At 45.3% G+C, this 59,710-nt stretch overlaps 7 protein-coding genes across 8 annotated transcripts; 4 read left to right on the top strand and 3 right to left on the bottom strand.

Annotated features, from left to right (window-relative positions):
• The first annotated feature begins 4,670 nt into the window (after nucleotides 1-4,670).
• LOC136485798 (uncharacterized) lies at nucleotides 4,671-8,047 on the top strand. Of its 2 annotated transcripts, XM_066482632.1 has the most exons (4): nucleotides 4,671-4,730; nucleotides 5,147-7,013; nucleotides 7,093-7,211; nucleotides 7,302-8,047. In XM_066482632.1, the coding sequence occupies exons 2-4, from the start codon at nucleotides 5,972-5,974 to the stop codon at nucleotides 7,770-7,772; spliced, it is 1,632 nt and encodes a 543-aa protein (XP_066338729.1). In that variant the 5' UTR covers nucleotides 4,671-4,730; nucleotides 5,147-5,971; the 3' UTR covers nucleotides 7,773-8,047. The 2 variants fall into 2 exon arrangements, with proteins under 2 accessions (XP_066338729.1, XP_066338730.1); XM_066482633.1 differs by lacking the exon at nucleotides 4,671-4,730 and having other exon boundaries at nucleotides 4,976-7,013.
• A 6,938-nt stretch (nucleotides 8,048-14,985) lies between these two features.
• On the bottom strand, nucleotides 14,986-16,287 carry LOC136489753 (vegetative cell wall protein gp1-like). Its single transcript, XM_066486308.1, has 3 exons — nucleotides 16,275-16,287; nucleotides 15,360-15,950; nucleotides 14,986-15,008 (listed from the first exon to the last, which is right to left on the bottom strand). The coding sequence occupies exons 1-3, from the start codon at nucleotides 16,285-16,287 to the stop codon at nucleotides 14,986-14,988; spliced, it is 627 nt and encodes a 208-aa protein (XP_066342405.1).
• A 1,457-nt stretch (nucleotides 16,288-17,744) lies between these two features.
• On the top strand, nucleotides 17,745-21,735 carry LOC136485797 (disease resistance protein RGA5-like). The gene is made up of 4 exons (XM_066482631.1): nucleotides 17,745-17,871; nucleotides 18,100-18,568; nucleotides 18,664-19,071; nucleotides 20,042-21,735. Exons 2-4 carry the CDS (start codon nucleotides 18,156-18,158, stop codon nucleotides 21,474-21,476), a joined length of 2,256 nt encoding a protein of 751 aa, XP_066338728.1. The 5' UTR covers nucleotides 17,745-17,871; nucleotides 18,100-18,155; the 3' UTR covers nucleotides 21,477-21,735.
• On the top strand, nucleotides 21,607-23,189 carry LOC136489752 (uncharacterized; the record flags this gene model as incomplete). Its single annotated transcript, XM_066486306.1, has 2 exons — nucleotides 21,607-22,232; nucleotides 22,773-23,189. Coding segments are annotated over 2 exons (630 nt in total), but the record flags the coding sequence as incomplete, so codon positions are not given.
• A 24,043-nt stretch (nucleotides 23,190-47,232) lies between these two features.
• On the top strand, nucleotides 47,233-48,287 carry LOC136486488 (uncharacterized). The gene is made up of 5 exons (XM_066483389.1): nucleotides 47,233-47,332; nucleotides 47,418-47,558; nucleotides 47,663-47,763; nucleotides 47,861-48,050; nucleotides 48,135-48,287. Exons 2-5 carry the CDS (start codon nucleotides 47,418-47,420, stop codon nucleotides 48,162-48,164), a joined length of 462 nt encoding a protein of 153 aa, XP_066339486.1. The 5' UTR covers nucleotides 47,233-47,332; the 3' UTR covers nucleotides 48,165-48,287.
• Nucleotides 48,288-48,892: 605 nt separating this feature from the next.
• Nucleotides 48,893-50,347, bottom strand: LOC136489751 (protein FAR1-RELATED SEQUENCE 5-like). Its single transcript, XM_066486305.1, has one exon. The coding sequence runs from the start codon at nucleotides 50,345-50,347 to the stop codon at nucleotides 48,893-48,895; it is 1,455 nt and encodes a 484-aa protein (XP_066342402.1).
• A 95-nt stretch (nucleotides 50,348-50,442) lies between these two features.
• LOC136489750 (protein FAR1-RELATED SEQUENCE 5-like) lies at nucleotides 50,443-50,907 on the bottom strand. The gene has a single exon (XM_066486304.1). It carries the CDS (start codon nucleotides 50,905-50,907, stop codon nucleotides 50,443-50,445), a length of 465 nt encoding a protein of 154 aa, XP_066342401.1.
• Nucleotides 50,908-59,710: the final 8,803 nt, after the last annotated feature.

Genomic DNA, 59,710 nt, shown 5'->3' with positions numbered 1-59,710 from the left:
GTCATTGTCCCCGCGTGTCGTACGACATCATAGACATTTTTGAATAATGTTAATGCTCTTGCGTCATGACGCCGACATCCTGTTGCTTCTAGTTTAAGAGCAAATTATCCATTATATTCTATTCAAAGAGTACAAAGACTTTCTCCTCCTCCTCCTCCTCCTCCTCCTCCACGTCATTTTCTTTATATATTTGTCGACGTCGTGGAGTCATCAGCGATGATGTGGCAATGCACCTTAAGCTTCCCACGGAATATTTCTATGGGCTCCAAAATGATATATTATATTATCATTGGTAACAAGTTGTGAGTGGTTTATTAAGGACGTACGCATGCAGCAGATATGTACCTTATATATAATCATTTGATTAGTAATAGATAATAGCCGGTAGCTAATAGCAGGTTAGGGAATAGACAGAATATTACGTACGTCTGATGGATCCCTGGTCTCGTAGTTCAAACAATATATATGATGTCATAGAAAGGGATGCAACCAGAACTTATATTAACTTAAGCTTAGCTTTCAACTAAATATATATCACTCTACGAAGAATATAAATCTTAGAAATTCTAATTAGTGGTCCGTAATGGACCCTCCATGTTAATCCTCATGAGGCCCGCTAGAAAAATAGATAAATCTTGAGATTTCCGAAAAAATTAGAAACATGTTATTCATCAATTCTGTAGACTCTAATCAACTTAGGTAATAATAGCCATAAAATATATTCTATTTTGTAAATAATTGTCCACCATTGTGATTGTGTAAATCAACATAACTAACCAATGAATCTATATATAAATTACTCAACCATGATATTAAAAAACATGAATTAAAGTAAACCTAAATTTGCATCTAATTACCCACTTGCTTCTATGATAGATAATTTACGTAGTCCCGGTGGATTGTCTCACCCAACATCTTCGGCGGGAGCTGCTTTGTCCTAGTGCTACTTTGACCTCCTTGGTTGTCCAGGTTTCAAGAACGATGATGTCAGGGTCTCGTTGCCTACAAAATGTTCATTAATTTATTTGATTTCCCCCATTCTATGTGCTGGGATTTCAAATGTTATACATTCACCATAGGAATTTAAACCATTACTAGTTGTGTGGGGTAGAAGAGATCTATGGTATTGATGTTAGGTTGATCTCCACCAAGTTGGCCCAACGGCCAATTTGGGCCTTTGATCCGTGCCCTGATCGGGGGCGCCCAACCCAATCATGGTTGGTGGGCCCCTGTCGCGCAGTGCTATAAAGAGGAAGCTGGGGGTCGGGCCACTGGGTACGAGGTTCACCGCAGCCGCCACAAACCCCGCCTTAATTCCTAACCCTAATCTGATCTTAGAGGGCAGCGCTGAAGCGACGGCAAGCTCCGCCACCACGTCGCAGGGACGCCGCCGCCACGAGAGTCACGCCGCGGACGTCCACGCCTCTCCTATGACCGTTGCTCCCGTGTCACCCCTTCATCGACTCGCGCCACCACACTTCGTCATGGCGACCTCAAGCTCCAGCGCCAAGCCTGCTGATGGTTTGTAACACCTCCCCTCTCTCATCCTCTCTCTCTCTTGTTTTTGTTCATGTTCTAGGGCTTTTATCCCAAATAGAAGAAAACCACTCACTAGATCTACTGCTAGTTGATCCTAAAGGTGTAACATTGGTATCAGTCGCCTACCCTAGTGTGTAGATCTAGATTTTGGGGAAGAAATTGAAAAGAATTTAGAAGAAGATGAACGGATTGAATTCGGGTCTACCCTAACCCTAACTCGAGAAGGAAAAGAGAAGCAAGGGGTTCCTACCTGGGCTCCGCCCGCCCCGTCGCCACTGCCGGACGTCGCTTGGATGCTGCAAGGGAAGTCAACCCGAGCCGCCAAAAGGGGGCAGCGAGGGCTCGCCACCGTGCGGTCTCCACCTCGGGCAAAAGGGCACCACCGCAGTGCCACTCGACGGTGCCGCGCACGGCTCTGGCCACACACGTGCGCCGGCGAGGGGTGCTATAGTGGCACCACCTTGTCTTCCGTCGTGCGCTCGTGCCGTCATCGTGCGGTTCACGGCGGCTGATGCCGCTGAACGTGAGCAAAGATGGGGATATATGAGAAGATGGTTTAGGGTTTTCTGGGAAAAGGCAGGTGGCCTGGTTTTGATCGGCCGTAGGCACCGGAGAGCCGATGGCTGCGGGCGCTCGGGCCAGCTTTCAGCCCAGGCGGGCGAAGGAATTCTCGGCCTAGGCCCAGGTTCCGGCTTGGGCGCGGGGGAAGCACAGCGCGCGCGACTGATCGGGCCAGTTTTCACCACTGGGCCATGTATACGCGCAGCGCGTGATGGCTTTTGGCCCGAATGAACAGTACAATAGGAATTTGTTTTATTATTTTTTAGAAGCCTTTTTTGATGATTTTGTCTAGTTTCCAATCTCTGCTCGAATTTGAACCCATGGGATAATTCGTCTCTAGAGTAGATGAGTACGAGAGATGCTTCTGATCAAGAATAATTATTTTTTCAAGAATTTTTCACATTTCCTCTGCAAAGTTGATGTTTATTATCTTCTAATTAAATTCGAACCAACAGGAGAATTTAATTTTGAAGAGTAGTTATAATATTCAGTAAATTATGATATTGCTAGGTACGAGGTCCAGGACACTAGGTACGAGGTTCAGCGCAGCCGCCACAAACCCCACCTACATTCCTAACCCTAATCCGATCTTAGAGGGCAGCGGCGAAGCGATGGGAAGCTCCGCCACCACGTCGCAAGGACGCCGCCGCCATGAGAGTCGCGCCGCGGACGTCCACGCCTCTCCTATGACCGTCACTCCCGCGTCACCCCTTCATCGACTCGCGCCGCCACACCTTCATTATGGCGACCTCGAGCTCCAGCGCCAAGTCCGCTCATGGTCGGTAGCACCTCCCCTGTCTCATCCTCTCTCTCTCTCTCGTTTTTGTTCATGTTCTAGGGCTTTTATCCCGAATAGAAGAAAACCACTCACTAAATCTACTGCTAGTTGATCCTAAAGGTGTAACATTGGTATCAGTCGCCTACTCTAGCGTGTAGATCTAGATTTTGGGGAAGAAATTGAAAAAAATTTAGAGGAAGATGAATGAATTGAATTCGGGTCAACCCTAACCCTAACCCTAGAAGAAGGAGAAGAAAAGCAAGGGGATTCCTACATGGGCTCCGCCCGCCCCATTGCCACCCCTAGACGTCGCTTGGACGTCGCGCGGGAAGTCAACCCGAGCTGCCAAAAGGGGGCGGCGAGGGCTCACCGCCGTGCGGTCTCCACCTCGGGCAAAGGGCACCAACGCAGTGCCACTCGACGGCGCCATGCGTGGCTCCGGCCGCACTCGTGCGCCGGCGAGGGGTGCTACAGTGGCGCCACCATCTCTTCCGTTGCGCACTCGTGCCGTCGTCGTGCGGTTCGCCAGTGGCTGATGCTGCTGTACGCGAGCAAAGCGGGGGAGACAGGAGAAAATTGTTTAGGGTTTTCGAGGAAGAGGCAGGTGGCCTGGTTTTGATCGGCCGCAAGCACCGGAGAGCCTTCAGATCCAGATGGATGGCTCTAGGCGCTCGGGCAAGCATTCAGCCCAGGTGGGCGAAGGAATTCCCGGCCTAGGCCCAGGTTGCGGCCTGGGCATGGGGGAAGCACGGCGCACGCGACTGACCAGGCCGGTTTTCGCCGCTAGCCCGCGTATACGCGTAGCGCGCAAAGGTTACGGCCTGAATGAACAGTAGCGATAGGAATTTGTTTTATTCTTTTTCATAAGCCTTTTTTGATGATTTTGTCTAGTTTTCAATCTCTGCTCGAATTTGAACCCATGGGATAATTCGTCTAGAGAGTAGATGAGTACATGAGATGCTTCTGATCAAGAATAATTATTTTTTCAAGAATTTTTCATGTTTCCGCTGCAAAGTTGATATTAATTATCTTCTAACATAATTTGAACCAACAGGAGAATTTAATTTTGAAGAGTAGTTATAATATTCAGTAAATTATGATATTGCTATTTTTTTGACCAATGTTGATAATAGTAATATTATAATTTTTTATTCTTGAGATTTTATACATTAGTTCTATTTCTGCCCAACAGTGATGTAGAGTTAATTTATAAGAATGTTGTATGCTTTAATTTTACCAACGTTGAATTAAGGAACAACTATAATGTCAAATGTTTCTCATAATCTCTAATGTTGTTTTCAGGATACAACCCAATGATGTTAATCACGTCCATTCCGCCTCTCAATTGGAACAACCAAAGTTTTTAAGGCGTCGCTATACCGACGCCATATCGTCGCCATATCGCCGTGGCGTTTTTTTGGCTCTCGCCACGGCGACGCCACGGCTCCGGCGTGTATGGCGTCCGCCATAGCACCGTGGCGTCCCTGTGGCGCCGATTTGGCGTCCTGTGGCACCTTTGTGCGCTGTGGCGGGCGCAATAAACGGTGAGGGTGAGGGTGAGGCCATGACCGTGACCGTGAGGGTACCTGTATAGGCCGAGTGCGATTGGAGCTCTCCGGACCGAGCCCGAGACGCAACCGCAAGCAGACCTCCGAGCCGCCGCCGCCGTCGGCCGCCGGGACGGTCGCCCTCCGCCCACCCCCGCCTGGAAATCCGTCCGCTTCGCCCTCCGTCGTCCTCCCCCACCCTTCGTTGGCCTCCCCCGCCCTCCGTCGGCCTCACCTGAGCCCAAGCTGGCCGCCCCCGCCTGGATCTCCCGAGCCGCCGGCCCTCAAGCTTCAGCGCCCGCCAGGTACTCTCTCTCTCTCTCTCGTCTCTACTCTGTTCTGCCAGGTATTGAGGGGGAAGGGGCACCGGGGCTCCACCGAGGGGGAGGGGATGCCTGGGGACCGCTACGCCGGGGGGCGGGGAGGCGAGCCGAGCGAGCGCGTAGGGGGGCGGGGGGCGGAAGAGCAGAGGATGCCTGGGGACCGCTACGCTGGGGGCGGGGAGGCGAGCCGAGCGAGCGCGCAGGGGGGCGGGGGGGGGGGGGGGGGGGCGGAAGAGCAGAGGAGCGCGAGCGGACCAGGCGGGCGTGGGCGGTGATGAGACGCCGCTGCGGGCTTAGCAGAGGAGCGCGAGCAGAGGAGCGCGCAGTGAAGTAGTGAAGGTCTTGATTTGATTGGTCAACTCAAGAACGCATGCTTCCTTCTTCTTCTTTTTTTGCAGAACATGGCTACTCAAGGGACCGGAAGCGCGGAGGCCTCGGATGCCGCATCAAATATTGATCCAAAGACTGATCCAAAGCGGAAGCCGGCAAAGTCAAATGATCCTGGGTGGAAATATGGATTTTGGCCAACCATTGGCAATAGAGATGTTGTGCAGTGTTGCTTATGTGATAGAAGAATAACCGGAGGAATTACAAGGCTCAAGGAGCATCTTGTGGGTGGTTATGGAGATGTTCAGAAATGTGTCAAAACCACAACAACTATTGCACGAGAGATGCAAGATGCTATGAAGAAGAAGAAGAGACCACTCGTCCTTGATGATGAAGAAGGAGAGCAACAAGGGGAAGATCATGATGTGATTGTTTTGACAGAGGAGTCCCAAGATGTTGCTACAAGCATTGTGCATCCTAGTTCAGGGACAGCTGCCAAAAGGAAACAATCCACATTGAAGTTCAGTGCTCCAAAACAGCCCAGCACCAAGTCAGTTGGTTCAATGCTTCGGAGAACTCCAACAGAGGTTGTGGAAGAAAGACACTCGAAGGGTCCTTCTCAAATCAGTATTCAAGCTAGCATGAGGACAAAGGAAGAAAGAGAAGCTGTCAACTTAGAGTGGGCCAGGTTCTTTTATGAGTGTGGCATACCATTCAATGCCGTAAATTCTAGGTAGTTTGAGATTGCTATAGAGGCCACTGCACAGTACGGTTCTGGGTATAAGCCTCCTACCTACCATGAGCTTAGGGAGCCATTGCTCCAAAAGGTTGTTAAGGAGACAGATGATTTGAGGAAGAAACATGAGGATGCATGGAAACAATATGGCTGCACATTGATGTCAGATGGATGGACGGATAGGAGGGGGCATCATTTGATCAACTTTCTAGTCAATAGTCCAGAGGGGACTTTCTTCTTGGAGTCAGTTGATGCATCAAGTGAAGTTCATGATCAGGTGATGTTAGCTGATTTGTTAGAGAAGAAAATCATGGACATTGGAGTAGATAAAGTTGTGCAAGTTGTCACTGATAATGGAGCTAACTATAAAGCAGCGGGCAAGCTTCTCATGGAGAGGTTTCCTACACTTTATTGGACTCCTTGTGCTGCACACTGCTTAGACCTTATGTTGGAAGACGTAGGGAAGTTGAAGGAATTTAAGAAGCCTATCTCACGTGCCCGACATGTCACTACTTTCATCTATAGACATGGAAGACTTCTTAGTGCAATGAGGGAGAAGACAAATGGGAGGGATCTTGTGAGACCCGCAGCCACTCGGTTTGCTACCACATTCCTCACCTTGCAGAGTTTGTACAAGCACAAAGATGCATTAAGATTTCTGTTTACCACCGAGGATTGGACTGGTTGCAAACTAGCAAAGACAGAGGCCGGAAAAAAAGTGTATGATATTGTGCTTTCTAGGGAGTTTTGGAACTCCGTTGAGGATTGCCTTAGAGCTTCTCTACCACTTATCATTGTGTTGAGGGTGGTTGATGGTGATGAGAGGCCTGCCATGGCAGAGGTTGCTGCTCTCATGAATCATGCAAAAGAGAAGATCAAGGCTAGCTTCTCTACTGAAAACAAGAGAAGCTTGCTCAACAAGATCATACAAATTATTGAGAGCCGTTGGGATAGGCAAATGGATACACCACTCTATGGCGCTGCCCTCTTTTTGAACCCAGGAAAATTCTATACCATCCAAAAGGAGAATGATGAATATGTTGGTCATCTAAGGGGTTGTTTCAATGATGTGCTTGCACGAATGGTGGAAGATGAGAGCATTCGAAACAAAATTGATCAACAATCCATGCTCTATGAAGATCAACGTGGAGATATCTTCAAGAATTGTATGGCCCTCCAAACCATGAAGTCAAAGAACCCTCGTAAGTGATTTAAAAATTTAATTGCTACATGTTATTTAAGGCTTAAATCCTAATATATGAATGTGTATTGTTAATTTAGTTGATTGGTGGCGTACGTATGGTGGCCGATCCATTGACCTACAAAGATTTGCAAAGCGTATTGTTAGTCTTTGTGCTTCATCATCCGGTTGTGAGCGTAATTGGAGCACTTTTGAATTTGTAAGTAAAGTACTAAGTTCCATAATTCAATTGAATGAAACCGGTTAAAGCATATTTTATTAACTTTGCTTGCTTTATGATCAATTGTAGATTCATACTAAGAAGAGAAACCGGCTGGAGCATAAAAGATTGAATGATTTGGTTTATGTTTCCTATAATCGGAAAATGACTAGTAGGTTCCGAAAGCGCCGCGAGGAAGCGGGTAAAAGCTACGACCCTTTGGTTATAGAAGATTTTGATTGGAACAATGAATGGGTAGACCCAATGGCCCAACCTGAAGGTGCTCGTGGTTCGGACCTCACATGGGATCAAGTTGATGAAGCCATTGGTGCATCACATGAGCTTCGAGGTCGTAATCTTCCTAGGACCTACGCTCGTCGTGCAAGGCATATATCAAGAGTGGTTGAAGAAGATGAGGAAGAGGGAGAGGAAGAAGAGATCATTTTGGATGATGATGATATAGATGATTTTGGTGAACAACCAATGGATGCTACTGAAGATGGTGGAGAGAACGTGGATGCTTCTAACGATCTCGATGAGTTTGCATTGGACGACTTTTGAGAGATGAGAGATTTGGAAGTTTGAGAGATGAGAGAGTTCTATGTCTTTTGTGCTACATTTACATTGCTATTTTGATTTGCTAATATTGTAGACTATACCTTTTAAGCTACATTTGCATTACCATTTGTCAATATAATTTCCTAATATCCTAGACTATAATGTATGTATTCGCCACGCCGATGTGTGTATGGCGTCGCCACGCCGCGCGCCATAGACGCTGTAAAGGTGTGAAGGTGGTGGGTCGCCGCGCCTCGCCACGCCGCCGTAAAAACTATGGGAACAACTATAATGCATGGCGGGAGAAGCTTGAGATAGCACTTGCGCCGTCTGATAATGATCTAGCACTCACCTATCCTTGTCCCACTAAACCAGTGGACCCAGTGAGGGAAGCAAATGAGACTGTTGCAGCTTTCGCTACTCGATAGCCTAACCATGCAGAAGTAAGAATGAAGTACGACCTTGATCGTGCGAAGTGGGATAAATCAAACCGCAAGTGTTCGATGGTGATTAAGGGTTCCATTGAGGAACCAATAAGGGGTTCAATCCAAGAATGTACCACCACTGAGTATCTCTAGAAGGTGGATAGTCAGTTTACTAACTCTTCAAAGGCTTATGCAAGCACTCTGATTAAGAAGTTAGTCAATGAGAAATACTCTAGCAGAGGCATAAGAGAGCACATATTAAAAATGAGCAACACGACATCTAGGCTCAAGCCAATGGACTTGGGGCTCAAGGATGAGTTCCTAATTCATTTGGTTTTTGCATCTTTGCCAAAAGAATATGAGACATTTGTTGTCAATTACAACTTATAGCCAGATAAGTGGGACATTGAGAAGCTCATTGCCATGTGTGTGCAAGAAGAGGAGAGGCTTAAGAGCTCACATGGTGACTCCGTTAACCATGTGAAGGACAACAAAAGAAAGAACTTTAACAACAAGAAAGACAAACCACAAGGGAAACCTTAGTGGGACAATAGCTCCTCCTCTATGTCACATGGAAAGGCCCCACAGAAAGATCACCATCAGAAATCCAACTATGTTCAAGTAGATAAGGACACCTGCAAATGGTGCAAGACAACTGGACACTATCAGAAGGATTGTCCAGATTTCCTGAAGCACCTGATGAGAAAAGATCAGGACATTATTACATTCGTAGATGAGTCCTTGTATTTAAGTTATGCAAAATCTACTTGGTGGATTGATTTAGGTGCAACTATTCATGTTGCAAATTCATTACAGGGATTCCATACTAGGAGGACCCTGCAAAGAGGAGAAAGACACATTAAGGTGGCAAATGGAGTCAAAGCTGAAGTAGAAGCCATTGGAGAACTCCTATTAGAATTAAATGATGGCTTTGTACTTAAGCTTATAGATGTCTTTTATGTACCCTCTTTGCGTAGAAACTTAATTAGTGTCTCACATTTAGACGATGAAGGATATAATTGCCATTTTGGTAATGGTAAATGTAAGATAATGTTTAATCATAAGTGTGTTGGTCTTGCCTTCCGACAAGACGAGCTTTATTTGTTATCACTTTATGAGAATGTGAATGTTGTGAGCACTATGAATGAGAATGCCTCCTCGTCTATGAATGCAAGAAATAAGCATAAGAGAATTCATGATGTATCATCAAAATTATGGCACTGTCGTTTAGGCCATATTTTGAGGGGGGGGAAATAGAACGATTGATTAAGAAATCAGTTCTTCCGCCATTATAATTTTTAGACTTGGAACAATGTATTGATTGCATTAAAGGAAAGTATGTTAAGAAAATAAAGAAAGATGCCAAATGAAGCGCAGGAATTTTGGAAATAATTCACACAGATATCTGTGGTCCTTTGCCTGTGAAAAGTGTGGATGGTTATGATTCATTTATAACATTCACGGATGATTATTCTCGTTATGGCTATATTTATCCAATTATGAAAATATCAGAAGCATTGGATAAATTTAAGATATTTAAGGTTGAAGTACAAAATCAGCACAATTTAAAGAGTAGATAGGAAGATCCGACTATGGGGGGAGTACTATGGTCGACATACCCCATATGGCCAAGTTCCTAGACCTTTTGCAAAGTTCTTATAGAAAAATAGCATAGTTGGCCAGTACTCTACACCGCGCGAGCCTCAGCAGAATGGAGTAGCTGAAAGACGCAACTGTACCTTAATGGATATGGTGAGAAGTATGATAAGTTACTCCACTTTACCAATAAGTTTGTGGATGGAAACGTTAAAATCGCCATTCATATTCTCAATCGAGTACCAAGCAAGTCGGTGCAAAAAACACTATATGAGTTGTGGACAAGAAGGGAACCCTCACTTAACCATTTACGTGTGTGGGGCTGTCCAACTGAGGCTAAAGTTTTTAACCCAAACATAGGGAAGCTAGACTCCAAGACAGGCAGTTGCCATTTCATAGGCTATCTAGATAAGTCAAAAGGTTATCGTTTCTACTGTCCTGATAGACATTCGAAATTTGTAGAAATAAGACATGCTGTGTTTTTGGAGGATGATATGGTCAGGGGGGCATGGTATACGTGCCCACTCCGATGGTTTAGGAGCCATATTTCTCACTACCTGTTGCTGCTGCACCAACAGTGCAGGACACTACAGTGATATCACATGTTGTTAGTTCTCCTGTGGCAGAATAAATGAACATGAGGAATCTGTCCTTCAGGATCCTATAGAGTCTGTTGTCGCACATGAAGAAGAAGAACAACAGCCCCATATGTGTAACACCCTAAAATTTACTCCTTTTGAAATAGATGAAAAATAATTTGAATTTGCATTTTGTGCCATGAAATATAGGAAAAATAATATTTTTTCATTAATTTAAAATTTATCATAAGGCGTAGCAACATTTGACTTGCATTCATGCTGTTGCATTTGATTTATTGTACTGAATGGTTTGATCCAAACTTCAAAAGTTTCAAACTAAGTTTGAAAATGGATTTGAAAATAGAATTCAGAAAAAAAGAAAAAAAAGAGAAAAGGGATGTCTCTCTACCTCCTCCTCTCTCTGTTTTCGGCCTGGTGGCCCAGCCAACCAGCCCTGCTCTCCCTCAGCCTCCATTCCTGCAAGCCCGAAGGCTCACTCGCACTCACTCCCTCGCACAGGCCCTCTCAGCCCAAGTGGCGAAGCAAGCCCAGCAAGCGGCACAGCTCCACAGCCGAAGCGCAGCAGCGCCTCCTCCCCGCACGTAGCCGCTGGCAGCCAGGCCCCGCACGCCAGCTCTATAGCCAGTAGTTGACAGGTGGGCCCCGCTTGTCAGCGTCCTCATCATCTTCCTCTCGTCGTGCTCGCGCCTGACTCAGCTGGGGAAGGAAATCCCTGCCGCCGCCTGAATCCACCACGATTTTGGCGTGCGCGCCACGTCTGGACCCCTATAAAATGAAATCGTGCGTGCGCTCCGCCTCCCCATCTAACCCTAGACCATAGCGCTGCCATCGCTCGAGCCACAGCGCCCCGTTACCCTAGCCGCCGCCGCCGCTTTCGATCTGCTCCACCACCACTTCGCCGTCAACTAGAGCACCCTCCTGAGCTTCACAAGACTATAAGTGGGCCACTAGTACCAGTCGTGCCCTCTTTCTCGCCCTCTGTCTCTCGCTTAGTGGCGTAAAAACTCCACTATTTGTGGTTTTTTATTAGGCTGACTCTGCTCGTAGCTTGCTGTGTGAAAGCGATATCCATTCACGTCAAACTGGTAAATGACCTGACCCTTAAGGCACAGCCGTTTGCAACCTGTCTCAACTCATCACTTATAGACGCGTCGGTTTGGGCCTGCAAGCTCAAGCAGGATAGATCGTTATATTATTCGAACATACGAGCAACTTGGAATGTCGAACTAAGTACGAGCTAAATTGGATGGTACCATATTTTTGAACCAAGAAATGAAACCAGGCCTCCCTGGTCCCGCACCCTGTGAAAGAAGGGTATCATTTTCCTGCGGGGTAGGATCCCTTGATTGATGCTAGGATTCACGAAGAAATGCCATGTACCAACGAGAAACAAGGGAGTTGGATGCAGAATAGTGACAGCATACTGAAACAAGTTCGTTGAGAACTTACCTCACATACGGCTGCACCTCGACAAGGTTGGTCAACACATATAGCATGATACTGTGCCACTCTTCAATACACAAGTTAGTGGTCGATGCACTTGCGCTTCCGAGTTGCCCTTGGAAAAGGCTGAGGTTCGATTCATTTTTGCCAGCATTATAACGAGGGGGTAGATTATGCACGCTAGGAAGGTTCTCAGTGTAGTATTTTTCTATTAAGTTTGACACCTCCTCCAGAATGTATGCCTTTGCAATGGAGGCCTCAATTTTGGCTTTATTTCTACATTTTTTGTGAAGAGTCTTTAGACATCTCTCGATTGGATAGCAGCAACGGGCCTGCACGGCCCCCCCCCCATTCGTGCCTCATACGGGAGGTGCACAATCAAATGCTGCATCGACAAGAAGAAGCTGGGTGGAAAGATCTTCTCCAACTTACAGAGCAACACAGGTGTCCCTTTTTCCAAGTCATCAATGACAGTTCGAGATAGCTCCTTGGCACAAAGCTGGCGCAAGAAATAGCTCAACTCTGCTAGCACTAGCCAGACATGCTCAGGGACATAGCCTCAAACCATCGCCGGAAGAAGCTGCTCAATCCATATGTGGTAGTCATGACTCTTCATCCTGTTGACTTGTAGAGTAGATAAGTTCACTTCCCTCTTTAGATTCGCTGCATACCCATCAGGGAACATTAGCGTCTAGATCCATTCAAGTACTTCCCTCCTTTGTTTGCTGGTCAAGACAAAATCAGCCTGAGGCCTTCTCCAATTCTTGCCGCCTCTAGGAGGTTGCATCTCTTGATTTGGTCTATCGAATAACGTTGCCAGGTCCACTCTAGCCTTAGGGGTTGTCCTTAGACTTTTCAGTGTCCATGAGTGTTGCCCAAAGTGCGTCGACGACATTCTTTTCGGTGTGCATTACATCAATGTTATGTGGCAGAAGAAGGTCATCAAAATAGGGGAGCCTCGTCAAGCCTGACTTATGAGTCCACATATGTTGCTCACCATATCCCACAAAACCACCTTCTTGATTGGCCACGAGAGCATCTATCTAAGCATGAACCTTGGCACCAGTCATCATCCGCGGTGCAGGGTCTGACACTACGACACCTTTCATAAAGTTCTTGATGTCTTGTCTGAATGGATGGTCAAGAGGTAGGAATTGACGATGTCTGTCAAACGATGAATACTTGCCACCCTTCTGCAACCAAATGAACCTAACACCTTCCTGCATATTGGGCATGGGAACTTCTCGTGAACACACCAGGCGCAGAATATCCCATACGCCAGGAAGTCATGCAGGGAGTAGTGGTACCAAACGTGCATTTTGAAGGTTGTCTTTGTAGCTCGGTCATATGTCCATACCCCTTCGTCCCAAGCACGGACCAATTCATCAAACACGGGCTCCATGAACACACCCATATTACTCCCTGGGTGTCCAGGAATTATCAACGACAAGAATACGTTATGTCGTTGAAAGGAGACACCGGGGGGGAGATTAAGGGGGATAACGAAGACGGGCCAACATGTGTATGGGGCAGCCATCATTCCATAAGGATTGAACCCATCTGTTGCCAGCACGACACATACATTACGAGCCTCATCTACTTTGTCATGATGTTTGTCATTAAAGCGGATCCAAGCTTCACCATCGGATGGATGTACCATCTTGTCAGGATTGTACCGTTTGCCATTTTTGTGCCATGTCATCTGTTTCACGGATTCCTTGGTCATGTATAGCTGTTGGATCCTCGGTAGGAACGGAAGGTACCGTAGGATTTTCATGGGGATCGTAAGTTGCCTCTTCTGGCCATCATCAGAGTCTACCTCCAGGTACCTGGAGGATTTACACTTTGGACAGAACTTTGCATGCTCGTGTTCTTTCCTAAATAGGACGCACCCCTTGGGACAAGCATGTATCTGCTCATACGGCATATTAAGTGCACGAAGGAGTTTCTGTGACTTGTACATACTCTTTGGCAGAATGTGGCCCTCCGGAAGCAGGGTGCCAATCACGGCCAACATCTTATCGAAGCCTTCTCGACTCAAGTTTAACTCGAACTTCAACCCCATTAAGCGTCCAATGGCATCCAGTTGAGACACCGTTGACCGATCGTGAACGGGTTTCTATGCTGAGTCCATCATGTCGTAGAACGCCTGTGCGGCTGCCTCCATCTCCTCCTTCTCATGTCCATCATCGAACTGGCCATGGTGAAAGTCATCTAACATGTCTGCTACCCCTGCATCAGCATCAAAAGCCTCCACCTATGGTCTCACCACCTCCTCTCTCATACGATGGGCTTCACCATGGTGGACCCACCAGGTGCAGTCCGGCGTAAATCCATTCTTCACAAGATATTTACCCATTTCCACCTTGTTTACCCTTCTCCTATTTCCACATTTGCTGCAGGGACACAAAACTAGGCAATGTCCTTTAGCAGCCTTGCCAAATGCACTGTTCAAGAAAGCATTGGTCTTGTTCATCCATTCCGTAGTGTAATCACTCTAACTTCTCCAGCCTGTGTACATCCACTGACGGTCATCCATCCTCTAACATATGTATCAGCGAGTAATGTAACCATCAATTGCATCTACATGGTGTTCCTACTGTCTAATAGGTGAGGATAGGTCCTAATCCCACCCGCGGATGCATAGATGAGGTTAGTTTCCATGCTCTACTCCTATCCAAGATAGAATTTCGGCAGCACCTCCCCGCTGTTCTCTAGATACACGTCCTGCCAAACAAGAGTGCGTATCCGGAGAACAACAGGGAGGTGATGCCGAAACTCTATCTTGGACCGGAGCAGACCATGGAAACTAACCCATCTACGCATCCGCGGGCTGTCCAAAAAACGTGGACAATCCGAAACAGATACGGTCATAGATATGCAAAGATCTGCATACCTCCAACCGTATCTCTTTCGAACGGGAGATGCCTAACTAGGTTATGCGATCTACGACCATGATATGGAAAGAGGGGTTATACCTAGGGTGGCGGCGGAGTCAGGCTAGCAGGGCCATAGCGGGTCGGTGCAGTGGCGAGGCGACGCGGTGCTGGCAGACCGGCATGGCGACGGGAACTCCGACTCGGCTTCAACGGGCTCTTCTCTACAAAAATGGAACAAAATATTGTCATTTAAAAAAAATCAGCAGAACCTCCCCTACACGGTGAGGTTTCCAAAACCTGCAAAAACAACGACACGATGGCTGACAAGCACATATGTCTCAAGAGAAGCCATGTAGTTTGGATATCAATCCATGTAGAAGAATATATCCAAGTAGTACCACTACTTCTACTACTACTTCCACTATTGCTACTACTACTACCACTAGTTCTACTACTACTACTACCACTAGTTCTACTACTACTACCACTAGTTCTACTACTACTACTACTACCACTACTTCTACGACTACTACCACTAGTTCTACTACTACTACCACTACTTCTAATACTACTACTACCACTAGTACTACTACAACTAATACTACTACAACTATCACTACCATGACAACAACAAGAGAGAAGGCATACCTGACGGGCGCCGGGGGTAAGGGCGGGCGGCGTCGGGGTCGGGGTCAGGGTCGCTGGAGTCGGGAACGTGGTCGGGCACGGGCGGCGTCGGGGTGCGCGGTCCACGGGGCGCGGCTGGGGGCAGGGCGTGGCCGGGGACAGAGCCGGCGTTGGTGGGCCAGGGGCAGTGCGCGGCCGCGGGCAGGGCGCGGCCGGGGGCTATCGGGGGCGGGGGCAGGCGTGGGGAGGGGAGTGGCTGCCGGGGCTGGGGCGGCGCGGGGAGAGGCGGCCAGGGGCTGGGGCGATGCGAGGAGGGGCTGCTGGGGGTGGGGGGCAGGTGCGGGGAGGGGCTATCGGGGGTGGGGGCGGCGCGTGGAGGGGCTGCCGGGGGCGGGGGCAGGAGCGGGGAGGGGCTGCCGGGGGCAGGGGCGGCGCGGGGAGGGGCTACCGGGGGTGGGGGTAGGCGCGGGGAGGGGTTGCCGGGGGTGGGGGCGGCGCGTGGAGGGGCTGCCCGGGGGTGGGGACAAGAGCGGGGAGGGGCTGCCGGGGGTGGGGGCGGCGCGTGGAGATGTCCTGGTTTGTAAGCATCGTACGTGATAACTTGCACCAAACCTTCTCAAATTTTTATCACATCCTCCACATACGATATCATAACATCTCGACAAGTTTCATGATTTTCGGATTTCGTTTGCATTTTATAGAATTTAAAAACAATTCGTCCGCAAGTTCGTGGTCATGTTTCGTGAACAAGATGTTCGAAATTTCGGGTTTGTTCCTGGATACGGCCTCACACTACACTCAATACCATGAATATCATTTTTTGAATCATTAAATTCCATTATTCGATGCACGTGCAGTTCAAATTTGCATTTTTTGAAAAAATTCAAATAAATGAAATAAATTAAATAAATATAGTAAACAGTTCGGAAAATGTACCAAATTTCGACATGGAGCACCAAGTACTGTAAGAGGACTATATAAAAAGTTTGGAGGTCAAAATACAAAAAAAAAATTGGTTTGCCGAGTGTCATCTTTTGACACTCGGCAAATATGCTCTTTGCCGAGTGCCAGATGGTAGGCACTCGACAAAGTGGTCCCTTTGCCGAGTGTTCGTGGGGACACTCGGCAAAGAGCATGCCGGTTTTTTTTTAAAATGTTTGCCGAGTGCCTCTCCGCTCGGCACTCGGCAAAGTGGTAATTTTGTTTTTTTTAAATACGATGGAGTGCGGTTTAGGGTTTAGATTTTTAAAAAAAGGAAAAAATCTTTGCCAAGTGCCCCGATCTGGCACTCGGTAAACCGGCAGCCCTAGTGCTTTTGCCGAGTGCCAGATCGGAGCACTCGGCAAAGAAGTGGTTTGCCGAGTGCCTGCCCGCTGGCACTCGGCAAACCTGCACGGCAGGCAGCGGCCGTTACCTGACGCCGTTTTTTGCTGAGCGCCAAAGTTTGCCGAGTGCCTAACACTCGGCAAAAAGGGCCTTTGCCGAGTGCCTGACACTCGGCAAAGCCTTCTTTGCCGAGTGTATATCTTTGCCGAGTGCGGCACTTGGCAAAATAGCTCTTTGCTGAGTGCCCGATTTTTAGCCCTCGGCACAGAAAGTTGCACTCGGTAAAGACCCTGTTTCTCGTAGTGCGTCGAGAACGTCCCAGGATGGTAATGATGCCCACGCCAGAACAGCTTAATTTTTTCCGGAACTCAAACGTCTGACAGAACACCTTTTTTTAGAACACCTACCTCAGCAGACCCAGCCGGCCCGAACCAAGACAGCCTAGCTGGCCCCCATCACACAACACCCAAACATTTCATGAACAAGACAGGCAAGGCAACAGGGGCAACCTCACTATCCATACGAGACGGCCGTAGTAGATGCGTTATATATTTTGGTTTAGATATACTCAGCTGGTCTGAAACCCCACAGTGAAAAAACAAATCACATGTGTGTGTGTGTGTGTGTCTATATATATATATATATATATATATATATATATATATATATATATATATATATATATATATATATATATATATATATATATATATATACACACTGTTAGAAAAAGGTTACACTACGTACGGGGATCGATAGCTTTACTGGCGTGCAAGCTTGTGTACATCCAAACAACTGCTAGCTAAGTTCATTTGAATGACGATTGGAGGTAGGGAAAACGAATAGTTTAACCTTACATATGGGACGTAGGTACACTGCTGAGATTAAACACAACGGCAACACGTAGAGATGTGCCCATGTTGCCGGCCACGTGAGTACACCGTCCACACTTGGCTCGTGAAGCGTAAACTACAGTACTCGAACATATACCTACTACAGTTAACGTTAGACAAGATGAGCTGGACAAGATTAAATAATGGAGACTTGTGACAGATTCATCAAGTCTCCAGCTACAGCATTCAATTGTTTATGCGGGTATTCCCACATGCATCTCCCCTCAACCCCACTCGAGCAAACTCCTTCACCATTCCACAATCCCATCTGCTCACTACTCCCCCCTCTCGCCAACACGCTCCAGGAAACCTTGGTGAGTTGCAGATCTTTTAATTTGGCCTAACTTCTTTCGTGCTGGATGGACATGCAAAGAACGATCGGTTTTTTACTTTTCAGTTCTATTGGATTTGTTTCCACACCTTGCTTGTTCCATTTTGATTCGCTGCTTTTTCTTCTGCTGCTGCTTCAATTTTTCTTCTTCAGTCAGTGGACGAAAGCGCTTTCTGCAATCTAATCTGTGCGACTCTTTTCTGATATCTAGATCCTCATTCACATGTGCTTCGGGAATATCAGTAGAGAGTAGTGACATTGGGAGCCATGGAGTTTGCAACTGGGGCGCTGGGCACCCTGCTTCCAAAGCTCGGCCAGCTGCTCCAGGATGAGTACAACCTTCAGAAGGGAGTGAAGAAAGACATCGAGTTTGTTACGAGAGAGCTGGACAGTATGCGTGCCGCCCTCAGCGATGTTGGAGAGGTGCCACAGGAGCAGCTCAACAATACAGTCAAGATGTGGGCTCGGGACGTTCGGGAGCTCTCCTACGACATGGAGGACATAGTTGACACCTTCCTGGTGCGTGTCCAGGGCTCTGAACCCCCCAGCAAAAGGAGTGTCAAAAGGTTTATCAAGAAGATTGCTAGTATTGTGAGCAAGGCCAAGACTCACCATGAGATCGGCCAAGAGATCAAGGACATGAAGGAACGTGTTAAGGAGGTGACCGAGCGACGTGACAGGTCAGGGGCAGGACATCACAGACTTCGCATTTGAATTTCACCAAAATTTTCTCTTATTTGCCTCTTTGTTCTGGTTTTTTCATCTCCCTACACAGGTACAAGGTTGATGCTATTACTCCTACCAAAACCTCGGTTGACCCTCGCATAACAGCTCTGTACACCAAGGCTGCTAGCCTTGTTGGCATTGATGGGCCAAGGGAAGAGCTGATCTCGCAGTTGACAAGGGAAGATGGTCGCAGGTCATCTGCTGAACAAAGGATAGTATCTATTGTTGGCTTTGGAGGTCTAGGCAAGACAACGCTTGCTAAAGCAGTTTACGACAAGCTTAAACCGCAATTCAATTGCACGGCTTTTGTATCAGTGTCTCGTGATCCGGACATTATGAAAGTTCTGAAGGACATTCTTTATGAGCTCGACAAGAATGAGTACAAGGACATCCACAACACCGCATTGGGTCAACAGCATCTCACCGATCTTGTGCATGAATTCCTCGAAAATAAGAGGTATGTTGTGGTACTGCCAACAGTAGAATAGTAGGTTAATGGTAGGTTACAGTCGTCAATGAGTATGTGTGGCGTCTGTGTGTATCTTCTTTCCATGCATATTATAATGCCCAATGAATTTTTAACATTATGCTATTCAACTTGCATTGCCTTCTTTTGTCTTCACCATACCCCACCTAGTGGAACCAATGTTTTTGCTGATAATGAAAGATTTTATTCACTTTCAAGAGCATTTCATACATCTAATAATATAGTAAAAACATGTATATACTCTAGGGACCTGTTTGGATGTACTAGCTAGTGCTAATAGTTAGCTACTAGCACATGAAACCCAGCTAATAGCATTTTAATAGTAGTTCTGTTAGCTACCTCTAGGACTTCTTTTGGGGAGCCAGTTAATAACTTTTTACTAGAGGGGTATTACATTTTGAGCTAGCTATTAATTGGAATATTAGCTATGGTGTCTGCATCCACTAGTGCTAATTTTTGCTGCCAACAATTACTTCTAATAGATCCAATATCTATCAATTCGATGACTAGATTGACTCCCTCGTGCTCGAGAAAACATAACATTAGTCACATGTGCTGAATGTTATGCTATGAAGCTGGATAATTTATTATAGCCAATGCATAGAGGCAGTGGGTAACTGAGTAGATACCTTGCAAAGGATAGAATTTAGTCTACAGTACTGAATTTGCCAAAACAAAACCAATTTATAGCGAAAGCTGCTGCCATATCATCCGAGCGCATACCATCCTAATGCTAACTGTATAACTTTAGGTGTTTAGGGGAGAAATCAGAAAAATACTAGATAAGGGTAACAATGGACTTATTTCTATACTTTGTATAAGTTGTCCAAGCAAATTCTTATTACTTACCTATGCGATTTTCTATTGTCATATATATGCTTATATTACAAATCATCTGTAACTATGCTTTACAAGATGCTCAATTGCTACATACTTGTAGGTACCTCATTGTTATAGATGATATATGGGATACAGAACCATGGGAGATAATAAGATGTGCTCTACCTGAGAATGTCCTGAAAAGCAGAATAATCACAACTACACGCATAATTGATGTTGCTGAGCATGTTGGCGGTTGCTACAAGCTGAAACCTCTTACTCACCACAACTCCAAAATGTTATTCTATGGACGGATATTTGGCTCCGAAAGCGATTGTCCTAAACAGTTTTCTGATGTATCTCAAAAAATTTTGAAGAAATGCGGAGGTGTGCCATTAGCTATTCTTACAACATCTAGCTTGCTGGCTAATAAGTCAAGAAATATAAAAGTGTGGTATGACGTGTGTGAGTCAGTTGGTAAGGGACTAGCAAACAATCCTAGCATTGATGGTATGAGGAAGATATTGCTGCTTAGCTATTATGATCTGACACCCACTTTAAAGACATGTTTACTGTACCTAAGTATATTTCCGGAAGATTATGCCATTTGGTGGGATCGGTTGATACTGAGGTGGATAGCTGAAGGATTTGTCCAACAAGGAGATGGGAGGCAGAGCTTATATGAGATTGGACAGAGTTATTTCAATGAGCTTCTAAATAGAAGCCTGATCCAGCCAGCAGACATGGATGAGGATGAGATGAATCCTGTTTATTGCCGGGTTCATGATATGGTGCTTGATCTCATTTGCTCCTTGTCGAGAGAAGAAAATTTTTCTACCACTATAAGTGGTGACTGCATGCAAATGACATCTTCAGAAAACAAGGCTCGCAGGCTCTCTATCCACAATACTAGTTGGCCTACAATCAACATGTCAAAATTGAGGTCCCTTACTATCAGCAGTTATGCTTTAATTAACACTATGCCACCCCTTTCATGCTTTAATCTTCTGCGTGTATTGGATCTTGAAGATTGCAATCTTCTTCATCATCCAAGTCTAGAGTTTGTCGGTATATTATTTCACCTGAGGTATCTAAGCCTAGCAGATACTGGATATGCTGGCGAGCTCCCAAGGGAGATAGGGAAGCTACAGTTTTTGCAGACATTTGACTTCACTGGAACTGGTATAAAAGAAGTGCCATTGAGTATCTTCGGGCTAAGACAATTAATGAGCCTTGAAGTTGGGGACAGTTCAAGGCTGCCAACCACGAGTGGGTTGAGAAATCTATCGTCTCTGGAGCTGCTACGCATGAATGTGGATTCTGCATACGTCGCAGAAGAGCTAGGCCATCTGACGCAACTGAGGGTGCTATGTGTTACGCTCAGAAAGGACTTGGAAGGCAGATGGGAAGAAAGCATCTGCAGAGTTTTGGTGGGGTCCCTTGGCAAACTGCACAAAATCAAAACTCTAGGGCCTTGTTTAGATTACCCCAAAATTCCAAGTTTTTTCACTCTCTCTCCATCACATCAATTTTTAGCCACTTGCATGGAGCATTAAATGTAGGTAAAAAAAAAACTAATTGCACAGTTTAGTTGGAAATCACGAGATGAATCTTTTGAACTTAGTTGGTCCACGATTGGACAATATTTACCAAATAAGACGAAAGTGCTACTATTCATCGGGTTGAAATTTTTCTCAATCTAAACAAGGCCTAGGAGTAGAAATCTCAGATGATGTTGAAGTTGATCTTGAAGGCTCAGTGGACTCCCTGTGGAACCTATCTTATCTTCTTATTTTTGGAACCAGTCGGTTGCCGACATGGATCGATCCCGCGTCATTTCTCCACCTTTCCCGCCTGCGCATAATGGTGGGTCAAGTTCGAAGTGAGGACATCCAAGTCCTGGGCATGCTGCAGGCTCTTCGTGTTCTGGACGTGAAAGTGGCTGGCTCCAAACAAGTGCTTGAAAGGTTCATGATTAGGGCAGATGCCTTCCCATGTTTGACGCGGTGCAAGTTCTCTGGGTTTTCAACGGTGCCATCTATGTTCCCACCTGGAGCTATGCCCATGCTTCAACGTTTTAAATTCTATATCCGAGCAGAGGATTTTGGGGATAGTGAATTTACTGTTGACGACCTGACCATAAGCCACCTTCCGTCCCTTCGTACAGTTCGGGTTCACCTTGATGGAGACGAGACAGTCAGTGAAGAGTTGGCAATGAAAGTAAAAGATGCACTGAGGAACGAGGCACGTGCCCACCCCAACCATCCTGAAATTTCTATGAGAATTGATGGCGAATGGATCCTGCTTTGCATGTATGTAATCCTCTTCCTTTTTCTGGTTCTTTAGCCGGTCCAATAACTTTTTTTAGCCACCTATTATTGTAGCCTCTGTCTAATAATCTTCTGCATGCTGCCATAAGTACCATGACATCGATGGATGCCCCTGAGTTCACCCCTCACTTACCATGACAAATAATCTTATTTACCCTACTATTTTATTCCAGTTTTATGTCTCTAAGAATCCTTTACATTTGTTATGCTTCTAGTTACCACTTCCATGGATGCCCCTATGTTCACCCCTAACTTACCATGACAAATAACCTTGTTTACCCTACTATTTTATTCTAGTTTTATGTCTCTAAGAATCTTTTACATTTTGTTATGCTTCTAATTATCCTTTTTATTCATTTGTTACTAGCACAACTGGTGATCGCACAATCTAGTTGTGAACTCTGTTTCTTCTTTGCACAGTTAGACTCTGTCTGCGTATTCCGAAATCAATGTGGCCGTCCTCATAGAAATTCCGAGTTTATTCGTAAATGATGCTAACTGTTTGTCGTGTACATGTCCCAGGTAATGGTTGGATGTACATCGGTACGGCCTCAGCCACTACCTAGAACAAGTTCATCCATGATATATTCGCCAATGGCCCATTGCTTACTGTCTCCACCACGTGTGTCCATTGCAGTAGATATGATTGAGCAAGAACCCCAGCATTTCCACTGTTCGCGATCCAGCCTTACTGTGCGATCGACTTCAATGGCCATGCTTATTGCAGTAACATTGTTCTTGTGTATTGGATCATGCTCTCTGAATCTCTGTAGACCCACTTGGCTTGTTCTAGGTTTCAATTTACTATGCTCTTTAGTAAAACTTGATCATGCCGAGCTGCTGTCTTTCTAGTTTTTTATGGGGTCATGTACGTACAATTAAGTTTGTGCCATATACTGTGCTTTGCAAAAGTAATGGAGGAACATTCAGCTGCTTTCATCGTCACTTTTCTGTGTCTTGTTTTTTTCTGATGCAGAGCTTCTCTTGGTTCTATAACCATGTACAGTGTACCTCATGCATATTGCAGTTTGTTCGGTACGTTGCGATGATAGCTGATGAGCTGATCTGGTTACTATGCCGGCCATGGTGAGTCCCAAATTAAACCAACAGAGCTTGATCTATATCTGTCACCATGGTCTGACGTGCAGCCCAGAGGACACTTGTATGCAAAATGATTGTCGACGAAGTCACGCACGTCTGCTTCGTCGACGCCTCCCTCGAGCGCCGCCTCGTGCGAAACCTAACGTTCTTGTTGGACCGGCTTAACTGCAGGTCTGCAACGCTGAGCCCATCGTGCCCACGGAAGCCATTGAGTTCGACTCATTTGGCAAGGCCCGTCCCTGTGGGGGTGCGGCCCGTGCGACAACTTGGGCTTATATGAGGTGAATCAGCCTAGCCCACGTATAGTCTGGGCCAAAAAGAACAGTGTACGGCTTGAAGGATCGAATTGCATTGGGCCGATCCACTAGCATACTACAAACCTGTTCGTTTTTCTGTTTCAGCGCATCTATTTTTGCAGTTGTGCCACAAACAACAGATTTCCCGCTTTGGACCACTGCCTGGCTGACGTTGTTAAAACAAGCGAGAAATTGATCGAGTGTAAAGAGCAACTTACTAACCTCGGTGTACACCTCCTCCTAAAATTCCTGTCACATCGAATGTTTAGACATATACATTGAGTATTAAATATAGACTAATTATGAAACTAATTGCACAACTTGCGACTAATTTACGAGACGAATCTTTTAAGCCTATTTAGTCTATGATTTGACAACATGATGCTACAGTAAACATATACTAATGACAGATTAATTAGGCTTAAAAATTAGTCTCAGAAATTAGCCTCCATCTATGCAATTGGTTTTGTAATTAATCTATATTTAATGCTCCTTATTAGCATCTAAACATTCGATGTGACATAAATTTTAGGGGCGACTAAAGAACTAAACACCACCTAAGTCGATATATGAGCAAAACAGCACCAGCAGCTCATCTCCTGGCTTCCAGCAAAACAGCACCAGAGAGCAAAACTCGAGCAGCAGCTCAACTGAAAAAATGCTGTCAACGGTAAGTTCTAATATAGTACTTTTAATCTGCAATGTGGGTTTGCTATGAACCATTGAAGAAAAAGACAGTAATCTGTGTGAGTGTGTTAATCGCTGAAACTTCAACCAACTTGAACCCAAAAATTTCTATTTTTTCAGATAAATTTTGGTTAAAAAGACAGGTCGTTATTCGAATCAGCTGTTCAAATTATTTTGCAGCGAAAAATCACTGAAAATCACGAAATTCGTTAATATCGCTGAGGTCTGGCTGATCGGCTGAACATAACAGGAAGTTGAACCCTCAGACCATCGGACTACTACGTGACAACTTGGTATATAATAACGAAATCTAATTTTTGCATCCTTTTCATCTTATAAAAGACCAGTGGTTGCTCTGTCAGTTTCCAAGATATAAAATTCATTTGTTTCCATCGATGACTGACCTCGAGGTCTAGGGTCTATACCTAATCTGCACCTAACCAAGATGCTCTACAATCTCATAGCAGCAAATTGAATTTCAGTATTGTTACCCATTTGTCCAGTTCACTGAAGATGCCAAGTAACAGACACAGTGTCAGGCAAGCCCGAATTTGATACTCGAATGAGGCAGGCCAAGCAAAGGCATAGGAGTGCCTTTACTCTAGCAAGATTCGCAGTGCCACCTCATGGCCGCTAGTAGCTGTTTGGATGTTGGTGGCATCATTATCTCCCTCTTTTCCAGGCTACTCTTCTATCTTTCAATCTTTGTAGAGAACAGGTACCTCAAATAAAGCTATTTTTGTAGTCCATTTTTCTCGTCCCACTATATTCACTGGTGAATACATATATAGCTAAAGTAATTCAGAATGCACAAGATTACGGACATGTCATCTGTCTTAAGAATTTGTTATTTTAGTAGAGCAATAATGAGTATTAATTAACGATGCCATCAATTTGGAACGACGTATCGTCTCAACCAAAAAGAATTTGTAACTTAATCAGTCATTGTCCCTGCTTGTCATAGGACATCATCGAAATTTTGAATGATGTTAATGCTCTTGCATCATGACGATGACATCCTGTAGCTTCTAGTTTAGGAGCAAATTGCTTTTAGTTTATAATGACTTGGAGCTGGTCTTTCTCTCTTTTATCTACAAAAAGCAGTCTGCATTATATTCTGTTCAAAGAGTAGAAAGACCTTCTCCTCCTCCTCCTCGTCATTGGCTTTATTTATTTGCCGACCTCGTGTGGAGCCATCAGCAACGATGTGGCAATGCACCTTAATCTTCCCATGTAATATTTCGACGGGACCCCAAAATGATATATTATGTTATTTATAATCAATTGATTAGTATTATGTAATAGCTGGTAGCTAGTTTCAGGTTAGGTAATAGACGGAGTATTACGTAGGACTGATGAATTCCTGGTCTCATTGTTCAAACAAGATGCAATATACTCCATAGGTCCTATTCATTTTATTTTTCCCTTGTGTTCATTAGAACAAGACAAATAATTACATCCATAAACTCAGCATGCATATATATAACACATGTTTTTAAATACCATACCAAGAGTTGAGTGCGCCACAAGCTAGTTCTAAACGTACTCCCTCCGTTTTTACATGTCTCATTAGCTTTATACTAAGTCAAACATTACTACCTTTAACCATCCATTTCAAAAAATACTTATAGTTTCACAACACATAAATTATATATTATGAAAGTTCCTTATAGTGAATCTAAAAACATATACCTTATGTCATGAGTCTATATTATTTTTGAAATGGATGGTCAAAGATATAAATGTTTGATTTAGAACAAAGCTAATCTAACATGTAAAAAATTGGAGGGCGTAGTACATACACTAGGTTTTTTTTTGCGACATAGACACTCACAACGCACGCACACTCACCCCTATGAACGCACGCATACAAACTCTACCCCTATGACCACTTTCGAAGATTGGGCCAGCAAATTCTCGAAATTGACTAAGTCACCACAATCGCCTCGCTGTTGGTGGGAACATTGCCTACCACTAGAAAACACAACACCATTAAATTCTGAAATATTTGCTCCCAAAGAAAGTCTAACCCAGGACCTAAGATGCTACTGAGACTCTTGTAACAACTAAGCTACTGGCCCTTTCACAGTACATACACATACACCAGGCTCATCAAAATGGAGCACTAATTGCTTGGATAACTTCTAACCAACCCATGTTCAAAACACGGGTTAGAAACTATGTATTAGTTGATAAATTTAGGAGCTTGTTTGGTCCTATTTGGCATAGCTTCGCCAACGACTTTATGAGTTGTTGTGAGTTGTGTTTTCCCCAACAATCACTTTGCAAAAAGCTTCATGAGTGAAGCTCTTGAAAACCTACTGAGACTTTGGATTAAGGTGGGATGCTGCTAAAAATAGTAGCTTTTCTCAGCTTCATGAGTGAAGCTCCTGAAAACCTACGGAAAGGGTCGAAACGCACTAATCTTTTTATACAAAAGGGGAGAAGGGCTAAAAATCTGTCTGGCCATAACGAAATTGAAGAGCTTGTTCACTCATTGCAAGTTCGTCGCCTGGCTTATATGCCTGTTGGCACGAAAATTCGTCTCATGCCGAGGCACATGAGCAAGCAGGAAGGGTCTGCTCCAAGGAGCTGGAGATCCGTCTGGCTTCAACACAGGGATGATCGATCATGCGTACTCCTCCCGAGACGTGCCAGTCAATTTGACCCTGCAATTGATAAGGAGAGAAAGTTTATCAGTAATTTAAGGTGGAACATGCCGGTCTGTGCCCAAACAGTTCCAAGTGTGCCGCTTCGGGAGCAGTCAGACACGAAAGGTGACTAAATAGTCGATCCGCATAGAAATCAACTGTTACGGTCTGTAAAGCTTATGAGTAGTGATTAATTTCATATTGACAGGTACAACACATGTATATGTAAATAAGATCATTAGCTAGACAGATATTGCTAGTGTAAACCATTAAGCCGATGAATGTAATCAGGAAAAGACATAACACACGAACGAATCGACTATCTGAAACGAACAGATCTACAAACGCTCTGAATCTAATATGTTACCACCAATAGTGAGGTTCGACCGGATCGATGACAGCTATGATGATAGTAACAAACTAAAACCGAAGAATCCGCAAACACATTCGTACTTCGACAGGCTTTCCGAAAGACATGCTATACGTGAAGGCTCGGATGAATCGGCTAAAATAACCGATTCAGGTGAAAAGGACTATAAAAGATTTGGAAATAGCTTATCATCATTTGACCATTTAATAAAGATAAATCTAATGAACATATTAGATCTCATCCATCGTTATGACCAGTGGGGCATGAGGCTGAATCATGCAGACCATGGAAACAACAATAGATTCGACGACCCTAACTTATTACTAATATCAGTGGGGCTAACATATCTTTCAACCTACCCTTACTTCAACGGCTCGTGGCGTGAACTGTATATGTGAAATCATTCGATATCGGCTAAAATAACCGATTCAGACATAGCGCACAATTAAGGTCATACCCTATCAGGAACAGATCTACCAAATAATGGTCCCCGCTCCACGGTGCTAACAGTGGAGTGTGAGGCAAAATCACACAGGCTGTGATAACGGGCCATGGAATGGTTTTCATTAGCCGATAGATCTATTCAAGACCCGGCATGCCTTAACCACATGCTATGCACGATCAAGATTGACATAAAACAACCAATAAAACATAACTCATCGTTTAAGGTGCAGATTAGATCAGTTTAGATTAATAAATGATGGGTTAAACAGGATATAAAGCTGATCTAGATCAATCCTAATCGGGCAAAGTGATATTGCTGTAATTAAATAAATAATGAAAGCAATAAGCAATATCGGTAACTTAATGAATCTACCCGAAGAATGCCACCCTTAGATAGAGCCGATAACTTGACCTTAATCTAGTTCGAGCAGTGGAGGTCGACCAGATCGATGCAGCAGTACTTGAACTAGACAAGAGTCGATAACTAGCTTATACCAGAGTCGCAGTGGAGGTCGACCGGATCGATGCAGCCGTACAAACAGAAGTATAAGCTATGACGGTACTTACAGACAAGCCAGAGGTCGGCCGGACTGATGCAGCCCTGCTCGCTGAAGAACTTGTCGAGATCTACTCTACTCCTACTCCTAAGGGGTGGCCGGAGCCAAAAAAGTAAGTAACTTGTATTTGATTGATTGTGTGTCCTTTACAATAGCCGGGGTTCAATATTTATACCCGGAACCTATGCATAAATCCTACTTAAGCACGACTCATTATAATTTTTGGCCTAAGTGAAAAAAAAACCTAATTTAAGATAACTTGGACCCTAATCTTTCCCTTTTTATAGAGTCCATCATGTTTTTCCTGGCGCCGATTGTAGCTATTATAGTTATCTGCTGGCGCTATCTGAAGAGAGCCGATTCTAGTGCTTCATTCGATTCAGCTGATACCGACCTTTATGCAATCGATTCCTTATGACATGATCTTGCGAGCTTTTGAGTTCCTGCAATCCTTCTTCCAAATTCTAGTGTAAACAATGCCTAACTAATTTCTTGGGGAGGATGATTTCATCCTCTATCTCCGTAGGAAAGTCCTGTGCCAGCGGGTCACACAGGTCGATCGGGCGGCTTAGCCGCTGCCGAGAGATGGGTAAGGAGCAGTAGGATGCCGACTCCATCACAAACGATGGACCTGGATTCCACTTGAACATATCCGGTAAGAGCTCTCCGAACCCATCACTCGAGCCATCGAGGTAACTTTACCAACCCCCACTTTACTTTTTCGGTGCATGAGCATTCATTCATCCATTCTCATGCATGCATTCATACATCCATCCATACATTCATTCCAAGCATCGCATATGCAATTTTTGCATCACAACGCTTCGTGTCACGTCACGAAGCGGAAGTCGTCTCATTCGATATGAGCGGCGATCGACCGAGGTTCGAAGGCTGGCCCACAAAGGGCTCGAGGCTACCTCATATCAAATAGAGACAGGGGAGAAAACGTAGATGATCCCAAGCGTCCCTTTCCTAACCTACTCAGAAGCGGACAGGGTCATCTCAACCTTCTCGTTCGATCCTAACCTCTAGCCAAACCCATAGAATCTCCATCGAGGGGAGGCCAACGGGCCACCTAAGTCGGTCTCCAGAATGACTCGGGCATCTGTCGGGAGGTGGGTCAAGGAGTAGTGGAATGCCACATGAGGGCTATGCCGACCCTGTCATGAATGACGGACCCAGATTCCACTCGGACATGCCTGTTAGTGAGCTTGCCGAGTGCGACACTCGTGCCATTGAGGCAAGTGTCATTAGCCCAACCCCTTTGATTGCGGAAACCGCGGACGGGGTGATGCATAAAACTCGGCCGACCCCTACCGAGCCCAACATGGCTCGAGGGCTTGAGCCACCCGACCTTAACTCAGGAATACAACTGACCGGGGTTCAAAGGCCGACCCACGAAGGGCTCGAGGCCGCCTCGCGTCGAACAGAGCCAGGGGAAAAAACGCAGATGAGCCCTAGCGGCCTTCGCCCGACCCGCTTAGAAGCAGACAGGGTCATCTCAACCTTCTTGTTCAATCCTAACCTCGAGCCGATCCCACAGAATCTCCATCGAGGGAAGGCCAGCGGGCCACCTGAGTCGCTCTCTGAAATGACTTGGGCAACTAACAGGGAGGCGGGTTAAGGAGCAGTGGAATGCCACATGAGGGCTATGCCGACCCCATCACGAATGACAGACTCGGATTCCACTTGGACATGCCCATTAGCGAGCTCACCGAGCGTGTCACTTGAGCCATCGAGGCAAGTGACATCAGCTCAACCCCTCCGGTTGTGGAAACCGTGGATGGGGTGATGATCACAAAGACGAGCCGACCCTCGACCGGGCCCCCACTACGCACGGGGGCTCAAGGAATGTTGGACTCGTAAGGAGACCGAATGCGCGGTCGTAGAACGATGGCTCAGACCCTAGGGAGGGGGTATGTGTGGAAACTAAGAATAACGTTTCTAAAACAAGAGACACTTTCTCCTACTAGTTTCGCTATCCTCTCCTCGATCTTTAGTGGCACCCGACCCCAGCAACGACAAGCGGTCGGGTCTCACTCGAGGGCTGATAAGGGTATATATATACCCTTTCTGAAACAATCGACGTGCCCGACCCCTTCCTCACGTTAATAACCTAGTGGCAAGGTTTGCGAAAATGAACGACTAAGTAAGGCTGGTCGGACTACAAGAAACCTACGCCCTAGCGGCTACGACACTCTTGCTTACCAGCATGATCAAAGTTTCCTGCCTACACCTCGAACTCTATGGTCTTAACAAACAAAAGGGTCAGAACGAATTAACCCTGTTTCACACATAAAAAGGGAGAAAAACAAATTTGTTCACACCGAAATAAAAGAACAGACTTGTTCAAACAAAACATAAGGGTTAGAACTTGTCCGATTATTACAAAAATGATCGTCCGACCTATTTAATTAACTAGCCGCTCTGGGGAAGAGCTATGCCTTCTATCCTATCCGCCAGGTCCTGCAAAAGGGGAGCCACCACCGTTTCCTTCTCCTCCAGCTCATGGACTTCATAGCTGGGCGCGTAACCATGGCTCATCGCCTCCAGATCAATGTTGTCCCGATAATGAGAATGAGCAATCGTGAAGGACTGATTGACCCCGTCATGAAGGGCATTCCTCTCAAGCTAGCACACCCGAGCTATGATCTCGACAGCACGAGCCACGAGTGAGTTGGTCCCCTCCGATCGCACCGCATCAAGGTCATCGCAGACCACTCTGAGGGCGGTGCTCAAGATGTTGAGCTCGTCACTCTCCGCCTGAAGATTCATCCTCACCTCAGCAAGATCCACAGCCAGCCTAGCAGAAATGCTCTCGTCCTCTAGCCACTAGGTCATCGCGCTTTTGAGCTCAGCCTGGAGGGAGCCGACCCTTTGCTATGCGTCGTCACGCTCTTGGTAGGCCTAGTCACGCTCTCGGAAAGCCTGGTCACGCTCCTCATGAGCCACGCCGTGTTTTGAGTGGAGCCTCTCTGCGGTTTGGATTAGTTCATCCCGCTCCTTGCGTAGCCGAGTGACCACTTTGGCATCCATGCTCGCCCTCTTCTCTAGGGCCATGAGCTTCTCCTTAGCCCCTAGCTTTAGATCCCTTTCCTTCACAACCTCGCCCAGAAGGTCAAGGATTCGCTAGTGGGTCTTGGCATCCTTCTGGAGCAACTCTTCCCGCTCCTTCCTTACCCTGGCGGCTTATTCATCATCCTTCCACGACCTCACCGATAGGGCCTCGAACACCTTCTTGGCCTCATCAGCATCCCAACGGGCTTCGGCCACCCGCGACAGAAGATTGGCCGCCTCCTCAATGAGGGGAGTTAGCTCGGCCACCCTCTGTTGGGCGACAACAAGTGGAGCTATCACCACCCCATGTAGCCGCGCCTCCTCGACAAGGCAGTCCTAGGTTTCCTTCTACTAACGAAGGAACCAAGATTTCCCCCGGCTATGAGCTATAAAGGACTGCAAAAAGACGATGGTCAGGATACAAAAAGTTTATAAATGAAGATAAGGGAAAGAAGCAGGACCAAGCAATACCGTGCTGGAGGGAACAATGACATCGCACAATTCGCCCGCGGTGTGGTCTAGGGCCTCGAGCACGGACACGACCCCTACATCGAGGCTCTCCCGCTCCATGCTCTCTATGGCATCGTCCAGGGTAAAAAGCGTCGATGTCGAATCCTGTGAATCTACCCATGGGAGCAGTGGCTCACCCTGCATGGGTGACCCGCTGCCCACTGACATCAGGGCCAGGGACAACTCCCCACCGGCTCCAAGTGTCATCGACCCCTCTCGCCATGACGTTCCCGCCGGGACGCCCCCTCCGATGACGGAAGGGGTCAATGGTGCGGACGCTAACCTCTCTCCTAGCACCACAACTCCCGGGGACCCCTCGGCCATGTCCCCTTCTGTCCGGACAGCGCCAGGCTCCATCGCTTGGGCCACCGATGGCACGGGTCACGTCTGTGCCTATGGCGCCGCTGCGGTTGCTCCTGGCTATGACCCATCTATCATGGATGCCCACCTCCACCTGTGTCGGTGGGGTCATGACCGGCTAGGCCGCGACTGCCACGATCGGTGCCACGAGCATTATCGGCAACCCAGTCCGTCCCACCGTCGGCAGTGGTATCACGGCCATAACTGGCTGCTCCATGACCTTTGAAGGCACCCCTTGAATGCCTGCGTCCGCCCATCCCACCAAGGGCATAGGCGCCACCATGGGCCGCGCTGACCGGCCAACAACGTGAACACGACTGCCGCCTCGATTGGAGGGCGATGCTCTTCTTTGGTGCCAGCGCCAAAGGATTCTGCTGCCTACCGATGCTGCAAGGTACGAAAAATGTAAGCCACGGTGAAATTCGACTAAAACAGGAAAAGATAGAGGAATTCATAACTCACCTCAGCGCCATCGGGCGGCAGATGCGTTTGGGGGCGAACCCCCCGACCTTTGCTCCACGTCATTGGAACGAGGCTGTTTCAAGCTCGCCCCCTGCTCCTAGGCAGAGGGACTCGCCACTAGCAGCTCCTGGGGCACATTGGCAGAATGCCCCACTCCCATTGGCTCTTGGGGCATGAAGGTGGAGCCACCCACCTCTGTTGGCACCTCGAGCGCAATGGCAGAGCCCCCCCCCGCCTCTGTCGGCTCCTAGGGTAGGCTGACGGTACGGCCCGCCTCCGCCGGCTCCCCAGACGTGCCCTCCCCTCCATGGAACGGAAAGGCTCCCGATGCCTGCAAGGACGAATTGATGCCTATCAGCACATCCTCATTATCATCATCGTCGTCATCACCATCGTCATCGTCGGCTACCAATTCTTCTTCCGCCATCACCTCGTCGTCATCACCATCGTCATCGTCATCATCATCATCGCTATCGGTGTCCTCCCCCGTTCCCGTCCCCATAGCTTCCGCTACGTCTTCCTCTTCTTGTCTTCCTTTGCCTTCCTCAGCCGCTTGCCCTCGGTGTGATTCACCATCCTCTCGGTCGAATCCCTCAGCAGTGGCGCCGGGTGATCCGTGAGGATGAGGTCCCTCGGCTGGTCCCGTCCCTCTCAAAGTTAGTCTCATAGGGTCAAGAAATTGATTGAAGAGAAGGCAAGAGAAAGGAAAACTTACAAAGATGATGTAGCCTAGCTCCAGCCGCATCGAAGGATGACCCAGCACTGGGTAGACGAAGACGAGGGCAGCACCCGCATTCTCCCACAAAGGCTCCATCGCCTCCTTGATGCGTTGCGCGATCTCGGAGTTGGGGAGCGTCCCCTCAGCGAGTGTCATTCCATCGAACGACGCCTCGGGCGCCATCGCATATAGCGGGAGCATGCACGTCATCAACGGTGCCACCCTCCTTGTGTCGTAAGCCCCGATGATGCCTGGCCCCTTCAGGCCATTCTCCTTCAAGATGTGGATGGCAGCGATGTGGTCTCGGATCTTCTTCTTGTCCTTCTCTAGGACGCCAACTTCCTCCACTACTCCGGGGCCTCTTCGATCAAGCGCCCAGTGAACTCCGACAAATGGGGCGGCAGCGTCATTCTTGAGGTAGAACCACTATGAGTGCCAGCCCTTGTTGGATGCCGAGAGCTGCATGGATGGGTAATCACCGACCTAATTGTTCCAAAGTTGGATGCCGGCGCACCCCATCGGCATGTGCAGCTCCTGCCTACCGCTTTTCTCCCTCTTCTTCTAGAGGTTCGTGATGAAGAAATGCCTCCACAAGTTGAAGTGGGGGCTGATCCCCAGGAATCCCTCGCATTGTGTGACGAACGCCGCCATGTGCTGGATCCCATTGGGATTGAGATGTTGTAGCTCAATCTTGTAGTAGTGCAGCAGCCCTCAAAGGAATTTGTGGGCAGGGGTCATGAGCCCATGCTCATCGAAGTGGGTGAACGACACCACATAGCCATCGAGCGGCGATGGCAAATCCTCATCACTGAGCAGCAACCACTCCTCAGCCAAGGTCCACACGCGGAGAAGACCACGACGGATGAGGCCCTCCATGCACTAGACGGTGATGTTGGAATGGCACCACGGATCCATTGGAGATGGGGGCGGATGGATGCGAGCTCAACAGCGGTAGAGATGCGAAGGCAGGAAACATAAGCGATGGCGGCAGCGGCGTGGCTACAGAGGCAAGGATGCAAGCGTGGGCATGAAACCAGAGGGCTGACCCTTTGGTTTTATAGGGGCGATGGGTCCAAGGAAACTAACCACCCACCTAGATATCCGCGCCTACCATGACCTATCACCACATCTCGCAGCGGGGCATGCGTACGCAACCTATGGCCGTCCCCTCAGAAAACTCACCGAATGTTTTGCCACCCCGAATGGGCCACGACCCATCACAGGTAAGAGGGATACAGAGCTAAAAATGCCTCTACGGCCTGTCTAGGCCCAGGAGTTCGAAGGTTGGCCCATCGACGGGTTCGATAACCACTCTGGGCACCTTTAGAGTGAGGGGTGAAAAGGATGGGCCCGCTAGCGGCCAGTACCTAGGCGCACGACCGCCACGGGCATCCCAACCCATGTTTGAGTCTTGGCCGTATATGATCCATGGTTTCTCCTCGAAGAAAGGTGGAAAGCCCTTAGGACCGGTCGAATGGAGCCGAGAACTATATGGATTAACCACTGAGAATCTAGAGTCGGTCACCAGCTGACCCAAGCTAGACCCCTACGAATGGGATGTCGAGGCCCCACTCGAACTAGCCCTTTAATAGCTCACCGAGCACCATGATTCGTCCATAGAGGAAAATCATGGCACGACTCAGCCCCTCCATTTTTATCGGAAAAAACACTTGAGGGAAGACGATCACAAAAATGAGCCGACCCTCGACCGGACACCTGCTATGGGTGGGGGCTCATGGAAAGTTGGACTCGCAAGGAGACCGAATGCGTGGTTGTAGAATGACAGACCCTCGAAGGGTCCGATCACGACGAAAGGGAATCGACGTCCTCAGGACATGCCATGGGTGATGAAAGAAGGCCAAGGCCCTTAGAGTCCTCCCATTCGAAAAAGCCTCCTAAGGAGTATTATACTCCTTCGCAGGCTCGGGGGCTACTGTCGGGGACCAATACTAGGGTACCCAAAGAAGAGGAGCTAATGGTCATCAACATTGATTCATCCGAGCAATCAAGAGCACGACTACAACTCGAACCGACCTCTAGGGGTGGGCTCTGCCTCGCTCGACCCCTAGCAGGCGATCTCCGCCTCGGCTGACCCTAAGGGGGTGATCTCTATCTTGCCCTACCTCTTGGGTAGGCTCTACCTTGCCTAACCCCGAGGGAGCGATCTCCGCCTCACCCGACCTTTGGGGGCAGGCTTCGCCTCACCTGACCCCGAGGATGCGGGCTCCGCCTTGCCTGACCCTGAGGCCACAGGCTTCGTCTCGCCCAGGCTCCGTCTCACTTTATGGGGTCCCATACCACCGCCAACCACTCTAGGTCCAAGCGTATGGGCCTAGGTGAAAACTCTGACACCAAGGAAGAGACCAGCATGCCCCAATGTAACCCGCGACCATGACGAGCCATACCCGAGGATTCACATCAAGAATAGCGTTGGGCGTACCGGTGCTGTTCTGCCTAACCCTCGTACGAATGCTGACAGGTGCGTCAGCTCACCACGACATCCGTTTGCGATGGAATGGAACGCCATGACCGGCAGACGACGCCTGCACATGGCGCTAGTGGCAGATAGGACCACAACATGGAGCTATCCCTATTGATGTCTACAGGGTCGGTGGGACCCACATGAAGGAGAAGAAGGACCCAACAATCCTGGAAGCTTTCCTCTCTCTGGTTCTTCTCTTTTCCTCCGCTGTAACCCATGCTTTCCCTTGGCCTATAAAAGGGAAAGTAGGGCGTTCCATGAAGGGACGGATCAAACCACCCCAAACCGATCAGAACATGAGATAAACACACAAGAACACGATACGAACACATGGCTGAGCAACGATCGAGCTCTCAGCACCCATTCACTCTTTCCACCAGAGACCTAGGACCTGTCTCTATCTCGCCTGTTTATACCCCCTACTACAAACTTTCAGTGCTAGTAACATGAGCAGCAACAACGAACTGGATATAGGGACTTTCTGCCCAAACCAGTATAAACCTCGTGTCCTCTATGCACACCATCCGAGCCAGACGCGCAATATTAGAAATTTACTCGTCGGTGGTAACTCGAAACACCGACAATGTGCAAACATCCCGATTTACTTTTGAAACATGCAGATGCAACACTTGCAACACACAAAAGAAGACAAATGAAACACTTGAGACATGCATCTAAAACACTTGCAACATACGTGTACAAAAACCAGATGAAACATTGGGGATAGACACTTGAAACATACATAAACAACCATTGCAACATATGCAACATCATGATCCACCTTTGCAACATCCACATGAAACAATTGAAACATACATCTGAAACAACTGAAACACTTGAAACATGGGTTTGCAACATGTCTGAAAAGCATCCCAAAACACTTGAAACACAGAATCTCCATGCGGCCATGACCTACTTGGTGGGCAACTACGGTGGTGCAGTCTCTCTAGATGGTGCACGCCTGCACGCCCATGTCACGCCCGGTTTTCCAAAGAAGACCAAGCATCTGTCATATGTGTGCCCAGGAAGTCCACACATACAACAACAGAATAGAAATATCAAAAAACAATGTTATATAGTGGAAAACATACTTATATTAACACTTACAACTATCAGTGTATCGTGGAATGGTTGCTAAACTTCTCCTCGGGCTCCATTCTTCTCAGGGACAGCTGATTGGGGGCTCTGTACGCCAAGCACTTCTGACAGACCTTAGAGAACTCATCTACATCATTGTCCTTCTTCTAAGCAGCACTTTACTACATGCTAGGGGGGCATGGGGGAATAGCAAGGGTGAGTCCATGTCGAACTCAACAAGTACAGGCAGTAAGTATAATGACATGCAAGGCTGAATCAAAGAAAGGCTAACACTGTTTTACTGCAGTTAAGCATTTTAGTTGGTAAACTTTTATTTAAGCAACCTGTTACTAGTGTGAGTGAAATATCCCAATCCCTTAAATAATAGAGTGAGGTTAACAATATTATTAATCATCAGCATTACCAAGGTAGCAACCTCAAAAGTACCCGGTGTAGCAACCCCAATTAAGAGCATGAGATAGCAATCCACTGTCCAAAGTGAGTCATATTCTAATCATGTGAGAGTCTGGGCCGCTCGTGTCCTTGAGCATGGCTCATATATCAGTTTTAACTCTGCAAAGGTGTACACTTTCACTTCAAGTCATGATTCCCATTTGCCCGGGGCGGTCCATTCCCCAAAACACCACCAAGGTGAGCAGGCGGGGTTTCACTACGAGACTGTTCACATGTTGCAGCTAATAGAGTGCAACCAGCTAGGAAGAGCTTAGGCGCATGGCAACCGTCCCCGTAGCCATGAGACCCGAATTACCTTACTTCAAAACCTAAACTCCCATGTAGTGCCTACCCGGTAAGTCACGCCCAACTAGTAGAGGTCCTGATACTACGTCAAGCCAGAGCCATATAGCTTGAAGCTGTACGGTAAGTCCCAGGTGGTTGGTCCATGAATAGGTCCTTAGGGAGGGCAGACATGGGTACCCCTAGAAAACCGGGCCAAGCTCCAGTACCCGTTCCCCCTTCATCACCATAACCACGTTGCTATAAAGCATCTTTACTTCACCATCATTATAGTAGTCATTAATCATCATTATAGTAATCATTAATCATCATTATAGTAATTATTAATCATCATTACTTTCATCAACATGTAATAGTTGTGGGTGGAGTAGCTAAGCATAACTACACTACCCAAATATTGAACGCCGGGTGATACAAGGAAGGTAATAAGAAGACTAGTCATGTCCTTAGGGTTTGCAATATTAGACACATGCAATGAAAGTAAAATGAATTTAATGAATTGAAGCAATATGATCAAACGGTGCTCAGAAGTCTTCGGCTTCTATCTTCTGGTCTCCAGCTTCTGCTTCAACTATCGGTCCTCAGCTCCTGGTCTTCAGCGCTAACGAACCACGCTTCCTCTACTCGCAGCAACCAAGCAACACAAACAAACAAAACACAACTAAGAATAGATCAGTCACAAGAAACGTTTGAAGAGAGCGCACTAAATGACGCGGCTCGGTGCTACGGTCACGAGAGCGTGAGAATGACCGAGAACGGAGCTATCGTTAAAGAGGACACATGTATCGAGGTCTGCACATAACGGAGAAGACAACTTGATCTATTTTATTTAATGAAATAAGGCGATGGACATTTCAGAGAAACATCCCTAAGTTGAATTAATCAAATTATATTGAATTATAAAAGCTGTAGTTCAGCCTTAGTCATATTTTATTTATAAATAATTCATAGTATTTAAGTCATTTCATAAACATTTATAATTTAGAAAACATAGAACTTGTGAGAGTAGCTATTCGAATCATTATATGCTACGAGGTTGATCTAAGCATGTCATTGTTGAAAAGGCACTGATGTTTATATTAATCATGTGAACATTTATTTAGGAAAAACCGAAGTATATACCTAAATTGCTTTTAATTAAAAAGGGCATTGAATAAACATTAATCAAATTGATATGTTTTATAATCGGTATTGCTAAAGGACACTCGCGTGTTTCTGTTGTTGAGAACACGCGATTTGTCCTCCGTCGGATGGGGCATCGACGGCGCGCACTTGTGCGGTCTGTTTTCCACCCGCTCCGTCGCTGACATGTGAGACCCACTTTACTGTTCAATTTTGGATCGTCGCGCCTGCCGAGAAGTCTCCGCTCCACTCGGTCCACTCCTGTCCATTTCGCTTCCTCTCCCTTTCTCTCCCTCCTCCTTGGCGACGCCGAAGGCGACGGCGACGACGACGGCGTAGGTCTGCTCGGTCTTCTTCCTCGCTTTTTGATTCGGAGGGTGCGTCGCGGCGGACGTCAGCAGGTAGTACGGCTCCCTCTTCCCTTTATTTTGACCCATTTTGGTTGCGATTTGGTGGTGTGGATCTGGTGATTTCGATTCGATGGGCTCATGTTAGGGTTTTGTGGTGTGTGGATTCAGAGGGTTCATCGCACCGTTGGTGTGGATTAGGGTTTGTTGGATTAGCTGTCATTGTGCCTCTCTGTTGGTAGCTCACTGGCGTTTGTGGTGAGTGCTGCGGTGGTTGGTGCGCATCCCCTTTGATTTTGCAGCGTAGATTTGGAGTTGGATGGGTTTTTGTTTGGATTGTTAGCAGGTGGCGTGGATTTGTTTTCTGTGTTTCTCGGTTAGATTCTATGTACCATGTATCCAATTGAACAATGGATGGCCATTGCCTTATGTCAGTTTTTTGAAAATTTAGGGCTTCTATTGTTCTGCCAAGCTTGTAGATCTAAAGCAGAGCTTGGTCTGTCTTGCTGTGTTATGTGGGCTACCGTGCACATGGCTGTGTCTATTCTCTTGAGATGACTGTCTGTTCTTTTGAGCAATTGTAGGTTCTGGTAGGTTACGATTTCAGCCTATGTCAGGGTTTTAAAATTTGTGTTGATTCTGAGGCGGTGAGCTATTGACATGCGTTTGGGCAGTCTAGATTTCGTGATGATTGATTGATTATGTGGTCAAAACTCCTGATGAGGAAATGGTACTTCAACATTCCTTTCCCTTGCTTGGAAATGGGTATTTGGTGGGTGACAAGATGTAAAGGGAAATCTTGTGGACCTGATCCATCAATAGTGCTAAACTACCCTATGCAATCTGTTGTAGTACTTTGTTTTGGTTAGGTCTTGTGTTGATGCATCATTTTCACTCACGGTGGAACATATTTGTCTCTACATGTTGCGTGTGGCGTGGATTTGTTTTCTGTGTTTCTCGGTTAGATTCTGTGTACCATGTATCCAATTGAACAATGGATGGCCATTGCCTTATGTGAATTTAACTATTACCTAGTTCATTTGAGCCATCTTCTGTAGTGCTTGTTGCCACTTGTTGATCCCTTCAACTGTACTGAGATCATAGTTTTCTTCTGAGGTGTCATACATATCTTTAGTCCTGTTCCTGGAAGTATAGTGAATCTATAAGATATTTGTGATATCACACACATAAACTGGGTTCTAGAATGCTGCTAGAATCTAAGTAAAGTGAGCTTCCCTTTATTGGTCATGTTCTGTGTTATTACTTTTGTGGTCATATTCTGTTTCTTTAAGAAGCTTTTGGTAGGGAGTTGTCCGCTATTTCGATCAGTCTGATTGCAAATTAAGGTTTAGTTCTTTGGGGTTCAGAGGTTTAGATATGTCTGAACCCAGCAACCTGCTATGGTAGCCACTATTATATACTTGTGCCTTTACTCTAGACTAGTGTGGTTCAGGGTTCAGTGTTACCCTTGTATGCATTGTATGCTTGTGCTTGTGTTGTATACTTGTATCCATGTGCTTGAGATATCATTGTTCATACTTATTATGTGTGTCCTCTCTGAACTCTAGTTTGGAGTTAGTTAGTTTGCCCTAAAATGAGAAATGTGCTACTTTCAAGTTATCTGTTAGTATTATTACCTATTGCTGATGAAAATAAGGCAAATTTTAGATTAAGTTTCACAATTTGCAATTACTGATAATGTAAATTACACTTATAGGGCACTGCAATTATAGTTTTCAGCATATGTAGTATTGTCCCTTATATGTAGTATTGTTGCAGTTGTCTTATGTGAACCTTGTAATGTGAGGATTGGGTTGATGTTAAGTACCTGTTTGGTTTTATGTGAACCTCCATTTACCGTAGTCCTTATATGGCATTTTGTTGTTACTGTGTCTTTATTTTGCTTGTGTATGCAAAGCTGCATTATTGAAGTTGTCACTGATTTCATAATCACAGTTTGCTGGTTGTGTAGCCATGGAGGATGAAGATCATGTTTATGATAGTAACGAGGATGAGTATGAATCGAGCTCTGATGATCTGAATGAGCTAGAGATACTAAGTTTTTATGTGCAGTTGATGCTAATTTTGGAAGCTATATTGTGAAATATTTTGTCTGATATGGATTGTTTGGTTTTTAAGGACTCAAATACCGAAGTTGATGGGGGTTATGATGCAAGATCAATGGTGAAGACGTTCCAGCATCTGCAAGAGGCCTTTACAGGGGTATTTGCGGAACTTAGTCTATTTTTCTCTGATTGTTTGATTCTCATCCTGTCTTTTTTAGTTTGCAAAGTTTGTTGACTCTAAAGGGAAAGCAAGTCAGCGTGGTGTCCAGACATGTGCTGGAATGGTACATTCTGTCTCATGTTTATTATTTGCTGTGCTTCAAGTGGACTGAATAGACTAAGTTGTTTAATGTGTGTGTTTGTTGCATTGGTTTTCAGAGTACCAGGTCTGTGAGAGGGAGGGTAGAGGGAGAGCGACTGGTACTGGAAGCACTTCTGAGAGAGCAGGGAGCAGGTTCAACAGCAAGTATTTTGGTGAAATTATAGCCCAGTTGGATGATCGTAAGAAGGACATAGTCAGGGATCATGGATTTGGCATCTTACTGCAGTATGATGGTTGTTCGGCACCTAAGGGATTTATTTAATGGATCAGTGATCAGTTGGACTTGAACTGTAGTGATTTTCTTGTAGGAGGGAAAATAATCCCTTTATCTACATTGTCAGCCCATCTGTTCTTGGGCCTCCCAATGGAAGGTGAAGATATCAGGCAGGCTTATTCTGAATCCACAAAGAGCCAGTTCCTTTCAGCAATCAAAGAGTCCTCTCTACCCCTTATCAAGACATTTGGCCAGAAGCTGCTTAGAGATACCTTATGTGATGATGATGTTTTCCGGTACTTCATGGTGGTTGCACTGTCAACGTTCCTTTGTGCAAATTCCAGCACCCTTCCCAGCCCTTTTTATTTGGCCCCCTTGATTGATGTTTCTAAGGAGAGGGTCATGGGGTGGAACTGGTCCAAGCTTGTATATGATTGGATTTTTCTTCTATTTCGAACTACAAAAAGAAGAGAAGAAGCACCTTTGGGGGTTGTCGATATTTCCTTGCTGTATGTCTTTTTTTCCATGCTGCCTTCATTTATTCTGTCATTTGTGTTTGATCTGAATTTGATTTTAGTGATGTTGTTTGAAATGTTTTATAGGGTTACTATCTTGATTTCATCAACTTTGGAGAGAGTAATCGGTTACCCCAAAGTCTGCCAAGGATCCAGCATTGGAAGGGGTCCATGATCAAGAAATTTTCTTCTTTTGATCATGTTTGCGGTGACATTTATGGAAAGCGGCCGGTAAGTCTTGGTAGAAGATGCTGAATATGTTGTTTCAGTTTGTGATTTGTCCAAGGTGGTGCCCTCTTTTGTCATTTATGGCCATAGTAAATTATATATGTAGAACCGAGAATATGAATGGCTGCTGATGTTATTGAGATAAAGTACATACGTTTATACTTGTGTTTTGCTGTGTAGTCTTGTTAGTCTTGTATTGAGTTTATATATTTTTGAGACCACTGTCTGAGCTGGGATATGTTTCGTGCAGGTGAAATCAATTGATGACACATGCTATGCAGGAGAATACCTGCCAGAAGATGCTACCAAAGCATTGCTTAAACTTTTAGATAAGCATTGTCATTTTCTTCCAGCAGATGTGGGTTCCTTGTCATTTATTTTTTGCTGACTGTTCATGTAAATTCAATTTTGACATGGTTGACATTGTACTATTATCTTGTCTATACAGGACAAATTACACGTGTGTAGGCTTTACGAAGATCATCAGGCAAAGCATGGTTACTGTAGCCCTGACCTTCTTGTTGCCAAGATGTTCATGTACATGCATCGTGCATACCCTGGTGTTGGTTATGATGCACGTGCTGAGGCTCAGAATCCTGATGATGGAGTTCATCATAATGTTGCTGGTGCTCATGATGCTGCGAGGTCTAGTACTAGGGTGCCCTCTCCAGCACATGATAATGTTGACTATGGTGCCTTTGCCCCGTGTCCGCCTTCTCCAGGTCACGGTACTGTTCCACGAGATGGTTTGGATGAAAGAGTGGCTGGCGCTCCAAGTAATGTAGCTATCAGAGCAGTTGATCCATCTAGGGTTGTACATGAGACTAAGACTGAAGAAGCATCTGTGACAGAGAAGATCAAATCAGAGGGTCTGTATGATGATGCTGTTGGTACTCAGTTTTGTACTTCGCAGGCAACTGAGATCATCTCCTCCAACAACTCTTCTGCTCATGGTACAATTTGTTTTTGATGAACGGTTTTTTATTATTTTAGCATTGAATTGAAATGATTCTTTATTATCTAAAATTTTTATTTTCTTTCTTTGTGATTTGTTTTTTTGTAGAATCAGGTGAAAGGAATTTGAAGAGGAAACAAAATCCGTCATCTCCATCTGTTGAGATTCTTGGTTCACAGGACCCAGCAGGTCAACGTACTTGAAGTTCTTTTTTTATTTGTTGTTGCATTGAATTAAATTCTGTATTTCATTTGTTTGAGCTTGGATTGAAAGACTTGTTTATCCTTGGTTTATGGATTTATTGATTTGCAGAGTCAGTTGCAAGGAAAGGGAAGAGGAAAAGAGACACTTCATCGCCATCAGTTGGAACTGTCTGTTCACAAGACTCAGCATCTCGTGGTACTGTTTGGATTTAAGTAACTTGTGTACTTGCTTGTACTGTTATGCTCATTTTTTTGTGGAATTAGGTGCAAGGAAAGCGAAGAAGATAGTGAATGCATCTTCCCCTTTAACTGAAGTTCTCCATTCGAATGTGCCATCATCTCAAGGTATGTTAATTTTCTGTAAGACAGTTTCAGGATTAGAGTTCATTTCTTCATATTGTGGCAATATATATCTTTTGGGTATTTACTTTTATAATTTTTGGTGGTGTTGCAGGTACAAGGACCAGCAAGAGGAACAAGAACTTATATCCATCTCCTATTCCTACCGGTGTGGCTTCGAGGACTCGGTTTGTTGCATATAAAAAGACTTCCAAGTCCCCTATTGGTCGCAAGAAAGATGGAAAGGGAAGTACATCAAATGATCCTGTTATTGTCGAGGAAGCTACAGCGCAGACTTCTAAATCTCCAACGAAAAAGCAGGCCTCTAAGTCTCCAAGTAAAAGGCAGCAGCAAGGCAAAGCATCTAGGCCATCTGCTTCGACCCCCTTGGCTCATACTGTTGATGAAGTGGAGATAGCTAGATCAGCTGCTGCATCTGCCCCGTTGGTTGATAAGGTCGATGAGGCCCCAGGTTTGTGTCGCTTTTGATAATAAATGTTTACCAAATCTATGATATATATGAAAGGGTGTGCATTTTTATACCGTTGGTTGATAAGTCTGTGCATTTTTGTACCAGTGTTGTATCTGGTGATGCTTCTAATGCAGCAAAGAAGGCGCAAGATTGTTCTAGTGCTGATTTGGTTGGAAATGATGCTGCTGCTGTGGATGTTCAGGGTTAGTTCCTATGTTTTGGAAGTTGCATTCTTTTTATTAATAAATTGCACCTTTGTATTCATGCAATTATAGTGTTTGAACTGTGCAACCTGCCTTTATGAATTATGACCTCTGTTATTTTTGCAGTGTTTTGATTTACTTGTATTTGATTATTCATGTCCCTGACTTTAATCATCCAAATTTGTAGTTTCTACTATAAGTTCGTTTTAGCTGGATGCTATGTTGACCACATTTTTTTGTTGACTAATCAGGAAAATGGAAAGGTCCTGTTAAGAAGGCTCCGTTCTTTAATAGTCCCGGTGTTCCTCCTTTTCGAATACTTGAAGATGAGGATGATCTAGGCAATTTTGTTGAAGATCCTAGCCTGAGGCGCCCTGTTGGTTCTAATTCTTCTTCAGTCCCTCCTGAGCCAATTGAGTTGGTTCCCAGGTCTGATTTACGCAAGGCTCCTGCGTCTTAGGCAGTCTTTTCCATGGTGAGAATCTTTTGTAATTTTTTCCTTGTTGAATTTTGCAGTTTAGGTGAGGTGATTTGTCAATTGTCTTTCCATAAAAAAAGAAATTGTTACTTGTTTTCTTTCAATTGTGTCGTTGAGCCGAACTAATTTGTCTTTTGTCCTTTCTTAGAAAAAAAATTGTCCCTTGTCATTGTTGAATTGTGCTATTCAGGCGATCTCCTTTGTCCTTTGTGTTTCCATAAAAATAGAAATTGTCACTTGTCTTTTTTGAATTGTGTCGTTCAGGCGATCTGTACTACAAGTCAGGCGTGATAATTTCTCTATTGTCCTTTGATAGTAAAAAATTGTATCTTGTCCTTGTTGAATTGTTTCGTTCAGGCCACCTCATTGACTTTTTACATTGTGCTTCTTAGCTGAGAATCAGTTTTCCCCCATTGACTTGTTATATTGTGTTGATTATTTTCTGTACTCTTTACTTGTTGGTGCTACAAGTAAGCTAATTCAATTCCAAATATTAGGTGCAGTTTAAACCATCATCTACTTCACAAGAGACCCAAGGTGTTCATATATTGCATGATGGATTTCGTGGAAATGTAAGTTGTAGTTAATGCTATTGTTCTAGTTAACTTTGCAGCCTTGTTTTGTTTTCATAGGTTTAACTCATATTTGTTATACTTGTTCTTTTTTAGCTTCAATCTGAGAGCACCTTCTTCTTCAACTTTGCCTCAGGATCTCAAGGTTGGACATTTGTTAATAAGATGAGTGAGATGCCATCTTCTTCAAGTGTTAATGTGAGCAATGAGGAACCTGTTGAAGCCGAAAGAAATGAGAATGTTGGAAGTGTAAGCATCTTTGTTTGAATGGAGTTTATTGTTTTGCCTCAGCTTCAAATTTTGAATTTTTATGTCTGTCTTATCTTATGTGTTATCTTATTTCCTGGTATTTCTTGGCGACTAATACTGTTTTTTTATCTAGGACTGTATTCGTATGGAATCTGTTCCTTTTACTGAATATTCTGACAGCGACGACGAGCCAATTGGTCCTCTGCCTCTAGCTACAATCACTCCTAGGGGAAAGCAATATGATTTTTATTATTAAAACAAATGGGACTGTATATTATTTGAATGGGACTGTATATTATTTTATGTAAATGTGTGGAACACTTTTAATCTTTGTCTCATGGCATGTACAATGGAACTATGCATACTGTTTGTATTTTGTATGTTTGACGGTGAATTTGATCAACTACTGTGATATATTATATATGTTTGTATGTAATATGGTATTTTGCTGTCCTTTTCGAACAATTTGATGTGTTTGTTGTTTATTGGTTTGCAGGAACATGTTGCAACACCTGTTGCAAACCTTGCAGATGTTTCAGTTGTTGGCGGTTGTTCTAGAAAAGGTTTGAGAAGCAATTGTTTATCCAATGACTCTGATTCATTTTCAAGCCAAGTTCCTTGGTGCTCTTCTAGTGCAAAGCTTGTTGTTCACCATACAAGGAGGGTTTTCATACCAAGCAAATATCAGTTGAGTCCTTTTGTGAAGCCTCACTCGAAGATTACTGTGTCCAAACTTGAAGCTGACTTGTATGGCGTTGTCTTGAGGATGGCAGATAGCAATGAGCACTCGAAGTAAGTTATGTTCGCTTAATTCCTCCTCTCTTTTCTGCATTGGTGATTAAATTTTGTCAATTTGCAGCTAGCAAAGATGTAATGGACGTTATTTTATTCTTGTTTCAGCCTTACAGTAATTGATTATGGGCATGTGATTGTTAAGTTAAGTGTCTTTGCAAGCTCTCTTAAACCTGAAGGAAATGTGCACTACTTCGTAGTGAATGCTCGGTGCAAGTTGTTATTTCATAAGAATCACCCCAAGAATTCTTACAAACATTATTTCTTCTCGAAAGTTGGTGTAAGTATCTTTTGTTTTCATCAATCAATTCTATGTCTGGACGATATGAAATAAATATTGACTAGTCTGTTATGGTGTAGGATTATTTAATTGGGAATCATGGCCCTAATGATAGCAAGGAGAAGGAGCTACATGAAAATGTAGTCAAATGTTTTAGGGGGGCGTCTCGCGCAAGGCCATTGTCACAGAGCCAATATGTAAGTTAGCAATCTTTGTATAATTGATTGCTTATTTAGGGCTAAATTGGTACTTATATTTGTCCATTGTGTATTTTCATGTTAGATGTACTTTCCAATTCTATTCCTTGATCGGTGGTACGTGGTGGTTGTTTATTTTAGTTCGAGAAAGATTGCAATCTTGGATTGTTGTACACTATGTTATGGAGGAGGCTCACCTATTGAGAAAGCTGTTCGTGATGAATTCGTAAGTAGGAGCAGCACATTGGCAAATACATTGTGATTATCCTTTGCAGTTTTTTCCATGTACCCGTAATTGTTACATGTGTTGCAATTGTGTCGTCTTTTTAGGTACGGAACTTGTCTGCAATCTGGAAAGAATCTGGTCATCCTGACTCTGGGTTCCATGGATATCGTGTTTACTTTGCAGATGTGCCTCAGCAGCATGAGGAGTATGTGTAATACACTTTTTTTTAAAAAAAACATGCATGATACCCTTTTTTGGTTCTCATTGTCTTGTGGCTTGTTTTTCTTGTATCTTTGTGTCAGCTTGATCAATGATAGTGGTATTTTTGCTATGAAAAACCTTGAGGCTTGGGCTATCAATGTTGATATGATGGACAAGTTGAATGAAGCTGATATTTGCCACCTTCGCATCAAATATGTCAATGACATGCTTTCCAGTCCATTCAATTCTACGGATGAAGGACGATTTAAAGTCCAGGAATTTGATGAAGTGGTAATACTAGTTGCAATGTCCATCTATCTTATTATGCCATCATGCTTTTGAAATGATTATTATTTTGGAAATTTTTCTTTTCAGGTCTATGAAAAGTACTACAAGTCAGCATGAGCTGCATGTTTTGTCTAGACTTGTGTCATTTAGTGTGTAGGTTCATAGTATTAGTGCATGCTAATCTGTAAGTGAGGAATTGCCTGATATCACTTCTGTTGGTGCTATAGTGGTTGTAAAGATAAATCTACAGTGAAGAATCTAAATTGCGGTGGTTTTATATTATTTTAGTTGGGAGCTTGATGTGAAATGTTCTTTTTTCCATATTCGTAGTAGTTATCTTCCTCTGTTTCTTGGGTTTTTTTGTCAAATCTGTTTTAGTCTACTAACCTATTATAGCAAAGACAAGTGCAAGAATTTTGCTGCAGGATATGTTGGTGCTTGTCCCAAGATCGTATGCTGAAGTGTAGTGCCATATGATGAAGTTTGTACAGGTACTGCAAATGCTAGTTTATAAATTGCAAAAACGCTTACTGTAAATTGCTAGTACTTGGTACTGTAATTGTAGTTCTCATCATTTGCAATTAGAGGTCCAGGCAAAATTTAAATTAGGCTTTCAGAATATCCTACTGATTACAAGAATGACATAAATAATTTTGCCAATACAATTGACATCAAGTCCTTCTATGTAATATCATGATGAACTTGGTTCTGTTGGAGCTGCTGTTGTCTCCTTTCTTCTCTTTTTCTGAGGCTTCACTGGGGATCCTATGAACAATAATTGGTTGTAAATGCATTTAAGTTCTAGTTTTTTGTTTCAAATCATTGTGTAATTTTGTAGTGCAGGGTTACCTGCTGTACTGTCCTTGTCTTTGGGTTTCTTGTTTTTCTTTCTTTCTGCAGCCGCCATCTTTCTTTGCGCAGCTGCCATCTTTCTTTCTGCGATCACCTTCTTTCTTTCTTTCTTCAGACGCCTTCTTCCTTTCTTCAGCTGCCTTCTTCTTTTCTTTAGCTGCCTTCTTCTTCTTCTCTTGCTCCAACCTTTTCCTCTCAAAATATTCTATTCTTGTCCTGAATCTCTTTGGGATTTCTGGCCTTCCCTTTGTCTTTATTCTTTCTGGGTCCTGAATGTCTGTCTCTGATTCATCACTTTCTTCTAGATCCGCCATACTATAGCCATCTTCCATCACTTGTTCTTGTTGCCTGCTGTGTCCTTCCTCATGACCTTGTTGCTGATTGTTACCATCAATTGTCTGCTGGGTGCCAAAAAGCACATCCAGTTTGACATCCAGCTTGCTGAACTTGGACAAGAGGTACTCCATTGATTTCTCAGTTTTTGATCCTTTTGAATTCAGGATTGCTGACTTCCTGGACAGCATATTGAACCTCAGCAATGCACTTGTTGCAAGGGTCTCCTCTTGCTCTCTTCTAACATGCACTCTTGTGCTCTTCTTTCTCCACCTGTCCTTTATGTATTTTTTTGGAATTGTGCTTATTTCCTTCTCAATGATCACTTTTAGGATATGTGAGCAAAGAATTCCATCTTTGCTGAACTTTGCACAGATGCAGCTGAATTCTTCATTTCCCTCTATCAGATCAGTCTGAACTGTATATCTCCTGATTCTGTGCACATTGTGGATTTGGTTGCTCTTGGGCCAGACCTCAAAAGTCTTCCCTTCCTCAGTCTCCTTGTAGCTTAACCTTGTTGTTGCCTTCAGCTGTACCTGGAACTTCCTGAATATGTTCCGGTTGTACAGCTCAGCAGCTTGCTGTTCAATTGTGTACCCAAAAATGAATTCCTTGGGTGTTTTCTGGTTGTTGTAGCTTTCTTCTAGCCTCTCGTTTTTGTTGATTGTTTCAATGACACGGTCATATTCTTGTATGAAGCCCATCATGCTATATGTCGGCCCAACATTGTCCTTCATCCTCGAGTTCATGGACTCGCTTCTGGATGTGGTTTGGATGAATGGGAAGAAGTCATGCTTGAAGTAGACAGGAATGAACATGTGCCTCGTTTGCCACATTTTAGTCATGTACTTGTTATTCTGCAGATTCTTGTCTTCGATCATCTTCACCCACAATGTTTCAAACTCTTCAATTGTGAGGCTATTGTTTATTATATCCTTAAAATCCTCATATAGGCCTTCATGTTGTGAGAAGACCTTTGTGTTTCTGTTGTAACACTTGCTCTTGATATGGAACAGGCAGTTTCTATGAGTTGCATTGCTAAGTACTAGCTGAATTGCAGATTTCATCGCTTTGTCCTGGTCAGTTATTACCGTCACTGGGTGCTTCCCTCCCATCGCTTCCAAGAATGTTTCAAAGACCCACAGAAAAGTTTCTATTGTCTCATCATGCAGGAAGGCGCAGCCAAACAAACAACTTTGTGCGTGCCCCATTATGCCACGAATGGAGAGAAGGGAAGGTTGTATCTGTTTGTCATGAAGGTGGTGTCGAAGCTTATATATTCACCATACTCTTTGTAATACTCGATTGAGCAACCGTCTGCCCAAAATAGGTTTCTGACTCTCCTTTCTTCATCCAGGTCTAGCTTGTAGAAGAAGGACGGATCTTCAGTCTGCCTCTTTCTAAAGTAATCCAGCACCTTTGTCATGTCTGAGGCCTTGATCTCTCTGTTGATTTTTGTCCTGAAGTTGCTGATGTCCTTCTTCTTCATCGGCAGGGCTGTGGGTCCTCCTCTGAGGTATGACAGTATGCTCACCATTTGTCTTGTCGGGATGTTGTTGTCATTTAGCGTCCTGATCAGCCCCTTCTCCATATCAGTCATGTATTTGTGCCCTGAGAACAGTGTGTCCCGGTCTCCAGGTCGTAGTTCATGGTTGTGATCCAAATCTTGATGCATTATGAACCATGGACCTCCTGCCCGTTCCTCCCTCAGTGTTATTGTGCAAGGACACTCTGATTTTCCCTAGACACTGGTGTTCCTTTTGGCTGATGTCTTCTTTCCAATCTGCTTATCTACCTCTGCTTCTTCTTCTTCAGTGGACTTTTGTTGATGTGCTTTGCCTGAATGGGTGCATTTCAGTTCTACTTTTATAATCTCGTTGTCTCTCTTCTTAGCTGTTGTCCTCATTGAATGTTTTACAACAAATTTGAAGCTAGCCAGAAAAGCATAGAACCTGCAGAAGTGTTCGGCAGCTGCTCTACTCTCAAACTTCTGTAGCGGCTGAAGTGTGTATGCGCTGTCAATGGGCCCATTATTTCCTTCTGATGCAGCAACCTGCTCTGCGATGATGAATTCATCAATCTCCTCTTCTGTCAGGAATTGGTTGTCATTGGAATTGTGTTCATCTTCTATTGCAGTTGACGCAGCCTCTGTGGTTCTTGATATTGGTGCATTGATGCTGCTGAAGCCATTTTCTGACGCTGTGAGTTCCTGTTCATGTAAATATGTTATTAGCAGTGTGCAGTTTTTCAGGTCATTGGTGTTTTGCATTTGCAAACATTCACTGCGCATTGAAATAGGTGTAGAAAAGAATAATTATTTTTTCTGTTTACCTCATCAATGTGCATGTTATTGAATATGTCAATTTGCCAATGATGATTTTCATTTTCAGGTATGTCCTGGAGAAAGCTTGGTATTTCTTCATCATAGTGACCACCAAAATCCTGTGTTGTACACAGATAAGTCAATTCTTCTTTGTTTGATGGCTGTAGTGCATTACTTGTATTCAAGCAATTTTGCTGATGCATGTGTGGCAAATTGTTGTGTTTGTGGATATGTACCTGGTATGCCATCCTTGAGTCTGATATTGATGAATCTGGTTGGGGTGCTAAGGTTTCTTCAAGAGCATTCATGTCATTTGCAATTAGCATGTCTGTTAACGATCCTTGTGTCGCTTCATGTACCTGTAATAATTATTTTAGAAATTGCACTTGTTCTAAGCTGAGATTACACAATCTAGCACTAGTAATTTTGCACATGTTTGTTTTGTAATTATGTACCTGCATGGTACCCCTTTCTGTGTGATCAATGTCTTCTTGTGAGCTCATAATTTGCTCAAGCATAAGCTTAGTCAAGCCACCCTATATGGAAATAAATTTCTGTTCTTTTAAGAACATGTATCTGTTCAAATTCTATCAATCTCAGCAATGATTTGCTCACCTTTTTGATTGTGTATGGGTTGAAAAGGTGACTTGAACTAGTTGTGCCTCCAAATATCTGGAAAGGATCTGAGTGTGCTGTCATCATAGCTTCAGTGTTAATTGAGTTGGATAATGTTGCATAGTCATCGAATCTGCTTGTTGTCATGTATAACCTATTCTGCTTCATTTAAAAACTAGATGTGATTAATTGTTGTTTCTGCATTTGTAGCAGATCATGGAGAAAAGTACATAATTTTGCAAATTCATATTAGGAGATGCATTCTGTATACCATGTATCCAATTGAACAAATGGATGGCCATTGCCTTATGTGAAGAGAACTAGTACCTGGTTCATCTGAGCCATCTTCTCTAGTGCTTGTTGCCACTTGTTGATCCCTTCAACTGTACTGAGATCATAGTTTTGTTGTGAGGTGTCCTCCATATTTTGAAATATGCTTTTATCAAGAGCTGAGCTGAGCTGAGCAAGCAGAGATACTGACATATGTGTAATTCGATCTATTGCAGGGACAGTTTTGCAGAGCACTGATTGCAAGGATCTAAGAACTGGAAGTAGCAGAGTACACTAAAACATGTGTCCAGTCTAGGGATTATCAAAGATTATTCAAAAAGGTAATGTAACCACCATTCTACTCTTTTTATCTGCTGAATTGCAATCTAAAGAAGGAAAAATTGTTTGCACAGATTGATTTCAGACCATGACTTGTTTGATGATGCCATATTGCAGGGATCTAACTCAGCAGATGGATGGATGTCTGTTGTACTAACCTTGATTGATGTTGAGGTGAGTCTTGCCTCCTTGGATCTTGAGATTTCCCACGTTCCCTCATGCTTTGATCTGGTTTCTCCCCTTTTTGCCCTGCTGTGCGTGAGGAGAGTAGAGCTCATCCTCACGAACAGATCGGTGGATCTGTTTCTGTGTGCGTTTGCTTCTCCACCAAGTTGGTGGGTGTTTTAATGGACTAAGTTGTTTCCTATCGGGCTGATGGGTTTGGGCTTTTTTTGGCAGGTTTATGGGCTACAACAGCAAACAACTATAACCAGAACAGATCTGTCCTGTTTTTTTGGCCTTTTTGACACAGATTTGTACTCAGATTACAACAAGTACAAGTACAATAGCCCACAAAATTCGTGTGTTTTCCTGTCTTAAAACACTCGGTTTTCCAACTGGGTGTTTTTCGTGTGTTTCTCAATGGAAAAACACACGGTTTCCTTCTTTCTGTTGCCTTGCCTGCCTTTCCAGAATCGTGTGTTTTTTTTGCGTGAAACACTTGAATTTTTGCCGAGTCTTTCCCGTGTGTTTTCTGCGCAGGAAACACGTGCGTGTTTTCTCCCCCCTGAAACACGTGAGTTTCAGGTAGACCAGCCCTTTATAATTCATAAACAAGTGACATGGAAAGCATCGTTGCTAGCACGTAGCTTACGTCGGCACAGTCGCGATGCAACAAGAACGAGTTAAGCCATAGGTGTCTTATAATTAGAAAGCTATTAAATAAATATTAATCAAATTAGTATTTCAATCAAGAAATTCATAATTGAGTGACATGATAAATATTATCGCTAACTACATAGAGCACGACGATACGAAACTAACGCAACAAGAACTACTCGAAATGGACTTAAAACGACTGAACGTCGGAGATTAAACTATTGATGGTAAAATCGTAAATAAGAGCATCTTCTACCTTGGTCTTCATCTCCATCTGGACGTGGCCATGGCAGCCATGGGAGCTGCTGCTGCTCGCGGATCACGCACAGGAGAGGGAGGGTCCTTCGGCCAGGACCTTGGCCGGCTGGCGGCGCGCCGGTACGGCGCGTGCCCACGCGTGGGGTCGGGGCAGGGGCCCGCACGGTGGCCAAGACCATGGCCGATCGGCCATAGGGTGTCGGCGGCGCTGCACGTAGCGGCGCGCTAAGGGTCGCGGGATGGGGCGGTGCAAGGCCCGGGGTGACAGCGTGAGGACGGGGCCGGGACGTGGGAGGAGGCCGGGGTGGCGCCGGCTGGCCGCAGACGAAGAAGAAGGACCTCCATGGAAGACCTTGCTGAAAAAGTGAAAGAGAGATTAGGGAGACCATGAACGAGCACGGATTCGTGAAAAGGATGGCCCGATGGTGTAGAGGAGATTGAGACGAAACTCGGAGTGGTGACAGTTTTCACGGGGGACGCCGAAGATGGCCGGAAACCCACGCCGAACGTTCTCCGGGGAAATTTGCAGGAAACGAGATGCAGAACTTCGGCTTTAGATCTGGGACAACGGAAGCGGCGGCTCGAGAAACGGGTTGTACTTCTGAAACAAGTGTGTCGAGGGCTACGCCAGCATATATATATGTCTAGGGTTCGAGCTCGGGAAAAACAAGCTATATTTATAATTTTGGGATTTTTTAGAAAATCTTATTCAGTTCAAAAATAATTCCAGAGAAAGTTGAAATCATTTTAAATTACTGAAAAATATTTCTAAAACTCCAAAAATTATAGAAAAAAATACCTTGAGATAGATTGAGAGAAGATGAATCCAAATAAATTATTTGGAGGATGCAAAAACTGATTTTAGAGCATCCAGAAATTTGATTTTGCTCTAGGAAAAATGGGAAAAAGTTTCGGAAAAGTCCAGAAAATTCTCGGGAAGGATCGAACGGTGTCTAAACGTGTTTTGAAAACTTAGCGCACTCAAAAACACCAAAAACAAGCATCAGACAAACACCACATCAACAAAAGCGCGTCAAATTAATTCTGAAATATTTGGAAAAGCACCATTTTCTTTAATAAAAGTATATAGAAATTTAAACTAATGTTAAAATTTTTTACCCAAATATGAAAATCATTCATTTTACTTATTTTTTTCTATTCACAACCTAAAATAGAAATCTTGGGGGTGTGACAGCCTGCCATGCCCGCCGTCGCCATGGGAGAGGAGAGGCTGCCGGATCTAGGGCGGGCACCGGTGGCCAGGGCAGGGGAGGGTCAGCAGCTTGCTTGGATCTCGCTAGGATGGGGTACAGGGTCACCAGATCCACGGGCGTTGAACGCTCCAGGTGGGTGAGGACGCCGGGTGGAGGAGGAGGCCGCCAGGGTAGGGAGGAGGACGCTGGGGTGGGGAAGGAGCCGCCGTGGTGGGGGAAGGAGCCGCCGCCAGCCAGTGAAGCAGTAATGGCCTTTTTGTCGGGTGTGGGGCAGGACGCGGATTAGAATGGGGAGGGGCGCGAACATGTGGGACTTAGCGGTGGAAGCGTCTGTCCGTCTGGGCATCTTAATCATATAGTTATCGTATGTGCGCACACTCCCAGCAAAATCCCTTGAGGAAATGACAAAATCCCTGCATGGCCAGATACTAATCACTGCCCGTCACTAGCTAGTGGTATACTAATCACTAATGTAATTATAATCCCTTATTATCCTTTGGCCTACTTCTCGAGGGATCCCTCCAACTTTGGGTTGCATGCCTCCGGAAGCTTCGCCGGTGGCTTATCTAACCTTCAGCCTCTAGCTCCGTTCCTTGGCCTGGCAGAAAGTGCAACACCAACATGGAGAATGGTTAGCTTCATGGAACCTTCGGGGACTAGAATACCGACCTTTTCCCCATTGCCCTCTTGTGGCTAGGCTAGGCATACAATGCTGATGGCACGCCTTTGAAAGTGCCGTGATGCCTAAGGGGTGGACCAATTAGACAATTTAAAACTCTATAAGTCCTCTTTTTCTCTAAGCAAAAACTTAAACAAAAACTATGAAGACGTGCAACTAAGTTTTGCTAGGGTTGCTGTCTCAAACGATAATAGTCTTGCACCCTAAATTCGAGAGCTTTAACTAACCTAGCATGCTAAACTAGAAAGTAAAGCCACATCACGTTAATCTTCACCAGACGCACTAGAAAAAAGGTAAATTCTAAAAATTCTCATAATAATCAGAAAGATCTGGCCTATGATTTGGTAGACTCTAATCATCATTGCCGATAATAGTTAGTAGACCTACTGTAGTTTATTAATTAGAGGCCCCAACGGAGGCACCACATAAATTCTAATCAGGGGCGTTAGGAAGAAACATAAATCCAAAAAATTCTCACAATAATCAGAAAGTGCTGGCATTTGATTTGGTAGACTCTAATCATCATCACCGATTGTAGCCAATAGATCTATTGTAGTTTATTAAAAAATTATACCCACCACTGCCATTATGAATAATACATAAAGTAACACCCTAATTTTGCATGTAAATTAACCACCTCTGCCACTACAAAAGATAATTCATAATAACCCCCATAAATTTGCATCTAAATTACCCACCTTGGTCAATTTAAAACAACACCCTAACATTGCGTCTAAATTACCCAGCATTGTCATTATGAAAGATAATTTAAAATAATCACCTAACTTTGTATCTAAATTACTCGCATCTACCATTATGAGGTCGATGTGGATGCGTTGCAATCAAAATCAACTGGAATGAGGCCGAATCTAGCCTTTCTAGCCAAGATCGAACCATCTCCAGATCCCCTGACCAAATTTCATGGGTGACCTAGGTCATGGAAGCGGCAAAGGAAGGCGAGGTCGGGGGCCTGGCAGAGACACTGCTAGGAGATGGCGACGTCGCGAACATGAGTTGGAGGACGGAAGTTGAGTTGGAGGAGGTCCTTGTCGCCGAGCACCAAAGAGACCACACCGGCCACGGACGTCGACAAAGACAGCATGTGGGCATGGTCCTCTTCCCCTCCATGGTGGCGCACGTCGATGGCCGGGTACGGGTGGGCTTGGTCCTCTTCTCCTTGATGGCTGCAGTCGCCGGCCGCGGCGGCACCAAGGCCATCGGAGCCAACTCCCGGATCCAACCTAAACAGGAAGAGTGGTGGCGCACGCCGATGGGTGGGTGCGGGTGGGCTTGGTCCTCTTCTCCTCAAAGTCTACAGTCGCCGGTGGCGGTGGCGGCGCCAAGGCCATCGGAACATAAATCGTAGAGATTCTCCGAATAATCAGAAAGTCTGGGCTTTGATTTGGTAGACTCTAGTCATCACGGATTGTAGCCATTAGATCTATTGTAGTTTTAAAAAAAATTATACCCACCACTGCCATTATGAATAATACATAAAGTAACACCCTAATTTTGCATATAAATTAACCACCTCTGCCACTACAAAAGATAATTCAAAATACCCCCCCCCCTAAATTTGCATCTAAAGTACCCACCTTGATCAATTTAAAATAACCTCCTAACATTGCGTCTAAATTACCCAATATTGTCATTATGAAAGATAATTTAAAATAATCACCTAACTTTGTATCTAAATTACTCGCATGCACCATTATGAGGTCGATGTGGATGCGTTGCAATCCAAATCAACCCGAATGAGGCCGAATCTAGCCTTTCTAGCCAAGATCGAACCATCTACATATCCCCTGACCAAATTTCAGGGGTGACCTAGGTCAGGAAGCGGCGGAGGAAGGCAAGGCAGGGCTGGCGGAGACACAGCTGGGGGACAGCGACGGCGCCAACATGAGTTGGAGGAGGGAAGTTGAGTTGGAGGAGGGCTTGGTCCTCTTCTCCTTGATGGCTGCAGTCGCCAGCCGCGGCAGCGCTAAGGCCATCGGAGCCAACTCCCGGATCCGACCTGAACACGAAGAGTGGTGGCGCACGCCGATGGCTGGGTGCGGGTGGACTTGGTCCTCTTGTCCTCGAAGTCTAGAGTCACCGGTGGCGGAGCCAACTCCGGGATCCGACCTGAATACGAGCGGCGTCGGGACAACGTTGCGTGATGTGAGAGATGGGAAGGGGAACGAGAACAGGAGTGGACCGGCATGGAAGACCATCTTGACTACTGTATTTTGGTAGCTGTACGATATTCTCTACAGATGAGTTGGTGGGACCAACTTACTTCCCCATCTGGATGCACTTTTCTTGATGCAAGATGGACGGACCAAAACATGCCTTCCCGGGAAGTCGCCTTGGGAAAAATCAGACTCTCCAGTCTATTGTGGTCATGAATGTCGATCTCCACTGGGTGACGTTCGATGGTCGCTACAGTGCGGGTTACCTGCTCAAGTGATTCACCAACGGGAGCCTACCTGACACGATGTCCAGATTTTTCGATCTCGACAACATATGCTTCCCAAGCGTATACGACATCAAGCACACCTGACGAAGTTCTGCGGTGTCACCGACAGGGGGCTTGATGATCTTGTCAAGTCCGCTCGAATCTGCCACAAGGCAGGCTCTGATTCGTTTCTGACAGCACTTTGCTTCAGCGAGCTTCGTCAGGGCTTCTTCAACGGGTCAGCTGAGAAGTATGGCTTGGCGCAGTGAACAGCTCTTCTCTGGGTCACTGAACGACGAACAAAAAAAAGGTTAGCTCCTTCAACTGCTTGTTGAGGTCCCGTGATGGTTTGAATCTGCCACCCACCAGCTGGACTCGGACTTTCTTGTATGCTGTTACAATCTCGGTTTTTCTTTTGTTCGGTTTGGGTTGTCTCCTCATGCTAGTTACAAAAGACATCCACGCGTACGTGTGTTGGAGACATGGAGTCCGGCCGAGTCTATGGCTTTTGCCCATGTTGAGTTTTGTGGCCGCAATCCGCGTGGTGTGCTTTGTGTGCAGCGTGCGCAGCCTCCCCGCCGCTGGCATTTTGTATTCAACGTAATAAAATCACAAAAGTAATCTCAGGAAATTTAAAGGTGCTCTGTCGTAGATCAATGTTCTCTAGAAATCGGGTATATTTTTCAGAGGCGGTTGCATAAAACGATCTGTGGAGTCGGTTGATAATATGGTCCACCTCTAATGATCAAATAAAATAAAAAAACACAATGCATGTACAGCCACAGTGACAGCACACCCTGGCTCACTGAGGCAGCCATCTCGGTGCCCCAGCTGCCGCCCGCTGCTTGTGTGTGCCATGCCCGGCCGACCACACCTCACCGCCACCACACGTCGATCACGCTGGGCATAATTAACCGAGAACCGAATCGAAATAATCAGAACCAAAACTAAACTAACCGAAACCGAATTTTTCGGTTACTATTTCAGTTCCAGGTCTGTAAGAACCGAATTTATCTCGGGTAATTCGGTTCTAGGTGTCGGTTACACTACTACATAAATCTTATTGGAGGCGGAAAAAAAGGGTTAATGGAGGCGGGCATTGCAACCGCCTCCAATCAAAGGTCACGGTTAATCGTGACTTTATGGAGGCACTTGTCCTGCCCGCCTCGGTTAATCCATTAACGGAGGCGGGCGCATTAGGGTGCCCGCCTCCGTTAATCATTTTTAAAAAAAATAAAAAAAAAGCCTGAGCGAGCCCAGTCGAGCCCAATCGAGCCCGCTGCCGTCGCGTCCACGCTGTCGCATCTGGGCAGCTAGCAACCATGCCATGCCACCGCGCCATTGGTCCACCTCCATGCCGAGCTCTTGCGCATCGCCGCCGCTGCTCCTGCTGGATGCGCCGTCTTGCCATGAAGAGAGGGTGAGCGAGATGGAGAGGAGAAAATGAGGGAGGGAGCTGCCGGATCTGCGTGCCCGCGCGCTCCTAGCCGCACGCTGCTGGGGGTGAGAGAGGGAGGGAGT

The sequence above is a fragment of the Miscanthus floridulus genome, chromosome 10 (assembly GCF_019320115.1).
Source record: "Miscanthus floridulus cultivar M001 chromosome 10, ASM1932011v1, whole genome shotgun sequence".
In the NCBI taxonomy this organism is placed as follows: Eukaryota; Viridiplantae; Streptophyta; class Magnoliopsida; order Poales; family Poaceae; genus Miscanthus; species Miscanthus floridulus.
This window is presented reverse-complemented; position numbering and strand designations above follow the sequence as displayed.

What these genes read in the sequence shown, in the direction of transcription:
- LOC136489750 (XM_066486304.1), bottom strand. Translation starts at nt 50,907, where the DNA reads ATGCATCAAGATTTGGATCACAACCATGAACTACGACCTGGAGACCGG.
- LOC136485797 (XM_066482631.1), top strand. Translation starts at nt 18,156, where the DNA reads ATGGAGTTTGCAACTGGGGCGCTGGGCACCCTGCTTCCAAAGCTCGGC. An exon ending in GTGACCGAGCGACGTGACAG is followed by an intron (nt 18,569 to 18,663) that starts GTCAGGGGCAGG and finishes CTCCCTACACAG; the next exon opens with GTACAAGGTTGATGCTATTA. An exon ending in GAATTCCTCGAAAATAAGAG is followed by an intron (nt 19,072 to 20,041) that starts GTATGTTGTGGT and finishes ACATACTTGTAG; the next exon opens with GTACCTCATTGTTATAGATG.
- LOC136489753 (XM_066486308.1), bottom strand. An exon ending in TTACCCCCGGCGCCCGTCAG is followed by an intron (nt 15,009 to 15,359) that starts GTATGCCTTCTC and finishes TTGTTTTTGCAG; the next exon opens with GTTTTGGAAACCTCACCGTG.
- LOC136489751 (XM_066486305.1), bottom strand. Translation starts at nt 50,347, where the DNA reads ATGGGAGGGAAGCACCCAGTGACGGTAATAACTGACCAGGACAAAGCG.
- LOC136486488 (XM_066483389.1), top strand. Translation starts at nt 47,418, where the DNA reads ATGTACTTTCCAATTCTATTCCTTGATCGGTGGTACGTGGTGGTTGTT. An exon ending in GTGCCTCAGCAGCATGAGGA is followed by an intron (nt 47,764 to 47,860) that starts GTATGTGTAATA and finishes TCTTTGTGTCAG; the next exon opens with CTTGATCAATGATAGTGGTA. An exon ending in TCCAGGAATTTGATGAAGTG is followed by an intron (nt 48,051 to 48,134) that starts GTAATACTAGTT and finishes TTTTCTTTTCAG; the next exon opens with GTCTATGAAAAGTACTACAA.
- LOC136485798 (XM_066482632.1), top strand. Translation starts at nt 5,972, where the DNA reads ATGTCAGATGGATGGACGGATAGGAGGGGGCATCATTTGATCAACTTT. An exon ending in CATGAAGTCAAAGAACCCTC is followed by an intron (nt 7,014 to 7,092) that starts GTAAGTGATTTA and finishes TTGTTAATTTAG; the next exon opens with TTGATTGGTGGCGTACGTAT. An exon ending in ATTGGAGCACTTTTGAATTT is followed by an intron (nt 7,212 to 7,301) that starts GTAAGTAAAGTA and finishes GATCAATTGTAG; the next exon opens with ATTCATACTAAGAAGAGAAA.